The 72,089-nt window shown below is 38.8% G+C and overlaps 3 protein-coding genes across 12 annotated transcripts; all 3 read right to left on the bottom strand.

Moving 5' to 3' along the window:
- Positions 1-11,872: 11,872 nt before the first annotated feature.
- LOC103988639 (uncharacterized) lies at positions 11,873-43,099 on the bottom strand. Of its 9 annotated transcripts, none has more exons than XM_009407230.3 (16): positions 42,888-43,098; positions 42,728-42,809; positions 41,031-41,082; positions 40,436-40,473; positions 40,196-40,307; positions 39,957-40,094; positions 39,005-39,109; positions 32,786-32,869; positions 32,593-32,708; positions 32,291-32,392; positions 32,096-32,209; positions 31,910-31,966; positions 31,612-31,678; positions 31,458-31,511; positions 31,165-31,239; positions 11,873-12,200 (listed from the first exon to the last, which is right to left on the bottom strand). In XM_009407230.3, exons 4-16 carry the CDS (start codon positions 40,456-40,458, stop codon positions 12,108-12,110), a joined length of 1,140 nt encoding a protein of 379 aa, XP_009405505.2. In that variant the 5' UTR covers positions 40,459-40,473; positions 41,031-41,082; positions 42,728-42,809; positions 42,888-43,098; the 3' UTR covers positions 11,873-12,107. The 9 variants fall into 9 exon arrangements, with proteins under 9 accessions (XP_009405505.2, XP_018682427.2, XP_065013068.1 ...); XM_018826882.2 differs by having other exon boundaries at positions 40,436-40,483; positions 40,999-41,082; positions 42,888-43,097; XM_065156996.1 differs by having other exon boundaries at positions 40,436-40,483; positions 42,888-43,097.
- Positions 15,369-16,919, bottom strand: LOC135641559 (uncharacterized). Its single transcript, XM_065156998.1, has 3 exons — positions 16,277-16,919; positions 16,080-16,198; positions 15,369-15,992 (listed from the first exon to the last, which is right to left on the bottom strand). Exons 1-3 carry the CDS (start codon positions 16,917-16,919, stop codon positions 15,576-15,578), a joined length of 1,179 nt encoding a protein of 392 aa, XP_065013070.1. The 3' UTR covers positions 15,369-15,575.
- Positions 43,100-44,024: 925 nt separating the features above from the next.
- Positions 44,025-53,737, bottom strand: LOC103988638 (uncharacterized). 2 transcript variants are annotated; one of them, XM_018826977.2, is made up of 6 exons: positions 53,163-53,737; positions 52,570-52,753; positions 52,345-52,425; positions 45,245-45,352; positions 44,904-45,173; positions 44,025-44,400 (listed from the first exon to the last, which is right to left on the bottom strand). In XM_018826977.2, exons 1-6 carry the CDS (start codon positions 53,639-53,641, stop codon positions 44,305-44,307), a joined length of 1,218 nt encoding a protein of 405 aa, XP_018682522.1. In that variant the 5' UTR covers positions 53,642-53,737; the 3' UTR covers positions 44,025-44,304. The 2 variants fall into 2 exon arrangements, with proteins under 2 accessions (XP_018682522.1, XP_065009527.1); XM_065153455.1 differs by having other exon boundaries at positions 44,911-45,173.
- Between the last annotated feature and the right edge of the window lie 18,352 nt (positions 53,738-72,089).

Below are 72,089 nucleotides of genomic sequence, written 5' to 3'. Positions count from 1 at the left end.
TTTTTCAGTGATTTTTAGAGCTCAAAATTGTTGTAAAGGCCAAACGTTCTCCTTCCTCTTTTCTTCCAAGTTCTGAGTTGTAAAGAGAGGAGAGAAATTTCTATAAGGGTTGTCTCCTAAGCCCGTCAAAAGGAGTGAAGCTGTAAAGGTGTGGTTGGCCTTCGCCTATTGAAGGAAGGCCTCTAGTTGACATCGGTGACCTCGTCGGTGGAGGAAGCCAAAAGTGGAGTAGGTCAAGATTGACCGAAACACTCTAAATCTCGATTTGTATTTACTTTGAGCATTTTATCTTTACTGCAAACCTCCTTAATAGCTTAGTTCCCTCTGCGCTTTTAACGAACGAGTTTCTAAGTTCAGAGCTTTCCGAATCTACGTTTAGACGTAAATCGACTTTTTCGTACGATCATCATATTTCAGTTTACGTTTACGTTTAGACTTCAATCATAACTGCAAACTGCCTTCTGTGCATTTATAAAACATATCTCAAAGTTCAGTATCTTCAGAATCGGCATTTAGACGTAAACTGGTTTTATCGTACGAACGTCGCTTTTCAGTTTGCGCTTGCATTCTGATTTCCATCATAAACTGCAAACTACCTTCATAGATCTACTTTAACGTCATCTCGCTTAATCTTAAGTTAAAGTAATCTTAGAATCGGCTTTTACATCGAAATCGTTTTTATCGAACGAACGCAACTTTTGGTTTTAATCGTCGAAAGATTTCTGCTGCACTAATTCACCCCCCCCCCCCCCCCCCCCCCTCTTAGTGCTCTTGATCCTAACAATTGGTATCAGAGCCCGGTTTTTCTCATTTCGGATTTACACCCGAGAGAAATGGCTCTTCATGGATTTCAAGAGGGCTTTTCGATTTTTCGTCCACCGTTGTTTAACGGATTGGACTACACTTATTGGAAAACTCGAATGAGAGTTTTCTTGATTTCTTTGAATTTGGATTTATGGAATATCGTTGAAAACGGCTTTCATCTTCACTCTAAACCGATAAACGAATGGTCGGATTTAGAGAAGAAGCATTTTTCTTTAAACGCAAAGGCTATGAATGCCTTATTTTGCGCTTTGGACAAAAATGAGTTCAATCGGGTTTCTTTGTGCGAAACGGCTTTCAATATTTGGAGCACTCTTGAAATCACGCACGAGGGAACTAGTAGAGTCAAAGACTCGAAAGTTAATATTTTACTGCATGATTTCGAGTTTTTTCAAATGAAGCCAAGCGAAACCATTGGTGACATGTACACCCGTTTTACGGATGTCGTCAATGGTTTAAGAGCTCTTGGCAAATGTTTTTCGAATTCTGAACTTGTGAACAAGATTTTGCATTCTCTTTCTAAGAAGTGGGATTCAAAAGTAACGGCTTTACAAGAAACAAAAGATTTAAATATTTTTCCACTTGAAGAACTAATTGGTTCATTGATCACATATGAAATGACGTGCAATGCACGTGAAGAACTTGAGAACCACTTTCCAAAGAACAGGAAGGATTTGGGACATAGAACATTTAAAGACCACTCGAGCATAAGCTCAAGTGATGGTGAACTTAAACTACAAATGAAACAAAAATTAAAAAGTAAAAAGAACGGAACTACTTGCTTTGAACGCAAGAAGAAGAACAAAAATTGGGATGAATCGAGCTCCTCCGAAGACGAGGAGAAAATCAACAAAGGCGAGGTGGCAAACTACGCCTTTACGCCTTTCGACGCTGAGGTAATCAAAATGCCTTTAATTTACTTTGAAATTACATAATGCTTTTCATAATGCATTTTTCTTTTTTATTTAATTTTCTTGAAAATTGCATGTTTAATAATTTTATAATGAAAATACAAAAAATTAGGAATCATGCTTATCATTCTAGTAATTTTGAAAATAATCATGAAAATTGCATGTTTATGATAAACAAAATGATTTTGATTAAAAATACCTTATGAAATCATGCTATATGTGGTTGAGAAGTAATAATGTGTATCATGTTGATTTCCATTGTTATTTCTCGATTTTGAGTATATAAAATCATGTTTAATTTGAAGTTATGATTAATGAGTATATTTTTTGAAATTATGATGATTCTTGATATTTATGGATTATCGATTTTAATGATAATAACAGTGGCTTTAAAAAAATTGATGCATGAAAAGGCATGCTAACATGAAATCGATCACTTAAAATGAAACACTTAAAAAGGGAGAAAATATATTATCAATGAAATCATGAATCTATTTATGTTATAAATTTTGTGAGCCATAAAAATGATTTTGATGATTTAAATTTGAAATGAGTTTTATCAAAATCATGATCTTGATTTATCAAATTGAATGAATTGAAAATGAATGATGATTTTTCTTTTGAATGATTGTGACTTGTATTCCTTGTATTCATGATATGATTTTTATGCAATTCTTTGTATTCATGAAATATTTATCTCATCACCCAATTATTTCTTTTCAATATTCCTCAAGTGATGATATGAATGCATGAGATATTCATGAATTTATTTTGATGTATGCAAATGAGAAGTTTCGATCATGCATGGTAGGATGCAATGTGACAAATTAATACCATGATGATTTGAAATATTTATGATTTGGAATCATGCATATAATAATGAGTTTATATGTTTTGAAAATGTGCATGTTTTAATTTGAAAATATAATGATACACAAATGAGATTGATACTAACCTTTGTCATGATTTAAAAATTGATGTAAAGGGATTTTCCCTTCTTTTTGACAATGACAAAAGGGGAGATAGCTAGCTTGCACAATTCAAGAAGAAAGCAAAAATTGCACTTCTCAAAAGAGAGGAAATTACTATCTTGAACATCACCAAGAAGTGCTATCTTGCAAATCTCAAGACACACAAATGCAATCATGCAAAATTTGTAATTTTGCACATCATTAAAATTTATGATGCTTTGGTGATTATGCATGTTCTAAAATGTTATAAAATTCACTAGCTTGCATGATGTAGAACTTAGCTATATTGAACATCACCAAGGAATGCTATCTTGCCTATCTCAAGAAGCAAAAAGTTAACTTGCACATCTAGCAAAACTTATATTTCAAGAAGCAAGAGTTGCTTTCTTGAACATCTCAAAATTGCTAGCTTGCGGGCCTTAAAATGTAGAAATTTTTTGCTAGCTTGTATATGGTAAACTTGCTATCATACTACCATGATGATGAGCATGCCTTATCTTCATGATTATATTTGAAAAACTATGGCAAAAATATGTCCGAATGATTAAACGTGTTAAAATTATTTTTCGGACTTTTTTGATTGAATGATCAAATCACTTGATTGCCATAATGATTTTACACAATTACTTGCCATGATTACATGTTGGAAACTATATGCTTAAATACAAAAATTTCCATGATAATAAGCATGTTTTACCTTCATGATTGTAATTGAATATCTCTAGTAAAACCCTGTCCGAATGTATGAAAGTGTCAAATTTCATTTTCAGTTTTTCTTGATCCTAACAATTGGATTCTCTTGATACATTATCCTCTTCCGAACTTAACAAGCATATGTCATATCAAGTTTAATTCACATCATTGATTTTTGACATATGGAATCATCAATTGCACTTATCATGTGAAAAATATTTTTCGAGAAACATATTTGATGATTCCCTCTTATAAAAGGAAGATATTTTTACATACAAGGATTTGACTCACTTACATATCTTAATCCTTGCAAAAATGAAGTGTGCTTTAATATCTTATCGATTTGAACTTCACATATGGCTTTCCTCCTTCATGTAAAAAGATAACAAATAAAAAGGAAGAAGCAATAAAAGCTATCTCCATGTCATGTTTTCCTCGAGATGTTTGCATAATTGGTATCCTATCACTCACTGTTGGAAAATGACATGAACCAACTTATGGCATCGCACTTATATTTAAAATTTGCTTATATCGTTCTCCTTGTTGTTGATGACAAAGGGGGAGAAATATATAAATTGATACTATGAGTGCCATATTTGAAGAATATGAATAGATGTTATGAATGCCATATTACGATGAGATATCAAAAGCAGAATTCATATGAACAGGTGCTATGAATGTCATATCATGTTAAGATATCAAGAACTTGAATCGTAATTTTACATGTTGATATCTTACCATTTGATGATAGCAAACTTGCATGATGATAACAATAGATATTATGTTTTTCATGCAATGAGTTAAACTTATATCACAAACACTTGATTGTGGTACTTCTCCTTTTTGTTGATGACAAAGGGGGAGAAGTATGTTGATGACATGACATGTTGCTTGGATTTTTGAATCCAAGAGTTTCTATCAATATGACATATTGATAGGGGGAGTTTGTTTAAACTCTGGGAGTTAAGGTTAACTCCGATTATGATGACATGTTGCTTAGATTTTTGAATCTAAGAGTTTCTATCAATATGGCATATTGATAGGGGGAGTTTGTTTAAACTTCGGGAGTTAAGGTTAACTCCGTTATCAGGTGGTTGTCATCATCAAAAAGGGGGAGATTGTTGAATCTCGTATTTTGATGATGAAACCACTTGATATATGTTTATGATTTAATCTACGTTTTGAGGAACGCAGGATACTTCGATCAGGATGAGACAATTAGAGCAGGAAAATCATGTTGTGCTGGAGGAACATATCAGAAGATTGGACGTCGGTCCGGTGGATCGGTCGACGTATCGACAGAAGGCTTCGAGCTGTGGATTCGGACATCGGGCCAAGGAGAGCGGATATTGCGCCAAGGACATCGGAGTTGCGGAGACAACTGGCCGATTGGGCAATAGGCTGCAAGAGAGGACGATGCGCCGAAGAATCGGACGAAGCGTCGAGAGACCAATGACATGCCAGACAACGTGATTAATGCTTAGGATTAATTGTCTCGATCGAAGTTTTTGTTTTACATGTGCAGGATTAACTACGATGAAAGTAAGACATGTAGCTGGAGTTGCGCAGGAGTCAAAACTATGATCACGTTGGGAGTTCGAGAGTTCGACAGAAGTTCGGACGGTCGTCGGAGGTTTTGCGGGAACAAATCCGAGAAGTCCAGAAGCTTGCCAAAGAAGCTCATCGGAACTCGCCAAGATCAAATAGTGAAGTCTAGGAGCTTGCCGGGAGTCCGCAGAATGGTTTCCAAGAGTTTATCGGAAGACCGCCGGAAGTTCACCGGAAGCTCGCCGGAAGAAGTCTTGACTTGCGGACTTTGTAATAGCTTAAGAAATGTCTTTAAATTCATAGTTAGCACGTTAACTAGGGTTAGGATTAGGTGTTAATCTTATAACCCGGTTAGGGGCCAATTGGGCCCGAATTCGGATTGGTTTGGGCCAAGTTTGGAGCCCAACCAATGATCTGAAATAGTGCTAAGAGGTGCAACCGCCCAGGCTAGGAGGTAGCACCGCCTGGGCTAAGTCTACCAGCGAGGCTGGGCGGTGCAACCGCCCCAGCCAGGAGGTGGCACCGCCTGGGCTCAGTCTCCAAGCGAGACTGGGCGGTGCAACCTCTCCTGACAGGAGGTGGCACCGCCTGAGCTCAGTCTTCGAGCTCTGCCAGGCGGTGCAACCGCTCCAGTCAGGAGGTGCAACCGCCTGAGCTCAGTCTTCGAGCTCTGGCAGAGAGGTGCAACCGCCCCTGACAGAGGTGGCACCGCCCAGAGGCTCAGTCTTCGAGCTCTGCCAAGCGGTGCAACCACCCTAGTCAGGAGGTGCAATTGCCTGATCCCGGAATTCCGGGAATTGACAGTTTTGAGCTCCAAATTTGAACTGGGTTGGGGCCTATAAATACCCCACCCATTCAGCACTGAGAGAGCAAGAACTTACCCGAAATCTTGATATTTTTCAGTGATTTTTAGAGCTCAAAATTGTTGTAAAGGCCAAAAGTTCTCCTTCTTCTTTTCTTCCAAGTTCTGAGTTGTAAAGAGAGAAGAGAAATTTCTGTAAGGGTTGTCTCCTAAGCCCGTCAAAAGAAGTGAAACTGTAAAAGGGTGGTTGGCCTTCGCCTATTGAAGGAAGGCCTCTAGTTGACGTCGGTGACCTCGTCGGTGGAGGAAGCCAAAAGTGGAGTAGGTCAAGATTGACCGAACCACTCTAAATCTTGGTTTGCATTTACTTTGAGCATTTTATCTTTACTGCAAACCTTCTTAATAGCTTACTGCCCTCTGCGCTTTTAACGAACGAGTTTCTAAGTTCAGAGCTTTCCGAATCTGCGTTTAGACGTAAATCGGCTTTTTTGTACGATCATCATATTTCAGTTTACGTTTATGTTTAGACTTCAATCATAACTGCAAACTGCCTTCTACGCATTTATAAAACATATCTCAAAGTTCAGTATCTTCAGAATCGGCATTTAGACATAAACTGGTTTTATCGTACGAACGTCGCTTTTCAGTTTGTGCTTGCATTCTGATTTCCATCATAAACTGCAAACTGCCTTCATAGATCTACTTTAACGTCATCTCGCTTAATCTTAAGTTAAAGTAATCTTAGAATCGGCTTTTACATCGAAATCATTTTTATCGAACGAACGCAGCTTTCGGTTTTACATCGAAATCGTTTTTATCGAACGAAAGATTTCTACTGCACTAATTCCCCCCCCCCCCCTCTTAGTGCTCTTGATCCTAACATGGATGTCTCAGACCTAGTACAACCGATCATCGGGAGTGGCAATCAATTTTACAAGGGCAATTGAGTGTCGATAGAAGATCATCCACTCTCGGTGTCATGAGAGGAATATCCTATGTGTTCTTGCTTAGACAAATCCCTGGCTAGGGTCATTTGGATTAAGAGAAAAAGAGTTCTCCGGGAGAATCCGATTAAAGCAAGACTCGAGTAGAAACCATATGGGTCTGACAGCACCATGACCGATATACAGTCTCTGGGATATTAGATGGATGAGGGACTATATATACATGGTAACTGAGGACAGACAGGTCCAATGGATTGGATTCTCCTGTATTGTCTGGGGACTACGGCATAGTGGCCTAGTACGTCCGTAATCAATGAGTCGAGTGAATTATTATGGAGATAATAATTCACTGAGCTAAAAGGAGTTCTGATAGGTATGACTCATGGCTAGCTCGATATTGGGCCTAGAGAGTCACACACATATAGTAGGCGTTGCGATAAGTAAAGGTTCGGATATGAGATATCCGCCGGAAACTCTATCTTATTGGATATCCAATAAGCCCCTAAATTATTGGATCCCATGGACGAGATCCAATAAAAGCCCATGAGAGATTATTTGGTAGAGATCCACTAATATAAGAGGCTTAGGTAGTTGGATGAATATCCAATACCCAACAGGGGAGGATCCATTAGGGTTAAGATTGATAGGGGACCTCTATAAATAGGAGAGATTTAGTGGTTCATATGCTAGAGCCTTTACTTGCCTCTCCTATTCTCCTCCCCCTCTCCACCTCAAAGCAGGCCTGAAGTTTTGAGGAGCGTTATTACAGCCCTATTGTGTGGATCACTGCTAGAGAGGAGGGCGCTTAACCTCCTTCACCCTCTCCTAGAGATATGCAAGGATTCAGGGATATACGATCTTCCTAAGTTACACAATTTATCTTATACGCAGTTTTAAGTTTTACGGATTTTTATGCACCAATCTTCGCACGATGACAAACATCTCTTTGGGAATAGAAGATTTTGTTTTATGTTCTTCCACTATCAAGATATTATCTTTTGCTCCTAGCTCTTATTTGGAGATATATCTACAAAAAGAGAGGTTTGTTTTGGCTACCTATTTAACTTTTGTCCTTTAATTTACCTTTCTTTCCTTTTAGCTTTAAATCATTTATGGTTCCTTTACAAATCCAAACTAATTTATGATGATTATATTTCTTAAGAGAGCATATGTGGGTAAAATAATCAAACTTTCCACAAAAGTTATATTTAACTTTAAGAGAAATATATAGTAGGGGTACTTTTACAAATTTAGTTAGCTTTTGATATGTGCTATTACTTATGACACCAATATCTTCCTTTCTAAATACACAATATCTTCTTTTCTAAATACACAATCATATCAAGTGACTTATTTTTTATTTTAATTTTTTTAAATATTTATCATAGTAATATGTTCTTATTTTTAATGAAATCATTACATTATTACTATCAATAGTGTTAGGATCAATACGGCACTAAAAGGGAGGGGTGAATTAGTGCTTACGTAAAATTATATTGATTTAGAAATTTTCGTTTGATAAAATCGTTTCAACAAAGCCCATATCGAAAAGTAATGAAAATAATGACTTAGAGTAAATGTAAAGTTAAATGGGCAGCTAAGTAATGAAAGTAAGCAGTAAGGAAAGAACACACCGGATTTATAGTAGTCTGGTCATTGTGACCTACGTCCACTTATGATTCCTCCTCAGTCAAGGTCACTAGCGTCCACTAATGGTCTTCCTTCAATAGGCAAAGACCAACCACCTTCTTACAAACTTTTTTCCTTTTCGTGGGTTTAGGAGATAACTCTTACAAGCCTCACACCTCTCCTTGAATAATTACAAAGCTAAATAAAGATGAGGAGGACACTTAGCACTTTTACAACACTTTTACATCCTAACACTTCAAGATTTTTTCACACTTTATTCCTCTTTTGTGCAGGAAAGAGTGGGATATTTATATGCCCCAATGGCTTCAGAATTAGAGCCAAAAAGTATCTTATCCCTGATTTTCGGGGTATTGATGGTACCATCGCTATTATTGGGCGGTACTACTACCTGACACTCAGACACTAGGTGGTACTACCGCCCAGTCTAGTGATACTACCGCCTGACAGAGTCTCCAAGATTGGGCTCTGACGGTACCATAGCTTGATAGGGCGGTATGACCATGTGACAACATTAATTATCGACGGTACCATCATCCAGTCTGGCCGGGACCACCACCTAGACCACTTAGGTGGCTGAGCCTCAAGCAATTCCATCGCTAATTCCGACGATGCCACCGCTTGATGTGGCTTTAGGTCACTGAATGGGCCAAACAATATGCCCAATTCAGTCCTAATTTGGGCCTAGTTGGCCTCTAACTGTGTTAGTAGGATTTTTCCCAAACCTAACTCAATCTAAGTTGCTAACTACAATAATTAAGACATTAACTACGCAATCTTTGTTCGGTATGTCAATTATTCTTTCGAATAAATCTCAACGAACTTCCAGTGAACTCTTGACAAGCTCCTAATGAATTCTTGGCGAACTCATGACGAACTCTCAGCGAACTCCTGACGAACTCTTGGCGAGCTCCTGATGAACTCTCATCGAGCTTCTAATAAACTCTCGGCAAGCTCCCAACGAATTCTTGGCGAACTCCCGATAAACTCTCAGCGAGCTCCCGATAAACTCTTCGCGAGCTTCCGGTGAACTCTTGGCAAGCTCTCGATGAATTCTTAGTAAACTCCCAATGAACTCTCAGCGAGCTCCCAATGAACTCTTGGCGAGCTTCCGATAAACTCTCGGTGAGCTTCCGACACATCATCCAAATCTTCGACATATCATCCGATCTTTGACTCTAGTCCAACATCTGCTTCATGCCTTATTCATTATCATAGTTAATCCTGCAACACTTATCTCAATATATGAATTAGATTAATAATTTATCAATTGATTTCATCATCAAAATTTGAGATTCAAAAATCCCCCCCTTTTTTTATGACAACCAATTGATGACGGAGTTAACCTTTAACTCCCCCTATCTATATACCATATTGAGATAAGGCAAACTTGAATTCATAAGGAATCACAACCTTTGAATTTAAGTTAAACGTTTTCGATCATAGTGCAATATATCATATCAAAATTTCATATGTTGTGTATCATTTCTAGTTTCAAATTATCAAAATGTAACATGCACAATTTCAAAACATTACATTTTATCCTCACTTCATGCATGATACCAAAAATAAATCAACATCACTTTGGGCATAACATACATGATACTAAAGCATTCATGAAATGAAAATTAACATCACTTTAGGCATAACATGTATAATGCTAAGACATTAAAATTTTAAGTATTTATCACTTCATGCATTTCATGATACAAAACATTATATTGTTTCTCCCCCTTTGTAATCGACATAAAGGAGAATCATTCAACAATGCAAGTATTTTAAACTATTTAAGAAAGTTTTATACCAATTTATCCAAGTTAGCAAAAATAAGAAATTAAGCAAAAACTTTACATGATAAGTACTTTTGTTTTTGAAATGGCAAAATAGCATTTTTTGCTTTAGATGTGCAAGAACTTTTTTTTTGTTCTTCTTGTGCAAGTTTCTTTCTTCCTTTATCATAAAAATAAGAATAAGAGTAAGGGAGAAATTCATTCTCCATAAAAAGTCAAGAACCAAATTCATGAAAAGATTTGAACCAAATCAAATCCATAATAAATGAGTTTCATTAAATCAAGCTTCTTTTATTGTAAAGAGAAAGGATTCATCATAAAGGATCAAGTTGTCCATATTAAAAAATCAAATCTCTATTCTTGCAAATAGGAGAAAGAATGATTCGTAAGAAATTATCATCACGCAAAAGATTATTACATAAGAAATGATCATCGCATACAAAAAGTCCATGAATAAAAATTCTTCTTTCGTGAGTAGAGCGAGGAAGAATTCATGGGAAGGATCCAAAATCTATGAATAAAACTTCAAGAAGGTGATAGTAAACGATCTCGATAAAAAGAAAACTCAATTTCTAAAAGTCGAGAAATCCAAAACAAATATATAAAGGAATTCATGCATTCGAAGATTTAGCATGCCTAATTCTCTTCTAATAAAATTAAATTATTCCTCATTCAATGGTTTTGTAAAAATATCTGCTAATCGATACTTTGTATCAATAAATTCTAAAGATATGTCATCATTATTAATATGATCTCTAATAAAATGATGCCTAATGTCAATATATTTAGTTCTATAGTATTGAATGAGATTCTTGGTTAAACATATTGCACTAATGTTATCACATTCTATAGAAATATTTTTTAAATAATTTCATAATCTTCTAAAGTATTTTTCATCCATATAACTTGTGCACAACATGCGCTTGCTACTATATATTTAGCTTCGATTACAAATAATAAAACTGAGTTTTGTTTCTTGGAAGATTAAGAGACAAGTGCATGATCTAAAAATTGACATTTTTTATGTACTTTTTTTTATCTATTTGACAACTAGCAAAATCAACATCAGCATAAACAAGTAAAAAGGTTTTAGATTTTGGATACCATAGTCCTAGATTATGAGTTCATAAGTTCCTTTTAGATATCTAAAAATCCTTTTAACAGCTTTTAGGTGAGATTGCTTAGGATTAGATTGAAATCTAACGCATAGTCCAACACTAAATATGATATCGGGTCTAGTTGTTGTGAGGTATAATAAACTACCTATCATACCCCAGGTCTTTTGATCAAAACATTCTTGCCCATATCTAATTTTGTAGAAGTGCTCATGTATTAATAGTAACACTATTCATATTAAATTATTTTAATAAATTTAAAGCATACTTAGTTTGATCAATAAAAATTTTATCACTTAGTTGTTTAATTTACAAACCTAAGAAAAAAATTAATTCGCCTAGAAGCTAGCTTATTCCTCCTGTGCATGGGTATCATACAAACACAAGTTACTAATTGATGTAAGGGTCATTTTACTGCCAAAGCACTTGTGGTACTACTTGTTTTTCAGACAAGAAGATCAAAGGCCTTTGAATGTGACATTAAGGGGCTTTCAAGTAGGGGATCTCAGAATGCGGGGTCCGATGAAGGTTAACGAAGCTTACACGGACATTAGGTTGTCCCCACTTTCCAGCCCTCCTGAACACCGGAAACAACCCCAAAACATGCCCAAGAAACCAGAGGGAGCAGATTCGGTAAAACCAGTCTATCATAGGCATAACGTTGACTGTCACCACTGTTAAATAAATTTGGGATTCTCAGTACGATAGTATCAACAATATAGAAACATAAAATTTTCATTGCAGGTGCAGACTTGAAGGTCGGGACAACTCATCGGAAGCATCAACCTATGGCACGCATTCTGGCAAGTCACGAGTAAAATGGTGGGGAATGAGAGTGAGAAAACAGAAGTTGCACTCCAGGGTCTACCCTCTCGTGGTTCCATCGATGTGTGCTCTGTCAGCTTGTGCAAGGCGAGCTTGAAACTGCGACCACTCGAGCATGCACCTCTCTCTTACCTGCTTACACAAAGAGGTATCAACTTTCTGATGTTATAAACAATTCATCACCGACGGAGAAGTGAGTACAAAATGATATCATGTGGATTAAAACAAAAACGAAATTGTTCCAGTGACTCTGATGCTACAGTATCATCCCTGCATTGTGTCTCATTTGCCATTTATACTAACTCGTGTCAAATGTTTCTGCACTAAGACAGGCTATGCGTCATCATGGATTGATTCGATTGCTCATACTTGTATATGAGCAATCTTGATTGCTTGCTGAGATAAAATTCATAATTACCCATTTGAGATCTAAAAGCCAGAAACTTAAGCTCTTATTGTTAAAAATGCACATGACGAAAGATGACGAATGTGATAGAAGCATACAGAATAATATACTTATTTAAATGAGTCAAAGGCAGCCAACAGTGATGGTGTATCTGGCAATGTGAATAGCTTGTGATGGCCCTGAAGCTTACGATATGAACTCTTGTCAAAGATCATATGTTGCTTTTGTCGAAAAATCACAAGTGAGGAGAACAAAATAAGATGGTTTCGATAAAAACAGTGCTTTGGGTAGAATAAAATTAGCATTGATATTCACTAACATTAAATTCACATGCTAGGTCAGAGTTAAAGAATAAAGAATGATGTGTAGTTATAAGCACAGCAACAAGCTCTCAATGTGAATCCTAGGATGAACCACTTGGTAAAGAACTAACAATAGAAGAGATTCCATGCTGCTGTTGAAAAATTGTAAATGACAAAATGAGAAACGGTTTTGTGCGAGCAAATTTGCTGCTGTTATTTCACCAAACATGGTTGACTAAATGGGGTTAATATAAGGTACAACTTCAACACTCCATGGAAGACTGACTGAAATTCTAATTCCCTTTGTATCGAGAGCCTTCTTTCTGCATTTGGAGAAAGCCAGAGAGAAAAGAGAGAAACAGAGAGTTCAGAGTGAAGAGATAGGAACTACAGAGAGATTTAACATCGATAAATTTATTTCTTTGATGCCTTAGCTTGCAAAACCTTTATATATTTTGTTTCCCTTCACTCTGCTGTTTCTCAATGACATGAGATTTAACAAGACCATATAACTCTCCAAATATGATTCTAAATTATAAAACAAATATAACCTAATGCATGAATTATATTCTCAATCTGGTACCAACACCAGTCAGCGATGGACCAGTATAGGCTGGTTTATCAACAATCGCTATGGGTCGATATCGAATTGATACCCCTGAACTAGGGAGAAACAACGAAAGAGGGAAGAGGCACATGAGGCGAAGTGTACCAGAGGAGAAGGTGAAGACAACCTGAGGCAAGATAGCGGCACACCAAAAGAGGAGGTTGTGGTTGTGGGAACATCGGAGGAGAAGAGAAACAATGGATGACGGGCAGTTCCGTGATGTTGAGTGTTAATAACTACTGTTAACAGTGTTGCTAGCTGTCAATATCTGTTGGCAGAAGAGGAGACCCCATGTTTAATGAAATTAAAAAGGTATAAAAAAGACTTGTTACTAGTACCAAGTAGTAGGATTACCACCCAATACAACTCCACACGTGATATGCTTGGTATTTAATCAAACGACACAAAATTGCCTGGACCAATAAATACCAGTTGGTACCAATCCATGCGAAATACATTTTAGCCCATGACCTAATCTATACCAGTGTTTCAAATACCGATCAAACTGGCATGTACCAAATGGTATTTGCCAGTCTGACCAGTATTCGACATGCGAACTAGCCCTTATTGGCAGATCCGATTTAGATCAAGCTTTATCACCCAGTTTTTGAGTTTGTTATCTTGCAAAACACCACTGCTAGAACCTCTCTTCTTGTTTGAGGAAAGACTAGTAACACATGCAGCCTTTTCAGTTAGCCACTCCATCTCCTGGTACAAAACAACAATATTAAATGATGAACTTTCTTTTGTAAGTTCTATGATGTAAGTTGCTTTCCATTAATCCTCTACTTGGTGGCTGGTTCCGAATGGTTTGCCTCAGGATATTATGATTGCTAAATACTTTTAGCTTGTTTCAACTACATTCGTGGTAGATCGAAGTGTTCTCTCTCTAAGTTTCTAGATTAAGAAGCTCTGGCAACTGTTCCCTCATGCAACCCTTTCTTGGAAGCACCGCTTCTTACTCCGACTGAATCACTTGATCCCCCGCCTCCCCCTCCCTATTCTGAACAGGGTCATGCACAAAAGAGCATCTCCCTCCCTCCAAGGGGAGGGCAAGGATTCACAATACAACAAAATGCTCAAGCCGTGCTGACCTCCTGGGCAAGTCTCTTCAAAAAAGCCATTGGAGTAGGAGAGTGGTAGCTAAACCTGAACATGGAGGATAAGCTTCACTAAATCCAGAGAAGAATGGGTCTCAAGGTTGAGCTAGACTCGAAGGGCGTCGCCTTTGCTTATAAAGATTAACAAACGAGCCTCTATGACAAGTTTCTTGGTAAGATCCAACCTCTGGAGTTCCTAAAGACCTTTCTCCCTAAACTTTAGGGCCTACCGATGGGTTGCCAAGTGGTGGACCTTGCCAAAGGTTTATTTTGTTTTCGGTTCCACTCAGTAGAGGAGACGTCTCGTGTCCTAGTAGGTGGCCCATAGTTTGTTAAGGGACAACCACTAACATTGATTCCTTGGAGGCCAAATTTCCAACCTCTCGTGAAGAGGATTGATACGATCCCTACCTGGTTGTAGTTATCGGGCCTTCCCCTAGAGCTAATGTGCCCTAATTTCCCACCCGGATAGCATTCTAGATAGGAAAATGCCTAAAAATTAATCAAGTTATCCTCTCTAGATCAACGGGCAAGCTTGCCCGGATATGTGTCTTGGATTTAACCCTACCAGTCCCCCAAGGGATCTGGATACAAGTGGGGAACACTTAGTTTTTTCAGTCAATAACATTTGAGAAACTCCCTATGGTTTGTTTCAAATGTGACAAAGTAGACCACCGAACATCTTCTTGTGAGAACACTCCCCAATCTTCTACCCAACAAGAGTCCCAAGAAACATCTAAGGTTTGCCCTTAACCTTCGAAGGCAGACGATGACCTCTTATATGGCTCGTGGATTCGGGTCCAATCAGTGATTTAAAAAGCGCTAGGCGCCAAGGTCCAAAAACGCCCGAGGCGCTAGGCGCTCGCCCAGGCGCTCGCCCGAGCGAAGCGAGGCGCAAAAATATAAAAATATATAATATAATTAATAAATATAATTATTTAAAATTTTAAATAAAAATATGCTATTAAATTAAGAAAATCTAAGATACAAAATCACAATGTCACATTAACAAAAAGTTTCAAAATTCAAAACATTAACATTTTACATCAAAGTCATTCATCATAATCAATATTATCGTCATTTTCACACAAATCATCTTTCATTGAATTCGTCTTCTTCCTCTTGTTCTTCGATTCCTTCCTCTTCATCAAGATATGTTTCATTCTCTATGTCTTCAACAATAGCAGGAGCCGAGCTTGATGCTTTTGCACTCATTTTTCTCTTTGACATCTGTCTTGTATATGTTTGTAATTCTCCAGCACCTGAAGCTCTTGCCACATCTCCCCACGTCAATCTATCATCTTCAAATACAAGCTCGTCTTCAGCATCTTGCAAGTTAGCACCAATTTCTCCTACTAACCACTCATTTGAATCATCAATATCTTGCAATGAGATTGAATCAAATCTATTTTTCAAATCATGACGAGTCTTCAAAGCTTGATTATACTTTATGTAAACAAGATCGTGCAATCGTTGATGTTCTAACCGATTTCTTCTCTTCGAGTGAATCTGTCATGTCATATAATTTAAAAATATATTAATACATATATCTAAATAAATAAATTAATTAAAATAAAAATATTTAGTAATACTTACATGCTCAAAGACACTCCAGTTTCGCTCACAACCCGAAGCACTACATGTCAAACTAAGTACTTTGACAGCAAATTTCTGTAAGTTCGGGGTGGAATTTCCAAATAGACTCCACCATTCAGCTGCAAAATTTATGTTATTATTAGCAATAACATAGTAACATAATATATATGAAATTAATTATATCAAATTATTAATACCTGGAGAGGTAGTTGTCCTGGATCGAACGGCAATTGGAATTCCAAAAAGACCTTCAGCATTTTTATATAAAGATAATTCATGAATAATCTTATCTTGAACCTCAATGCTGGGAACTAATCTTGCAACACACTGATATAACCCACCCAAAACTTCTGCATCAAATCCAACAGATTTAATCTTATAAAAGAATTCAGGGTTCAAATAATATCCTGCTGCATGTAAGGGACGATGAAGTTGACAATTCCATCTTTCGTCAATGATTGTAAAAATTTTCTCATATTTTTCTTCATTTTCATTAAAAGATCTTTTAATCGTCTCCTTTGCTCTATCCATAGCCTCATAAATATATCCCATTGCAGGCTTATTTTCATTATCCACCAATCGAAGGACTCGAACAAGAGGGCCCATTACCTTTAATATATAAACTACATGATTCCAAAAGGATGGCATTAAGATGATATCAGCAGCCCTCTTGCCTTTTGCTTCTTTTGCCCATTTACTTGTCACCCATTTCTCAGAGGTAAACATATTTCTCAGAGTATGTTTTTGACGATGCACGCTCTGTAATGTCAAGAATGAAGTAGCAAATCGGGTAACACCATGTCTCACTAATTCTTTATTCCCTGTAAATTCTCCCATCATATTCAAAGCCCCAATGTGATTATAAAGAAATCCAACAACAAAAATTGCCCTTTCTAAGGTTTTCTTGATTTCTAAGATCTTTCCAATATCTTCCAACATTAAATCAATACAATGTGCTGCACATGGAGACCAATACAAGTGTTGTCTTTTTTATTCAAGCAATTTACCTAAGACAAAGGATAACAAAAATGATAAGACATAAGAGTTTAACACACTTAATTGAAGATAAAATAATTAACAAAATCAAAAGATGAATATTACCAGCTAAAACATAGTTGCTTCCATTGTCGGTTATGATTTGAACGATATTTTGTTCTCCAATTTCTTCCACGAAGTTGTCAAGTAAATCATATATCTTGTCTCCAGATTTTACAAAAGATGAAGCATCTATTGACTTCACAAACATAGTCCCTAAAGAACAATTAACCATAAAATTAATTATACTCCTGCGCCTCCTGTCAGTCCAAATATCTGACATAATAGAGCAACCATGTGTTGCCCATGATTCTTTATGACATTTTAGTAAGTCATTTGTATAATTCAACTCTTTTTGCAGCAATGGAACTCGCATCTCATAATAACTTGGAGGTTTTAATCCTGCACCATATTTTCCAATAGCTTCAATCATATCCTTAAAACTGTCTAAACGAGTTGTACTAAGGGGAAGACCAGCCTGATAGAAGAAGCGAGCAATGTGCTGAATTGTTCTTCCTCTTATTTCTTTATCACAAGCATCACTTATATTTGTTTGTCTCAATTTTGAACCTCCTGCTTGCCCTTGTTGTTTCTGGGATCCTTGAAGCATATATAGATCCATCGGTCATTTTCTACCTTTTTTAGTACTCATAACTTCTTTTCCCTTTTTGTCGTATACTCTTTTTTCACTTGGGTTAATACTCGTAGAATAATCTTCTTCTTCATCTCTGATATGTTCAACATTGTCTTCTGGTAAATTCCCATAAGATTCATTCTTTTGTGTCTTCTTTTCATTCATATAATTCAGCAACTCTTCTTTTACCTCAGGTGGACATTTTTTGCAAGCTGCTGCATTCTTGAAATTTCCTACTAGATGTTGTTTTGCACGAAAAATACCACCTCTGGTAGTCTTATCGCAGAATATACAAGTCACTGCATTAGGATCTTTCGGATCCTTCAAATAATTATACTTCCACGCAGGATCTTTTTTTGATACCATTGGAGACTCTATTGAGTTGCTTTCTGCACTTGCCATTTATGTTGAAACCTAACAATAATTTCAAATAAATAAAAATTAATAACATTAAAATCAAAATAATATATTATTAATCTATTAACAGAAAATTAATCATTTTAAAATTCAAATAAACTTAATATTAAGAGTATACTGAGCCTGATGAAGAAAGGAGGAAGCAGCGGCGAGCGGCAGCAGCGGCGAGCGGCGGCAGCAGCGGCGGCAACAGCAGCGGCGAGCGGCGGCAGCGGCAGCAGCAACAGCAGCGGCGAGCGGCGGCAACAGCAGCGGCGAGCGACAGCAGCAGCAGCAGCGGCGAGCGGCGGCAGCGGCAGCGGGAAAGGGAAAGGGAGAGGAAGGCGTGAGCAGCGGGAGGCCTCGAGGGAGGCGCGAGCAGCGGGAAGGCTCGCGGGAGGGCTCACAGGAGGCGAGAGGGCTCGCGGGAGGCGCGAGCAGCGGAAGGGCTCGTAGGAGGCGTGAGCAGCGAGAGGGCTCGCGGGAGGCGCGAGCAGCGGGAAGGCTCGCGGGAGGCGCGAGCAGCGACACCGGCGAGCAGCGGCAGCGGGAGCAGCGGCAGCGAGCGACGAGATCGCGATCGGGATCGGGATCGGGATCGAGAGCGGCAGCGGTAGCAGGTTAGTGTTGGGTTAGGGTTAGGGTTAGGGTTGGGGTTATATCGGTTTAGTTGGTTCGATTGAACCAACTAATAACCGAACCAGGACCGAACCAGACCTAAAATTCTGGTTCGGTCGCCTTGGTTTACACAGGCGCTCGCCCGAAGCGCCCAGCGCCTGGGCTCGGGCGAGCGCCCAGGCGGCGCCTGTTTGAAGCGCGCCGCCTGGGACATTAGCGAGGCGCTCGGGCCTCGCCTCGCCTCGCCCGAGCGCCTAGGCGAGCGCCCGAGCGCCTTTTGCAATCACTGGGTCCAATGGCACTCGAAGGTGAAATCAATCAGGTCAGGTTAGGTTGCCCATAATGAGAAAATGGGGTCGATTTCTGGTGTGGGTCATGTCGAGTCTGGAGTGAACACCAAGCTTTTGGTGGAGGTTTAACTGGGCACTAGTTGCCCTGGGAAGGTTCCACCCCGAACCTAGGAAATGAGCCTAACTCAGGCACCCACTAGAAATGAGGTCTCTGACCTAAAACAAGGGCCAAAAAGTCATACTCTTGCTCAAGGATTGAAATATCATACCGTATCGGAGTTTCGACAATCATTCGATACGATACGGTACTGTATACCGAGCGGTATACCATTTGATATATATATATATATATATATATATATATATATATATATATATATATATTCGACGATGTCGCTCCTCTCTCTTCTCCCTAGGCGAGGCGACGTCGCCTATATATATATAAAAGTAAAAAAAAAACCTTATATATATATATATATATATATTTATTTATATATGAATATTTATCTATAAATATATATTTATATATAAAAGATTTTTATATATATAATATATTTTTATAAAAGGCGACGTTGCGTCGCCTTAGCGACATCCCCCGCGTGAGAGAAGAGAAATGCAACTTCGCCTTTCATTATATATATATATATATATATATATATATATATACACTGCCCGGTAACGGGAGGTCCATGTACCGGTCTGCTGATGGACCGGTACATACCGCCTGTACCAAGCGATATTATTCGAAATTGAAGACCTTACTCTTGTTGCATCCTTGGATCATACGCTTGTGGTCTCTGTTGTTACATCAGTTATGTCGATAGTCCCTAGGCAAGTCAAATGGCAGGGATCCATTGATATTGATTGACAGGTCGCTCTGCCCAAAGGAGTGCAGGCCTTGGAGGCAAAATGCAATAGAGGACAACAAGGAGGCTTGGTGGGTTCCAAGACAAGGGTCACTTTTCCCGAGGAAGGGGACCATGTGGCCCCTCAGCAGGATCCTTACATGTGCCAAAGGTGCTTTCCCTTTCTCTAGGGTAAGGGGCAGAGATAGAGATGACAATGGATACGGGGATGTCCTCTGAAAGGATCGAGGGGCTTGAGGAAGATGATGGCGAGAGTACCCCTCGACCTTTCATCTTTGAGACTGCCAAGCAAATGGAGTTCGAAGATGAAGCAGCAAAACAACCAGAGAAAGAGAAACCACTGTCTTATGATGGGCTAGTTGAGATAGCAGCAAAGGCCTTCTAGGATGTGGCAGCGATGGAAAACCCAGATCAAGAATGTTTCCTTGTTGAAAAAGCAGAGACAGAGTGGTCCAGAAGTCCAGAACCAATGGCTTAAAGCATTCTAAAACCAGGAGAACAACACAACAGGGAAGTCTCCAATAATTCTTGAACAATCTCCGGCATATAAATAAAAAGAAAAGATGTGATAAGAGAGTCAGGTCGATTGAGGCCTCGGGAGAGGGGAGAATGGCTAACTGATTACATTCTCGATAATGAATTATATCTCATGGAATTGTAGGGCCTAAGGAAAAGGAGCAGCAGAGAACATCTATTCTCTCTGCTTAGGAAATTAAAGCCTTATATTTTGATGCTGCTAGAGACCCATCTTCAGGGGGCCGGATGCAAGAGGCTGAAAAGGAAGCTCGGTAGAAGCTAGGAGGGTGATTATTGCGAGGCTAAAGATCGGTCAGGTGGAATATTTATGGTTTGGTATACCCTGGTTCATCACACTATGGTAATATGTGGAACCCCTCAATTAATCACTTTTGTTGTTAAAGGTAAAGGAATGCCCCACTGGATCCTCTCTTCTATTTATGCAAGCAATTTTCGGGTATTCATAATGAATTATGGTCTAAACTTTCAACAATCATTTTACATGGTATTCCCTCTATGGTTTGTGGGGATTTTAACATCATTAGTGACCCTGAAGACAAAATTGGTGGTTGGTCTTTTGTGTTGAATAAATTTGTGGTGGTTTTTCGTGATATCATTTCCAAATCAGAATTGTTGGATCTCGGTTATAAGGGTCCCCGTTTCACTTGGAGTAACAATCAAAAGGAGGGGGTGAATCTTGACCCTTTAAGGTTAGTGGCAACCTTAATAGGGTGGGGCTTGCATTGAATAGATGGAATCGCATTAGGGGGTAGCCTGAACAAAGCCTTAGAGGAAACCAATGAAACCATTTTCTATCTAGAGCTCAAAGAGAGTGATGGACTCCTCTCGGAGGATGAGGCAATCACCCTGCAGCGTAGCTACAACAAGTTGGAAGCCTTGAACAGACAAAACCATCTTTACTAGTGGAACAAGGCCAAGACTACTTGGATTACAAGGGGGGGATAAAAACACTAGCTTCTTTCATAGGATTGTGAATAACAGAAAACGGAAAAACCAATATACACTCTATTACAGATACTGAGGGCCAACATATTACAAACCAAAAAGACATAGTTGAATGCTTTGTCCGATGATATAATAACTTGTGGAATGGGATTAAGAATAGGAGAGAGGAGGACTAGATCCTTTTCCCCCAGCCTAGTAAGCTTACCCTTCAGGAAGGGAATTGTCTGACTACCTTGAAAGAAATTTACACTGCCATTCAGCAAATGGGAAAAGGTAAAAGCCCTAGACCCGATGGGTTTAGTGTTGAGTTCTTTTTAGCCTTTTGGGATAAAATCAAACACTCTATCCTTGGGCTTTCTTGAACTTTCAAGAGAAGGGTGAAATCCCTACTACTTGAGACAGAACTCATTTGATTTTTATCCTCAAAAAAGTTAATAGTGACAGTTGAGTATAGACCCATAACTTTGTGTAATGTGATATACAAGATTCTTTTGAAAATTTTGGCCAATAGGATCAAACCCCTTCTTGATACACTGGTTGACTAGACTCAATCGACTTTTATTCTGGGAAGGAACATACATGATAATATTCTTATCACTAATGAACTAGCCCACAGCTTCTCGAGGTCCCACAGTCATGTTCCCCGTGCCCTTCTCAAGCTTGATATTTCCAAAGCATATGATAGGGTCAACTGGAATGCTATTTCTATGAGCATGCAATTCCCTAGTGCCTTTGTGAAGTAGGTGATGGCTTGTGTTTGCTCCCTAGTCTTTTTTTGCCTGATCAATGGTGTCGAATCTAGATGGTTTCAGTGTAGTCAAAAGCATTAGGCACCACAGTCCCAGACTGCCCAAGAAGCTAGGCACTCACTCGAGCGAAACGAGACACTCACAAATATTATAATTTAAAAATTATATATCATGATTAATAAAAATAAACTAAAACAAAAATAACACGTCAAACTTTTATTCATTTAAAATACCAAACTACATTGTCTATATTCAATAACAAAATGAGAAAATAAAACAAAATTAATATCAAAGAGCATTAAAATCCAATTCATCATCTAAAGCTGCAACAACAATCCAAAACACCAAAAAGTAGCACTAATAACTCGAGCAATAGCATTTATAATTGACATTTTACTAATGATTCACTACAACAAGCAGCAGCTGCTGTTCACTACAGCAGGCATCTACTATACTCATAAACATAAACAAACAACAAAGACTAACAGCAAAGCAAGCAGCTATTTTAAGTTTAAATTGACAAACAACAATGTGTTAGAATATGTGGTCCTATTTAATTAAGTAAGAATATTATAGATCTGATTGGATTCTGATTATAATTATTAGCCAATAGAAAGAAAACTCACTTATGGTAAGATTCCTTTAGAGATGACCTTGATGGAAGGGACTTACCTAATTACTTATCCTAAATCCTCTACTATCGCTTATAAATAGACAGGACCTCCTAGAGACTACATACGATACGAGATCTATTCTCAATCTCCCTTAATTTTTATTTCATCACTTATAGTGGTCCTATGAAAGATAGGAAGAAACGAGGAGAGTCTAGCTCATCCTACAGATCTATATTGTTGTTTCCTGTTGATTGGATTACAAAGCATGTTCTCGAATCAGATAAAGTTTTTCTGAATGGCATCAAAAGGCATGCAATCCTCATCTTGATCTGTTGTTATTTGATTTAAATTCTTTACATCAAAATTTTTCACATAGTAGTAGCATGATTACAATTGTTATGCTTATAATTGGTATTAGAGCCTACTGTTTTGAAATCAAATACCTTAGATCTTTAAAGTATATCAGATATGTTTTGTATTTAGGTCTGTTTATTAGCATCATTCGCTTACAAAAAGGCGTTATTCGATTTTAGTTGTACGATGCTTGAACGATTCGTCTACATTATCGATATACTTTTTTTTCGTTTGTCTTGTCGCCTATTTACGGGTGATAAAAGGTTCCTTGCCTTACGTAGGTAGAGCCGGGGATGGCAAGCTACTCATGTTTGATTGACGGGTTGCCATCAATAGCTTGTTGTCGATGATAGCACTACTGAGCGCGGCGGCCCTCTATTGGTCACCGACCATAGACTGAATGGGTGGTTACTACAGTCAGCGATTGTTGTGTGTAGCAACCCCGACAACGGAAGTGCTGCGACGGTGCCGCTACGTGTGGCAATTGCCACCATGGGCAACAATTACTTTGGGTAGCATCATTGCTGCACAGCAAATGCACCGCAGGGAAAGGCAAAAGCTAGGACGACATTTGTTGGCCACGACCAGCATCGACAACAAAGCTAGAGGCCGTGATTTGCAGCGGCTATGCAACAGCCATAGGGGTCACTGGTCAGGTGCGAACACCGATGCTACTGATGTAGGTTATCCAACACCTGTGTAGCAGTCGAATGCTACACGACAACGGTGGACAATAGTCTTGCGAAGAGATGTCGCTATAAGGAAGTGCGACCAATAAGGACTCACGTGACGGTGATAGTTGCATGCATGGGGATGGAATGCGGAGAGGGATCGGTTATGAACAGCGGTTGGTGAGCGACGACTATGTTGCGTCGTCGAATAACGTTGGTCATCGGTAAAGAGCGATTGATCGCAGTAGGTGTCCAGGCCAATGGCATGTAGGTGGAGGCAGGATTTTTCACCTATTAAAATACTATTTTTCCCTTCTAAAAATAATTTATTCTAATTGGTATCCCCTTTGACAGTTCTACCCTTCAAAAATGAGATATTTTTAATATATGCCCTAACAGAATTATAGTTTTGCCCTTCGAAAGTCAAATATTTTTTACTTATGTTCTCAATTATGAAATTGACCAATTTAACCTATTTTAATCAAATTTTGATTGAAACCCAATTTTTTATCAATATGTTTCTAAATTGAATTTTTGACTATACACAATTTTGGCATGTTTAATTGGGTTGGTTATTAGGCCTAATCTAGGCAACCCAATTTTTGGCTCAATTTGAGGATGCCCAATTAAATAAGATTGATTGGCCCATTTATATCATTTATAATATATATATATATATATAATAGATTTCTTTTATATTTTTCTCATATAACACATTTGTAAAATTTTGCTTCTGATAATTAAATTTTAATTATTGTTCTTAGATATTTATATAATTATTCGCATACATATGTTTAAAATTATAAAATAATATTTATTTTTCACATAAAGGCATGATTTATAATTGTAATCATCATATGAGTTTTTCTTTATATTGATTAATGTTGAATAATTATTATAATTATTATAATATTATTTATGAATTATTTCTGCATAAATTGGATTAAAAAATATTTGATGAATATTATTTGTAATTTATATCCTTAAATTTTATCTAACTAATACTTGTCAAAGCGACCTAGGATGGTAAACTTAAGGGATATAAATTATAATAAATATTTGGTTATTTATAAGATATTTTAAATTATATTTTATATTATTGTATTAGTCTTGTAACCGTTAAAGTGGCCTAGACCAATAACTTATAAAATTACATTAAAGAATTAATCCTAAATAAAGAAAATAATATTTATAATAATACACATAATTAGGAGGTTTAGATAATCTCAAAGGAGAAATTACTTCGAATAATTATGTGATGGGGTAGGATAATATTATTTTAGATATCCTTGTAGTTTAGGATTATATACCCAAAGGTAACAACACTATTCGATAAAGATGGTTTTAGTCCTCCATCAATAATTTTGATAAAATACTAGATATGTCAATATTTCACCCAAAGATGAAATATAAATGATATTAACAGTTCATCATATTTTAAAAACTCAAAGCATTAATATTAATTTATATATTACAGTGGTACTTTCTTCTATACATTTTCATGCTTCTAGTATTCTTGTACTCTTTGGTTCAAATTATTCATAATGGTTAAAGCATGTGCAGTCAGTGATTTAAAAAGCGCTAAGCGCCAAGGTCCAAAAACGCCCGAGGCGCTAGGCGCTCGCCCGAGCGAAGCGAGGCGCTAAAATATAAAAATATATAATATAATTAATAAATATAATTATTTAAAATTTTAAATAAAATATATGCTATTAAATTAAGAAAATCTAAGATACAAAATCACAACGTCACATTAACAAAAAGTTTCAAAATTCAAAACAATAAAATTTTACATCAAAGTCATTCATCATAATCAATATTATCGTCATTTTCACACAAATCATTTTCATTGAATTCGTCTTCTTCTTCTTGTCCTTCGATTCCTTCCTCTTTATCAAGATATGTTTCATTCTCTATGTCTTCAATAATAGCAGGAGCCGAGCTTGATGCTTTTGCACTCATTTTTCTCTTTGACATCTGTCTTGTATATGTTTGTAATTCTCCAGCACCTGAAGCTCTTGCCACATCTCCCCATGTCAATCTATCATCTTCAAATACAAGCTCGTCTTCAGCATTTTACAAGTTAGCACCCATTTCTCCTACTAACCACTCATTTGAATCATTAATATCTTGCAATGAGATTGAATCAAATCTATTTTTCAAATCATGACGAGTCTTCAAAGCTTGATTATACTTTATGTAAATAAGATCGTGCAATCGTTGATGTTCTAACCGATTTCTTCTCTTCGAGTGAATCTGTCATATCATATGATTTAAAAATATATTAATACATATATCTAAATAAATAAATTAATTAAAACAAAAATATTTAGTAATACTTACATGCTCAAAGACACTCCAGTTTTGCTCACAACCCGAAGCACTACATGTCAAACTAAGTACTTTGATAGCAAATTTCTGTAAGTTCGAGGTGGAATTTCCAAATAGACTCCACCATTCAGCTGCAAAATTTATGTTATTATTAGCAATAACATAGTAACATAATATATATAAAATTAATTATATCAAATTATTAATACTTGGAGAGGTAGTTGTCCTGGATCGAACGGCAATTGGAATTCCAAAAAGATCTTCAGCATTTTTATATAAAGATAATTCATGAATAATCTTATCTTGAACCTCAAGGCTGGGAACTAATCTTGCAACGCACTGATATAACCCACCCAAAACTTCTGCATCAAATCCAACAGATTTAATCTTATAAAAGAATTCAGGGTTCAAATAATATCCTGCTACATGTAAGGGACGATGAAGTTGACAATTCCATCTTTCGTCAATGATTGTAAAAATTTTCTCATATTTTTCTTCATTTTCATTAAAAGATCTTTTAATCGTCTCCTTTGCTCTATCCATAGCCTCATAAATATATCCCATTGCAGGCTTATTTTCATTATCCACCAACCGAAGGACTCGAACAAGAGGGCCCATTACCTTTAATATATAAACTACATGATTCCAAAAGGATGGCATTAAGATGATATCAGCAGCCCTCTTGCCTTTTACTTCTTTTGCCCATTTGCTTGTCACCCATTTCTCAGAAGTAAACATATTTCTCAGAGTATGTTTTTGACGATGCACGCTCTGTAATGTCAAGAATGAAGTAGCAAATCGGGTAACACCGTGTCTCACTAATTCTTTATTCCCTGTAAATTCTCTTATCATATTCAAAGCCCCAATGTGATTATAAAGAAATCCAACAACAAAAATTGCCCTTTCTAAGGTTTTCTTGATTTCTAAGATCTTTCCAATATCCTCCAACATTAAATCAATACAATGTGCTGCACATGGAGTTCAATACAAGTGTTGTCTTTTTTATTCAAGCAATTTACCTGAGACAAAGGATAACAAAAATGATAAGACTTAAGATTTTAACACACTTAATTGAAGATAAAATAATTAACAAAATCAAAAGATGAATATTACCAGCTAAAACATAGTTGCTTCCATTGTCGGTTATGATTTGAATGATATTTTGTTCTCCAATTTCTTCCAAGAAGTTGTCAAGTAAATCATATATCTTGTCTCCAGATTTTACAAAAGATGAAGCATCTATTGACTTCACAAACATATTCTCTAAAGAACAATTAACCATAAAATTAATTATACTCCTGCGCCTCCTGTCAGTCCAAACATCTGACATAATAGAGCAACCATGTGTTGCCCATGATTCTTTATGACCCTTTAGTAAGTCATTTGTATAATTCAACTCTTTTTGTAGCAATGGAACTCGCATCTCATAATAACTTGGAGGTTTTAATCCTGCACCATATCTTCCAATAGCTTCAATCATATCCTTAAAACTGTATAAACGAGTTGTACTAAGGGAAAGACCAGCCTGATAGAAGAAGCGAGCAATGTGCTGAATTGTTCTTCCTCTTATTTCTTTATCACAAGAATCACTTATATTTGTTTGTCTAAATTTTGAGCCTCCTGCTTGCCCTTGTTGTTTCTGGGATCCTTGAAGCATATATAGATCCATCGGTCCTTTTTTACCTTTCTTAGTACTCATAACTTCTTTTCCCTTTTTGTCGTATACTTTTTTTTCACTTGGGTTAATACTCATAGAATAATCTTCTTCTTCATCCCTGAGATGTTCAACATTATCTTCTGGTAAATTCTCGTAAGATTCATTCTTTTGTATCTTCTTTTCATTCATATAACTCAACAACTCTTCTTTTACCTCAGGTGGACATTTTTTGCAAGCTGCTGCATTCTTGAAATTTCCTACTAGATGTTGTTTTGTACGAAAAATACCACCTCTAGTAGTCTTATCGCAGAATATGCAAGTCACTGCATTATGATCTTTCGGATCCTTCAAATAATTATACTTCCATGCAGGATCTTTTTTTGATACCATTGGAGACTCTATTGAGTTGTTCTCTACACTTGCCATTTATGTTGAAACCTAGCAATAATTTCAAATAAATAAAAATTAATAAAATTAAAATCAAAATAATATATTATTAATCTATTAATGAAAATTAATCATTTCAAATTTCAAATAAACTTAATATTAAGATTTAAGAGTATACTGAGCCTGACGGAGAAAGGAAGCAGCGGCGGCAGCGGCGAGCGGCGGGGGGAAAGGGAAAGGGAGCGGGAGGCGCGAGCAGCGGGAGGGCTCGCGGGAGGCGCGAGCAGCGGGAGGGCTCGCGGGAGTCCTCAGCTCGCGAGCAGAGGGAAGGCTCGCGGGAGTCGTGAGCAGAGGGAAGGCTCGCGGGAGGCGCGAGCAACGGGAGGGCTCGCGGGAGGCGCGAGCAGTTGGGAGGGATCGCGGGAGGCGCGAGTAGTGGGAGTCGCGAGCAGAGGGAAGGCTCGCGGGAGGGCTCGCGACTGGGCTCGTGGGAGGCGCGAGCAGCTGGAGGGCTCGCGGGAGGCGCGAGCAGCAGGAGGCGCGAGCAGTGGGAGGCGCGAGCAGCGACAGTGACAAGCAGCGGCAGCGGGAGCAGGAGCGACGAGCAGCGAGATCGGGAGCGGCAGCGGCGGCGGGTTAGGGTTGGGTAAGGGTTATATCGGTTTAGTTGGTTCAATCTCGATTGAACTAACTAATAACCGAACCAGACCTAAAATCCTGGTTCGGTCACTTGGTTTACCCAGGCGCTCGCCCGAAGCGCCCAGCGCCTGGGCTCGGGCGAGCGCCCAGGCGGCGCCTGTTTGAAGCGCGCCGCCTGGGACATTAGCGAGGCGCTCGGGCCTCGCCTCGCCTCGCCCGAGCGCCTCTTTCAATCACTGTGTGCAGTTCACACTAGGTGTATTAAATCTTGACCTAGTACTGCTTGTTGAAAGGCCTGCAGACTGATTGATGAAAGCATTATGAAATAAATTAATAAAATGAATGTGTAGGAAAGATCTAATAGGCTCAGTCTGATGCTTATAGGAATGACAATTGCAAATAATATTAAGACTTTATTACCACCTGCAATTAGCACAGAGGAATATTTAAGGGCTATTGAAGATAGATTTAAATCCGTTTATAAGTCATTGGCTGGCACATTAATGAAAGAATTGACCATGGCTCAATACGATGATACTCAAGGGATTCAGAATCATATCCTCAATATGGCTGACAAGGTTACGAAACTTGAAGCATTAGGCATAAATGTGGATGTATCTTTCCTCAAGTAGTTCATTCTTAATTTTATTCCTCCTTAGTTTAGCCCATTCAAGATTCACTATAGTACAAATCAAGGATTGAAACATCGTACCACACCGAAGTTTCGAGATTTGCTCGATACGGTGATATTATATACCGAGTGGTATATTTCAGTATATCGCTCGGTATATATATATAAAGTAAAAAAAAAAAAATTTCGACGACGTCGCCTCTCTTCTCCCCACGCGAGGCAACATCGCCTCTCTTCTCCCCAAACGGAGCGACGTCGTAGAAAAATGAGGCACCTCTCTCTCTCTCTCTCTATATATATATATATATATATAAGTAAAAAAAAAATACCGCCCGGCACAGACGGTATTATTCGAAATTGAAGACCTTGGTACAAATAATGAAAAATGAGACTTGAATAAGCTAATGTATGTATGTTCAGGAAGAATTAAGGTTAAGGCAGAAAAAATCTCATAATGTTTTAACTACTACTTAAGAAGTTGATAACAAGAAAAAAAAGTTGAAGCATCATCAACCAAATAAATTTGTCAGGTTTAAAAAAACTAAGTAGACTAATGAAAATAAAGCCTTCACAGTAAAGTAGTTCCTTTGTGGTAAGAAAGGACAAATGAAAAAAAACTGTATTAAACGCAAGGCTAAGTTTGAAAAGAAAGACAAACTTGACCTTTGTATATTTTGAATCAAACATTAAAAATGTTCCTTCTAATACTTTTTGGATTAATTATAGTACTTCAACTCATATTAGCAATAATATATAAAGATTTTTTACAACCCGAAAACCAAAAGAACATGAAAGATTTATCATTATAGGGAACCATCTCAAAGAGAAAGTGATAACAGTGGAAACTTATTGGCTAGCCTAGAGATAGGTCATCATTTGATGGATCTTAAGACACATACCTTATTTCTTCTATTTCTAAAAATTTAGTTTCTCTATCTAGAATTGATGAGTTAGGATATTATCTTTTTTTATGATGATAAACTCAGCATTTATATAATTCAATAAAGGTTGATTTTTAAATTATATTTAATAATTTATACATAATTAATTTAAATCCTAAGTTTGCAATGATATTGGTGCCCTTGCAATCAATTGTTAGATTGAAATATAGTTTTAATGATAAGAAATCTTCTATATTGTGACAAACATTTGAGGCATATCTCGAAGGAAAGAATTAAAAGATTAATGAATGATAATATTTTGGAAGATTTAAACTTCATTAATTTTAATATTTGTATAGATTGCATTAAAAGAAAGTAAACTAAACACATAAAGGAAAATATCACAAAATATAAAGAATGGTGAATTTATTTTGAAACATATCCATAAAGTATCCCCGAGTGTCCTTGAAGCATCTATTTTTTTTTTATAATTTTTCAAACACATGTTATTTTAAGGAAGAATATGACACATCCAAGAGGTGTCCTAGAATTATTGCATCTGACATGTATCCAATATGAATAGGAGTAATTTAAAATGACCGTGTAATCTAGGAACTTGTTATAGATAAATTTTGTTATTACATTAGAAATATGGTCCTTCAATTTACAAAAATGGGTGAAACTTGGTGTTCAGTGTAACCATCATTATTTTAGTATACCCCAGTTTGTCTATGGCATTCAAGGTCAAAAGCTAGATACCTGTATTGCATATTATTAGTATTTCCCTCAGCTGCCTCTCATTTCACTAAAAAGCATAACTATTTAAGGTAAAAGGTACAGAAATACAAACCTGGTCACCAATAGAAGGAATAACTCGATTGACAATCCATTGTGCATCAACTACACCAATCTTTTCATGAGCAGGCTGCATGGAAAACACACACACACATAAAAAAGAAAAGAACCAGCATGATGAGATCAGCAACAGAAAAATTGTGAAACTCTTAAAATAGAATATAAATCGCTCTTCCAATCAGTAATCATCATAGTTCGGTTAGATGGCATTTACAATTAGTAAATTGACTGGACACACAAATTTCTTGGATAAGCACCAGTTGTCAAAAGACTCAAAACTTAACTGACCTCAACACATCTTCCAAATGCAAAGTCCAGTCCCCATCCATGGACCAAATCATTCTAAGACAACAGAATACTCTTTTTGTTCATGATGAATACAGAAGTGACAAAAATAATAAATATTTACATAAATGAAGGTTCAGAAAATATATTTAGTTACCTGAATCATATGCCAAACACAACGCCATGCATTCCTTGAAAAGACAGGAGCTTCGATTTCCACAAAGCTAAGAGAACATCAATGTCATGGATAAAGCAAGTCAGTATCCTTCCAGTTTTTCTTTTTCTATTTCTCAGGAGTACAATGAATAGTAAACACTCCAAGTGACGAAAGATCTTACACTCAATAGGCACCTCAGTAACAAAAAACTGCATGCATGCATAATCAAAGCACAAAAAGGAATCATACAAATAGTTGATAAGTGATTAAACATCAGATAATGGGATAGAAACCATACGCAGCACATGGTGGCAAATGTGGGTCAGTACACCAACCAGGTTTCTCTACCGTTTCTCTGAGAAAATGAGAGAATCATTAATATAAGCAGAAACTTCACTTGTATGAAAGGTGCATATATACTTACAACAGAAAGAAATGTAGAAAATTATATTAAAAAAAATTATACTGATCATCACAATCATACTTGTGAACTTCACTGTCACCTCTCCTTTTAGTCATCTCCCATGTCAATCCTTTATTAGGATCTACACCTGGTTGTGAAATCTCCAAGCCATATTTTTTCACTAAGTGCAGATATCTGACGTAAGAAAATTAGAGTAAGCAGCCACGTAAGTGATCTGTCAGATAAATTAGCATTTAAGAGGGAAAAAAATTCTACTTCTCTGCATCAAAATGTTCAACTCCAATATCATCATCCCAGATAAATATGTAATCATAAGCTGCTACAACATCTGGATGCAGAAAACGTTTTGCATACCACCTGATGATTATGAGAAATGAATGCCATTATTGAAATCATAACATGACATCAATTAAATTAGTAACAAGATAAGTAATAGGAATGAATATTAGAGGACGTCATGAATTCCTTTGGAAGAATTGGCAGGTAACAAGAATGCAAGATCATGCCACAGAAGAAACTTTTGATACTTTGTTAAAAGAACCTCCAATTATTCTAACCATTTTGTTTGCTTCCTTATGCTGACATGAATCGCACGCTTGGACCACTCTAGTTCTTCCCATTCACTAGCCCGACCATCATAATGGAAGAGCAAGATGGTGAAATCTTCAGAAAACTGTAAGAATATTATGATATAAAACACCAAACGGGAAAAAAATTGCATGTCTAAGAGGGGTACCACATTAAACCAACCTTTTTAACTGCCATGTCAACATTTTTCCGTTGCTCAAATCCAACTGTAAATGTCACAAGATATTTTGGCCGTGTTGTTAAATCCTACCAGCATATACAAAAAGAAATAAGTTCAGTAAACAAGTAATTTGAAAATTAAAATGCAGAGAAACAGAAAATAGTCGACAGCTATGGTGTTTAAAAGGTACTAAACCTGTGAGATACAATTGTTTTATTGCTATTTTTATTCAGTTCTTCATGCTATGATGATCTCAGATCTAGGAGTGCAAACTTTAGATATCTGAAGTTTCTATTAAGTTTCACATAAAGGACATAAGAACAATGCATAACAGCCACAAGGCATGCCCAGTGATGATAGTTTCATGGAGCCATGATTTTGGTTTAATTCAACTCTTGTTTAGGTTAGTTCTAGTCTTAGTTTAGCCAAATATAGATCAAGCTAAAGTAACTTGATCAATGGTCTTTTCTAGTTTTGCTAAGATTTTAGCTCATATTTGTTTCTTTTCTAATTTAAAGAGACCAGCAAATATCTCTATTATAGTTAGTTTCAGAATATAAAATTTTGAAGATCAATTCAACTTCCTCTTTTCACTATTAGTATCTTTTTCTTTTATATTTAAATTGGTTACGGAAATATCTTGATTTATTCTATTTAAAGCATTGGAGATTAAAGAAATTCAAAACAGTAAAATCCGAGTGAGGAAGAAAATAACCAATTTCAGTGAAGTGACACTCAAATTACTGTTACTGTTTATCTCATCAGCGAATGAACTTAAACTGCTATAGTGAAATGAACAATACTCAAATAGGTCTGTATTTGATTTATTTGTTTCTTTGTTTATTTGATGTAAGCAGTTCTTATTATTAACATAGAGTTAACTAAAGAAGATATATGCCTACTGTGGCTCATCTCATGTGGGGATCAACTGCACTATGAAACACTTATCACAACCTTACTAGATTGTTAACCACATCTTTTGCCAATGGCAGATCAAACTAAGCTTTGGATCCCTAATTCTTTGAAAGGTGGGGTTGTCATCCAAGGTATACAATTTCGAATGATATCGTCCAGTACATGTGGTACGTATCGGTCCGACAGTAAATCGGTATGCGGACTGCTCGCTACCGAGCGGTATTTTTTTATTTATAAATTATATATATATATATATATATAAAGCAACGTCGCCCCTCCTCGGGAGAAGAGAGGCGACGTCGCACATTTTTTTAAAAAAAATTATATATATATATATATACATAGAGAGAGAGAGGCGACGTCGCCTTGCGTGCGGGAGAAGGGAGGCACTGTCGCTTTAGCAACGTCGTTGAAATTTTTTTTTTACTTTATATATATATATATATGTATATATACATATATATATGTATATATACATATATATATGTATATATATGTATATATACATATATATACATATATATATACATATATACATATATATATACCGAACTGTATACCACTCAGTATACAGTACTGTATCATACCGAAAGAAGGTCGAAACTCCGGTACAATACGATATTTCAATCCTTGTTGTCATCTAGCATCAAATTAGTGTTAGAACAAAAATATTCTTCTAGTTGTAAATCAAAGACAGTGGTAGATGTTTGTTTCAAAAATGAACATCAACTCACATGGCAAAGTTGACCCAATCTGATCCTTTTTTCTAACATTACCGTGCCTAAAAACTGGATGACCTTGGTGTGTCTGAGCTGATTGCCCTTCCTTGTCTTGCCTCTTTGAGAGTAGAATTTTCACGAGACAAATGATTCTATAACTATTATTTTTTTTTTAGAAAATAGACATTAATCATATCATTCAAAGGAATTATTGTAGTAAACAACTATTATGTATGTATATAGAAAACTCAATATACTTATAGCTTAAATGATACTAATGGATGCTATTGTAGCCTCATTACTTCTCTAATTACCAAGTCTCTAAAGTTTTACTAAGAAAAAAAAAACTTTATTTGAAGAAAGCACCCATAAAATTTGAGATTAATTGTGTATTTTATGATATCCCCATTCTCCATAATAACACTCTTAAGAGCTACTCTCTTTCTTCTCCTTGCCTTGATATTATTTGTTCTCCATCTTTCATAATGGTAGATTTCAGGCATTACAAAACAGTAGCAGACTGCATATCTCGTGCTTGCAGCTAAGAACAGATATAATAAAAGAACCTCCATTTTGATTTTCCTCTTCTCTTCCCTACTCCTTCCACACATTCCCTTTCTTTTTCTTGTTTTGAGGCTAGTTATCAAATTGGCTAGAATTAGCCAAATTAAACCAACTCCAGTCTGGTTCTAGCTGTTTTTGACAAATTTCTGGCAATTGAAGCAAACTCAGATTTGTATTGGCCTTGGTTGATATAGATGCAGTTTGGGCATATCCCTTAAGAATTGACCGTATTGCAAACTATGACGATATTGTTAAGACTGTGTTTGATAGCTCTGGACAATCTAATATATATATTTAGCAATCAGTTTAAGAGGCACATTTCTTCAATTTTGTTGTCTCCAAAATCAATCATTCCATGAAGTGCTAGAAACTAACTCATCTAGGTTCGGGGCTGATGCAGAAGCATATCAACCTGAATGAGGTGTCATGGACTGAACCAGAAGAAGACTGCAGGTGTGGAGCTGAAGTGTTGAGGAGGAACTCCTGAAGTACCTACCCAAGAAGACTGATATCGGATTTCTCGACATGGTCCATCTGACACCTAAGTGAGTGCGAGTTCCAAAGTTGGAGTGGTCAGAGAGACCCTCTAATCTCCTGCGGTTAGAGCGATTGCCGATATGGAGAATCCGGTGCAACGACTGCTGACACGATCAATCTGGCTAAATTGACCAATGATGTGGCTGATCTGGTATCATGACTACTAACCTGGTCGATCTGGCACAAAGGCCACAGGCATGGCCGATTTCTGGTGTGGCCAATCTAGCATAACGAATTTTGTCGTTTTGGGTTACACTGCATTCACATTGGTGTCCATGTGTGGGTAAAAGTATGATTTTGCCTTTATCAATATATATCTCTCAATCCTATTCATTATTAGAAAGATTAACAACATAATTAAAATCAATTAGAGTATATGAACATGATCAAAACGATTGATCAATCCAGATTGGTGGGACTCGGATTAACTGAGAAAATAATTTTAAAAATGTATATAATACATAAAATCACAAAAATTTGCAAATTTAGAATAATTTTGGGAAAAAAAATAATATCATATTCTAGAAGATTATTTAATCTCCAGAATATATCTATCTATGAGAAAACACAAATTATAAGAGATCCAAAATCATCTTTATAACAAATTTAGTACTAACCATATCATACAAAAATATTGTATATATGTCATGGAAAATCTTACAATGTATCCACATGCAACTTAAAGACACCAATGAACCTGCCTGAGTTGTAATACCTTCTAATAAGCATGAAGTTTAAGTGTTAGATGAGACAAAATAAATTTGTTAAAAAATATAATACGTTTTTGCAAAGGTATCAGCTAGGATAGTTGGTAAAGACCTTGAAAGTTTAGCACGGAGTCCTAGGCTTTGATTCCCACCTTCACCTCTTACCCTATGCAAAAATAAATAAATAAATTTGTTAAAAAAATCTCGTGGATTTTTGGGATTGATATAATACTATAACATCTACTTCCTCAGTGGTGGCATCTCTATTTCCTTCTTCTTTTCCTCTCTCAATATAGTTTTCTCTCTGTGGTGGCAAATGTTAAATGTAGTGGTTGCAATGAATACCATATGTGATAGAAGTATCATCTTTCCATTTTTCACGATCATAATTATAGTTTTCTTTTGCATCGTTCCATTGTTTTTGGCTTCCCCTTTCTTTTCCTACCCTTCTCTTCTTTTTCTTCTTATGTGTTTGTCAAATCAGTAAAAATTGACAAAATTGTCCAACCCTAATTGAAATGAATTGATTCTAGCTTATTTCAATTAATTTTGACTATAATGCCAAAAAATCAACCAAAATCAAAATCAGATCCTAGATAATAAGATACAGATTGGCAGAATCATATTGGAACTAAATGCTGCCACAAATTAAGTTCCTATTTTAGTTGGTCCATAGGTATGTCCCTGTTCATTGTACCTAAAATCTTAGAGATGAAAAATCAAAATTTATCCTTTGGTATAGTGAAGTGAACTAGTGATTTAAAAAGCGCTAGGCGCCAAAAGATGCTAAGGTCCAAAAACGCTTGAGGCGCTAGGTGCTCGCCCGAGCGAAGCGAGGTGCTAAAATTTAAAAATATATAATATAATTAATAAATATAATTATTTAAAATTTTAAATAAAAATATGCTATTAAATTAAGAAAATCTAAGATACAAAATCACAATGTCACATTAACAAAAAGTTTCAAATAAATAAAAATTAACAATATTAAAATTAAAATAATATATTAGTAATCTATTAGCAGTATTGAAAATTAATCATTTCAAATAAACTTAATAATATTAACAGTATACAGTATACGTATACTATTAAAAAGAAGTGTAAAGGGGTGCTGAGCCTGCTAACTAAGAAAAGAGGAAGCGGCAGCGGCGAGCGGCGATAGTGGCAGCGGCGAGCGGTGACAACGGCGAGTAGCGAGAGCGGGAGCGGGAGCGGGAGCGACGAGCGGCGACAGCGGCTGCGTTTGCGAGCAGCGACAGCGGCGAGCAACGGCAGCGGGAGCAGAAGCAGGAGCGGGAGCAGGAGCAGCGAGCAGCGGGAGGCGCGAGCGACGACAGCGGCGGCGTTTGCGAGCAGCGACAGTGGCGAGCAACGAGCGGCGAGCAGCGGGATCAGGATCGGGATCGAGATCGGCAGCGGCGAGGGTTAGGGTTCGGTTGTCACTTATATCAGTTTTAGTTGGTTCGATTGAACCAACTAACCATCATAGACCGAACCAGACCTAAAATCCTGGTCCGGTCGCCTTGGTTAACCCGGGCGCTCACCCGAAGCGCCCAGCGCCTGGGCTCGGGCGAGCGCCCAGGCAATGCCTATTTGAAGCACGCCGCCTGGGAGATTAGCGAGGCGCTCGGGCGAGGCGAGGCGAGCGCCCGAGCGCCTTTTAAAATCGCTGAAGTGAACAATAATTGGTATAGTGAAGTGAATGGTAACTCAATAAGAGCCGTAAGATTTTTTTTTTTTTTTGTATATGATGTGAACAATCATTAAAAACTGATGTATAAATAAACCTGATTTTCTCCTTTTAGAAGACAATAATGTATAAAAAATTTAATAGTAAAAATTGATATTTTTTCGGCCAGTTTGTTATGTAATATTTTTCGTTTTACCTCTAATTGTATTTTCGTCCTGCTTCTCTTCAATTCCTTCACACCATGGTCCTCTCTATACAATTATTTTTCATCCTTTTATCAAACAATTTGTTGGATATAACTGTTAAAGATGATGAATGCTGAAAGTACAAAATATCCTTTGATATGGATCTAAGAAGGAAAAGAAGATTCTTCTCTATGGATATAGAAAAAAGAAGGTACTTATGCATGGATCCAAGCTCTTTATTCGGATTAATTTAAGCAACAAAAGGAGTGAAGAGAATTAATCACTGGGAGAAAAAGAGAACAAACAGAAATGAAGAATTAAGGAAAGACGATATTTCATATATGTTTTTATAACACAAAAAAGAAGGAAAACACTGCCCATATCTATATTACTTCTAATCAACCACTGCCCCGATAGTCTAAGAATTTGGCATATGTTGGAAAATTTCAATGAATAAACTAGAATTGGTTTTTATAGGCATCTGATTCAACTTTTTCTGGGCAGCAGCCAATGAAACCCCAATAAGGAAGACTCCATTGGTCATCTATTTGAAACTGTTAAAATGAATTGCTAACTACAAAGTATCCACTTCAGCACAAAAAGGAAGACTCCATTAGAATATCACTACAGTTAAGAAAGAATCATCATGTATCTAATTATACATTAGGATAAAACATTGTAAAATGTTTTAAAGAACTCAAAGAACACTTTTATAGACTACAAAACACACATTAAATCCTATAGCAAAAAGCAGATGGGTGCTATCAGGCAAAATGTACCACTAAATCACATAAATTGTGTGTTGCCTGGACATTATATTCTAATGGTTTCATTAAATTCACATGTAGGCAGCCAGTCCTTACACAAGTAATTAAGAAGTCAAAATAACTTCAGATTAACAAACCTCCTCAGGATTGCCCCACAACCTGTGCAGATAAAAGTCCGTCTCAGCCACAACAATGCCAGGTGGTAAGAACTCTGCACCATGAGGGTTTGATTCCACATATATCTGAAAAAAAATAACATGAAACAAGTTTAAAAAAAAGCATTTCGAATGAACTTTCGGCAAGAATTATTGTCAATAGGGTAACAAAAATTTAAAGATTACTTTTATTGTATCCAGTAACTCTGCAGTGTGTGTCAGGGTCGAGCTTAGCCAAAAGATATGACAACCAACTTAAAAAGTAAGCCTTCTTTTCTAATGATTAATATGTGCAATGGATAGAGTTCAATCAATGGCAAAACATAATTATATGTGGAACCCAAAAGTAGATGATGAGAAAGGGACTGAGCCATTGAGTCAGTTCCAAGAATCTGTTAGAAAAATACCAGTTAAGTGCTGGAACATGCCAGTTGTGATAGCACAACATCAGCATAGTCTATGCTTGCCATGACAACACATGCTGATGGTATTTCAGCCAGTGGTTTAAATAGGCACCTAGGCGCTCGGGTGAGCCAAGGCAAGGCCTGAGTGCCTCGAAGCTTGACCAGGCAGCGCCTATTTAAAATAACAATTCTCGGCTAAAAAGAAAAAAGAAGACCAAACAAGTTGAGCAGCATAAAGAAAGGTGAATCATAGGCTTCATATGCCAGGCTACATGAAAAACATAAGTGAAAAGATAAAATGTTCTCTTGAATGTCCTTATAATGAATCAAAATATTTCAAATATTAACTAATGAAAAAAAAAAATTGAACAAGATTTGAATTGACAAGATAAGTTTTCTATCTTGAAAAGCAAAAATAGACATAGATTTCACAAGCAATGTCCAAAAACAGACATTAGGATAGAAGTCAGAACGTAATTGCTTTAGTGGAAAGTCACATTAAGTCATTTAAAATGATAAAGGCTACGTACCTTCAAAGGATCACCTGATCGATGTTTCTCAGTAGATGACTTTCTAGTCATATGAGGATTAATAATTGTATCATACGATCTTGTATCCCCAGTGAAGTCCATTTCAACTGTAGATGAAAAACTGGGGACGAGGCTAAGCTGTTAATTCAAAAATTATTAATGTTCATGTTAGAAACATGCATATACACATATATGTAACTAAATAAGTGAAAACAGCACAATATCTAAGAGAAACAGACCCTGATGCTAGAAAAATTTGGAAATGAACAACCAACAAAGAATCCAAAGATGACTCCCAGGATAGTAGTTACAGTTAGCCTGATTCCTTCACTTGACTTTTGCATTGATCCACTAAACAATAAAATCAGAAAGTTCTCATGATAAGACTTAGTGGATTGAAAAGGGAAAGAAACACAGAAGTGTAACTTAGCAGCCAAAAATCTAACATTGTGGATGATAACAGTAAGGAAGAAACGAACCTGCGATAGTTGTTTCCCATCATGCTGCTGCTACTTAACTGACACAAACTATTGTAATGATTTAGCCAATCAGAAATAGAAATTAAAATTAAAATTTCTGAAGAACATTATACATACATATATATATATATATATATATATATATGTGTGTGTGTGTGTGTGTGTGTGTATATGTGTGTATATATGTATATATGTGTGTGTATATATATATATATATATATATATATATATATATATGTGTGTGTGTATATATATATATGTGTGTGTATATATATATATGTGTGTGTATATATATATATGTGTGTATATATATATATGTGTGTATATATATATATGTGTATATATATATACATATGTATATGTATATATATATATACATATGTAGACATATATATATGTATGTATACATACATATATATATGTATACATATGTATATATATATACATACATGTATATATAAATACATATATATATATATATATACATATATATATGTATGTATGTATGTATATATATATGTATGTATGTATGTATATATATATGTATGTATGTATATATGTACCTGCTCAAAACAGAAGAAATAAGAAAAACAACCTCTGTAGACCAATAAATTCCTTGATTCAGTGGACTATCATAACCTAATAAGCTGCACCATCAGGATATTGGCATGAGACAGATGCAACAGTAAGAGATTTCATGCAGTGATTTCAGGATAATTTGCAGTTATGCAAACATGCAATAGGCCAATATTAAAGGGATGAATATGTAAAACAGTATAACCTTCAACATAGCATGAAAATACTAAAACTCTGTGTTTTGTGGTGTCAGACCTACTATATACCTGTTAAATGTATGTGAATTTGGAATTTCAGGGAACTATGCAATGCTGGCTCGAAGAAATAGACAAACAAAATATAACATCTAACAGATTCAGTATTCGACACTTGAGAAAATCATCCTCAGGTTGCCTAAAAAATCACCCTCAAGTTTTCTCAGGAGAAGCAAGGACAAGGGATGACTTTCAAACAAGTTGTAGCAATGACAAAGATTATAAGTTTCTATGGGAGCATTAAGAGGATGGTACCCTATATACACTTAGAGTTAAACCATTAAAGTGGCTGTCAACAAGTTCATAGATTATTTAAATTGGGTAAACCAATCATTCGAGTGGAAAGAAATGTTTAAAGGACAAAAGGTTGTCAAGTCCTAATTACAGAACACCCAATCATAAAGCCCGACATTAGGCTAGTCAAGACTACACTAAAATATGCATGCAACAGTTAAAGATTTTCATTAGTTTGTTATGAAGCAAAGTGCGTATAATTTGATACCTTTTGCTAATTGACATCTCCAAATATTACTTCCAACCATGATTTACAATACCATATCATACCACTCGGTATAGGTGGTATGTACCGATCCGATAGAGGACTAGTATGGGTGGTACATTAGTACACCTTAGTGTACCATGTGTCAGTACGTTCAGTACAACTCGGTACAGCTTGATATGTACCGTACCAACAACTGATCAGCACACCGGTACAGTACGGTATTCAAAACCTTGCTTCCAACACAAATTAACCAAACAATAAACAATTATAGAATATATTTCTCTAGATAATATCCATAGGCTACACATTTCAGATGTTGTATCCTCAGAGTATACAGAGGATACTTATTTGTTCATAACATAACCAGTTAACAATATCACCTCAAAGACATCACATCTGTTTCGTTCTCTCAGTTACTTGAGTTTCAGGATCCAATCATGAAAGACATTTTCGATGGTCAAAATTTCAAGGTCTGAAAGATAACCACCCAATTCAATAATGATCCAGATAGGTTCCAGCCCAAGAGTTCAATCGAATGATACACATTTGGCATCCGACAGAAATATATCTTAATTTTTTGAACCTAAAAATTGAATTCTCCGATACTACCATTTAATAAAATCCACAAGCTCGTAAAGTTGTAATGTAACCATACATGATTCACGAGGAATCTAGCAAGTAATGTCATACAATAAGCAAATGCAACTAGAAAAAGACGAAGATTACGACTTCTACGAATGATTTTATGCTCCCACACAAGCAAGTAAACTAGACACTAACATAAATAAAAAGAACTAATTTTATCAAATCATATAACAAAGACCAAAAAGAAAATTTTGACAGTTCGACCACAAGTAAATGTCGAACCAAAATCCTACGGCCATCAAACATGGATAACCATGAAGGCAACAAATTTCATCAAATAAAGAAATAAAATCAAAAGAAGGAAGAAGAAGTTACGAAGTTCATCCAATAATTGATGAAGACAACATGGGACCAGGAATCGCGCGAATCCTCTCGCTGAAAGAACGAGAACTGCCGGCTGCGAAATGGAGGAAGCATGGAAGTCGCAGAAGAAACGAAATGCCGCAAACCAGAGTTGAAGGATCCTCCATCCTACCAACATATGTCGAAGATTTGAGGATGATGACTGGTAGACGGCGAGCAGCAATTCAGCGCGTTGAGTGTCTTTCTTCGCTTTCCTCTGTGCGTCTTTTTGATGTTGATCCTCTTCAAGCGGCACGGATGCAATTATCCGTGCAATTCGCCCTTTGAGCCCTCCATCTCTCCCGTCATCACATCTCAACGCGCCACTGATTAACGAGCACCACCGCTCGCTGACGAATCAACGACGTGGTAGTGGCAGACCAATAATGCATTAATGGATGGACAGGATGCGAGGATTGAAGTGATGGAGGGCTGAGATGGGGAGTTGGGTTTGAAGAACGGGACATATGAAATCTTTTTTTTTTTTTTGTCCATTCAAATCATAAAGTGTAGTTATAGATGGGGATGGACAGGAATTAACCATTCGATCGAATCGAGAAACAGGAATTTCGATCGATTTGATTCACTAATTTTATTATTTGAAATTTAAGAACACTCGAACTCTTATTTTTTATCAAAGATATTTGACTTTGTCATAAGAATAAAGGAAAGAAAAATACTATTATATTCGTTATCAAGCTCTTAACATGGTTTGTACGGATCATATCAATTTCTTTCTTTATAGTATATAATTTATTCATATATTTTATATTTTTAACAAAATACATATATTTTTATTTAAATAATAATAATAAACTAATCTTCGTTTGAGCCACTCTAATTAGATGGCATGTGACTCTTCCGCGTATTCCCCTAGGAATTAACTAATTTGCATTGAGTCCTTTCTTCGAAAAACCAGCAAAAACTGATGTCAGGCATGGTAAGACCACTCTTTTGAGATAAAAATATAATTTCTTTGCATATAATAACACCTAAAAGACTTTTATTTACACAGAAAAGTGAAAGGAATAACCAATTTCAAAGTATAACATCAACCATGGAAAGGAATATAATCATATAAGAACATTATGGTTCGGGATTGTTTATCTCAAATATAAACCCCAACATATATAGCACAGAAAATTCATATATTTCTTCAGACAAAACAGGAACATCACCTTCGTATTTGGGGGCAGCCTCAATTTCACTAGGTGTCAAATCAACAAGGCCACCTTTTTACCAACATCAAATAATCTGAATGTGCAATATCTTGAAAACCGACTCCACTGACCATTGAAATATGTAACCAAAAACCGAGTTAGAGTTACAGTACAACAAATTTGACCAAAGGCTACTAGAGACCACACAGTGCAATATACATGATTTGTAAGAGTATTATAATGTACAAGTTCTCTCTTCTGCTTTTACCATAACAAGGACTAAAGAATTAAGACAAACCGATGATCAGGAACAAACCAAGTGCTGCTACCTGTGATACACAAAAATGGTTGTCACAAAAGGGGTAATACTAAAAAGAGCTTTCCGGGAGATCAAGAAGAGTGATTGTAGCTTAAAAAATTGTCCCATATCAGTTTCACTGCATCCTGAACCATCATCGAGAGAGAGCTAGTCTCCATGCTCTCCTCCTGCAAAGACAATCTGAATGTCACACAATGTAGGTCAAAATCACTGTGCACCTAACCTACAAGGAACTAAAATTTTGAGGACGAAATGTCTTGTAATACTTAATCATCACTCTAACTCATGGTGGTAAGAGAAGCGGTTTCCTACAGTTAATTGACATGGATTGCAAAATCAGTTTCCTAGTCCATAAAATTAATCAGCTAAAACATTCATGCGATGGAACCAATTGATGTTGCCAGCTATGAAAAATTAAGTGTTGTATTCTAATAAGTGGGTCATTACAAAAATGCTGCTCTTGTAAGGATTAAAAAGAACTGACAAATGAGACTGGAAAGAGGCATGGGAAATAAGCACCACCACTTATCTAGGTATGAAGAAAGAGGCATTATTTTGAACTATTAAAACAAAAATAACAAAACTGCCTATCAATAATTATAGAAATTTAGAAAATTGCAACAAAAGAAGGATATTTTATATCTAACAGTCAAAAGGATTAGGAACAAACTATCAACTGTTCAGATATCCCAGTCAGCTTCAGTGAAACTTCATTGGAAACTTCCCCAACTGATGTCCTGTGATCAAATCGATCAGCAAATCTGAACTTAAGCCTTATATTCTGACTTCTAAAAACTTTGTGTTTGGTGTGCCAAACTCCAACAATGTTGAATTTTTCATCAATAGCTTCCTTCCCAAGAGGCCATCTCAAGCCTCCTTTCACATCTTGGTCTATAACCGCATCAGATATTAGCCTGTTTATGCCTTTTTTTTCTTCATCCTGAAACAACACATTTTATCGTATCAGTAAAAGCAAATGTCAATTGACTGTAACTGAAAATTGAAACTTACATTTAGAGTTTTCAAGATCCTTTTAGTGTACAGCATAAGTCTCACATCGAGATCCTTAGGAAGGCATGATATATCTACCACGAGGTGCCTCAATTGGTTTAGCTCAATCTAAAAATTTGTAAAGCAGAACTGTTAGTTTTAATGATGACATTTAATTCTTTAATCTTCATATAAAAAAAATAAAAGTCCAATGGATGAGGTTCCAACAATCTGGCATATAGGTCAATGTATATAGCCGTATCACTACATGCAAAATGACTATGTTCACTATTCAAATCTTATACTCAAGGCTTCCACCAAAAAATGACGAGGGCATAGATTTCATGTCCATATTATTAATGTAAATATTCAAGAAAACAACAAACATTGTCGATTAAACAGTGTCCAAATGCGCAATGACAACATGTCGGAAGGAAATATACACTCATTTCAGCTCTGGAACCTGAACATGATTAACATCCTAGACTGACCTGGTAATAGGGATTAAAAGTAGGGTCTGTTATTATCATCCCTCAAAAAATTTCAATGGGAACTAGATCCTCTCAGAGGAGACATCACCCAAGGGACTTGAGGGGAAACATTCCAATCCTTACATCCCTGAATAGACTTGGTTGGAATGACCATAACAAGAGGTCTTGAAAGTCCTTCTGCCTATTCAGTCGATCAAACAATGGTACTAAAATAAAAGTTCTTGACAGTCCTTTAATCTCAATCATTTCTTAAAATCTCAAGTTCAATGAAGAAAGATCCACAAAAAGCCTTTAATTAAAAGCCTTTGAATTGCTACTGGAATGCAATTTAGTTAAGAAGATTGACTTGACCAGAAACTAAGCTGAAGTCCAACCATCTTAGGTGTTCCTTACCCTCCACTCTGCAGCCTCTTTCCCTAGTAAACCTATTAAAGAGGATTGAAAGCATATTCCATTGACTTATCAATGGAAGCTCATAATACAATAACAAATATGGTACAGTCACAGCATAACATATGAATGATAAGAATTAGATTCTTATATTTACCCTAGAATTGACAGAGAAGAAAAAAGGACCTGTAGATGAAATCAAATACGGAAGAAATGGGTTTTCAGTTTGAAGGAATGAAATAATTGTTGAATTTCGGATTTTGATGATAAAACCAATTGATAAAGTTATAATATAATGTGCGTTTAAGTGACACATGACTAGCTTCAATCAGAGAAAGACAAATCGATTAAAGCAGTGGAATCAGAGGTTGGGCCGGAGTGAATATGTCAAAAGATTGGACGTCGGGCCGAAGGATCGGTCGACATGCCAGCAAAAGGTCTTCGTGCCATGAGTTCGGGTATCAGACCGAAGGATCGGACATTGCGTCAAAGAGATCGGATGTTGTGGAAGGTGAACAAGCCGATTTGGCAATACGTCGAAGGGGAGGACGATGCGCCGAAGGATCGAACGAAGCACCGGAGAAACCAATGACATGCCGGACAACAAAGGATCCATGCTTTGTAATAATTTGTCTAGATCGAAGTAGTTTAAAGGCTAATTGAGTTGGTTTCGGGTGTAACCATGCCAACTCAATTAGGGGCTAACTAGGCTTGAGTTAAGGTTGTTTTGGGCCAAGTGGAAGGCCCATTCAGTGACCCTTAGCTGGCCCATACGGTGGCACCGCCAGGGTTGGCGGTGGCACCGTTTGAGGCTCGGCCTCCCAGGATGTTTGGGCGGTGGTACCGCCCAGTGTAAGCACCGCCCGTAACTTACAAATCTTTTTCTTCTGATCCTGTAGTTGATCATACAATTCTAAATTCCTTATTGATAGGTCAATTCTTCTAAGATCAGTATTTGTTGGAGGATCTGTATTAGTAATAAGGTCGGTCTATACGAGTGGAGTTCGCCGGTGTATTTGTTCCTTAAAGCAAGAGTGTCAGTCTGGCAGGCGGTGGTACCGCCACCACCACCAGTACCCGGAAAACCCGGGATGAGACCGTTTTGACTCCAAATTTGAATCCATTTGGGGCTTATAAATACCACAATCTTTCCTCCTTAACATAGCAAGAAAAAGAGAACAAAAACTTGGGGTTTAGAGTGTGAAAACTCTGTGAGAAAGTTGAGTCCCTCCTCCTTGAGCTTAGAGGTTGTTCTAAGGGAGGTGTGTGAGGGATACCTTATAAAAGAGGAGTGTAAAGGTTCTCTCCTGAGCCTGTAAAAAGGAGAAAGAGTTGTATGAGTAGTTGATCTTCGCCCATTGGAAAGAAGATCGGTGGTGAAAGTCGATGGCCTCGAGTGAAGAAGAATCAGGAGTGGACGTAGGTCACAACGACCGAACAACTATAAATCTAATTTGTATTTACCTTTTGCTATTCATTTACATTGCAAACTGATTTCTTACTCTCACTACGCTTTCGTACGTTTTTAAGTTAAACATCTTTCCGACACGATTTCACCGAACGAAGTTTTCAAATCTACGTGATTTTACAAAAGCACTACTACATGATTTTACGAAAGCACTAATCTACGTGATCCTAAAGTAACGACAATACAAGAAGCAAAGGACCTAAATAACTTTCCGCTTGAAGAACTTATCGGGTCTTTGATGACCTATTAAATGACATGTATAGTACATGATGAACTTGAGAACAACCTTCCAAAGAATAGGAAGGACATGACACTTAGAACCAAAGAAGGCCACTTGGGTGAAAACTCAAGTGACGATAATGATGATGATGACTTGGCACTTCTTATAAGAAAGTTTAAAGAATTCTTAAAAAGGAACAAAACAAAACAAGACACTAAGAACAAAAGTGAACTTAAAAAGGACCAAATAATTTGCTATGAATGCAAGAAGCCGGGACACTTCAAAAATGAATATCCCCAAATGAAGAAGAAGCTACCAAAGAAAAAAAAGCGCTCAAAGAAACTTGGGACGACTCATGTGCAACCGAAGACGAGGAGCCTACCAACAAAGAAGAAGTTGCAAATTACGCATTAATGGCATTTGGCAACGAAGTATGTAACTCAAACGAATCTTCTTTATCTTACGATAAATTATTCAATGTCTTTAATGATTTGTTTGATGATTTTAAATTAGTTAGTAAAAAGTATAAATTGTTAAAAAAAAAAGCATGCTTCTCTTATTAGTGAATTTGATAAATTAAAAAATGAGCATGATGATAATATGTTAGCTCCTTGCACTAAGTGTAAAGAGATAGATTCACTTAAGAAAGAAAATGTTTTACTAAAATAAATATTAAAAATTTTTAAAATATGTAATAAATCTCTAAACATGATCATTGCTAATAAGGATCATGTTCATAGAAAGGAATGAATTGGCTTTGTGAGTAACGCTCAACAAAAGCCAACTATCTTTGTTAAAAGATCTACATTACATGTCTCACCTAGAGATAAATGTAATTTTTATGAAAAATGTGGACATTATGCCTATAGATATTCTTTTAAAAAATATAGTCCACACATATTAGTTTGGGTTCCTAAAGGAACCTTAAATAACTCAACGACAATAGTTAAAATAGGTAGATCTATTAATGAGGGACCCAAAGTCAAATGGGTACCTATAGCAAACCCACATTTCTTGTAGAAATATCTACAATCGAAAGCTAGGAGCAAAAAAATAACTTGATGATGGATGCTCAAGGCATATGACTAGAGATCCAACACACTTCACAAAGCTCACTAGCCGAAACAAAATGATTTTGATTGAATATGCTTTATGTTTAATGAAATCAAGCTTAATGAGTTTATATTTTGAAATTATGCATGATGATTTTTGTGATTTATAACTTATTGATCTTGATGATTTTTTGTGATGATTTTCTATTTTTTTATTTTAATCAATGATGCATGGATTTGGCATAGAAAACAAGGGCATACTTGTATAAAATCAATCACTTAAATTGAAATAAAAAAAATAATGCATTATTCTTGAAAATGTCTCTATCCCTAAAAGTTTATCGAATCTTTCAAAAAGAGATTAATAAATCTATTTATGTTATTTTTTATGAATCTATGAAAGTGATTTTGATAATTTGATTATTTAAATTTAAATGAGTGTTATCCAAATCTCTCATTTGATATTTGAGATTTTTTTATCAAGATCTCTTATTTGATCTCCTATGTTTCTTTACTAAAGAGAAGTTCTATCTATATTATGATCTTAAATTCTCGAAATTATAACTAGAGATTTTTTTTAAATCATGATCTTGATAATTTGAGATTTCTTATGAATAAATCGAGTTATTTTATTATTTGTTCTCCTATGATTATTTTTGCATTTTACAAAAAATGAGTTTTATCCAAATCATGATCTTGATTCCTTGATAACTATAACTTAAGATTTTTATGAATCAAGATTGTTTACTATGATTCTTCTTTTCGCTAATTGATTTATCCAAATGAATCATAATTTTTTCTCTTGATTTTTCAATATTTGATTCACAAGTTGAAAGTTGTCTTATTACTCTCTTGTATTCATGAAATGTATATCTCATCGCCAAATTAATTTTTCTTGTTATCCTTTATGTGATGATTTAAAAATTAATGTAAAGGGAAATGAATTGCACCATTGTATTATTCCCCTCCTTTTAACAATGACAAAGGGGGAGAAAGAATTACTAGCTTAAAAAAAGCAAACCTTGCTAGCTTGCTCATCTTAAAAGAGAAACAAAGATTGCTAGTTTGCACATTACAAAAGGAAAAAAAATTGCTAGGTTACAATCTCAAGCAAAAGTACTATCTTGCCCATATAAAGAAGCAAAACTTGCAAACTTACACATTGCAAAAGAAAACAAGAATTGCTAGCTTACACACTTCAACAAGAAGCAAAGAATTGCTAGCTTGCACATCATAAAAGAGAAGCAAGAATTGCTAGTTTGCACATCATAAAAGAGAAGCAAGAATTGCTAGTTTGCACATCTAAAAAGAGAAGCAAGAATTGTCAGCTTGCACATCTCAAGATAAGCAAAATTGCTAAACTTGCACATCTCTAAAACTTGTTAATTTGTTGTCTTACATTCTTTTTCAAAAACTTGCTAGTTACATTTTTTTTCTTTTTGTTGATGACAAAGGGAGAGAAGTTATGATGATTTTATGATGCATACAATACTCATGATTTTATAATACATGCAATGATGTGAAAGTCAATGGTTATCATTTTCTGAAATGATATCTTATTACAATATGGCATATTGATAGGGAGAGTTTAGTTTAAAACTCCGTCATCAATTGGTTGTCACCATCAAAAAGGGGGAGATTGTTAAATCTCAGATTTTGATGATGAAATCAATTGATAAAGTTATGATCTAATGTACGTTTAAGTGACGTAGGACTAGCTTCAATCAAGGAAAGACAAATCGATTAAAGCAGTGGAATCAGAGGTTGGGCAGGAGTGAACATTTTAGAAGATTGAACGTCGGGCCAAAGGATCAGTTGACGTGCCAACAAAAGATCTTCGTGCCATGTGTTCGGGCATCGGGCCGAAGGATCAGACATTACGCCAAGGAGATCGGATGTTGCGAAAGGTCAACATGTCGATTGGACAATACACCAAAGGGGAGGACGATGCACCGAAGGATCGGACGAAGCGCCGGATAAACCAATGACATATCAGACAACAAAGGATCAATGCTTTGTAATAATTTGTCTAAATTGAAGTAATTTAAAGGACTAATTGAGTTGGTTTCGGGTGTAACCATGCCACTTAATTAGGGGCCAACTGAGCCTGAGTTGGGGTTGTATTGGGCCAAGTGGAAGACTCATTCAATGACCCTTAGCTGGCTCAAGCAGTGGCACCGCCTGAGGCTCGGCCTCCCAGGCTGTTTGGGCGATGGTACCGCCAGAACCCAGTCTCCGAGGCCCTGTCAGGTAGTGGTACCGCCTAGTGTCAGACTGACATGCGATGGTACCGTCAGTTGTCAATCTGGCAAATGGTGGTACCGTCCAATACTGGTGATGGTATCGCCAGTACCCCGAAAACCCGGGATAAGACCATTTTGGTTCCAAATTTGAATCCATTTGGGGCCTATAAATATCTCAATCTTTCCTGCTTGACATAGCAAGAAAAAGAGAACGAAAACTTGGGGTTTAGAGTGTGAAAACTCTGTGAGAAAGTTGAGTCTCTCCTCCTTGAGCTTAGAGGTTGTTCTAAGGAACGCGTGTGAGGGATATCTTGTAAAAGAGGGGTGTAAAGGTTCTCTCTTGAGCCTGTCAAAAGGAGAGAGTTATAAGGGTAGTTGATCTTCGCTCATTGGAAAAAAGATTGGTAGTTAAAACCGATGGCCTCGAGTGAAGAGGAATTGAGAGTGGACGTAGGTCACGACGACCGAACCACTATAAATCTGGTTTATATTTACTTTATGCTTTTCATTTTCATTGCAAACTGATTTCTTACTCTCACTACGCTTTCGTACGTTTTTAAGTTAAATATCTTTCTAATACGATTTTATCGAACAAATTTTTCAAATCTACGTGATTTTTAGTGCCGATTTCGATCCTAACAACAATAAACTTGGTTCCAAATCAGGATCACCTAGAATAAATAAAACATTGGCGCAAATAGTTATAAGCACCCATTAATCTTCTTTTGTTTCCAACTGTTCATCCTTTAACTTTTGGAAAAGGTTATAAGAATAAGCCCCACTAGAAGATATTCAAGGCTTCAAATTACACAATTTATATAAAAAAGATAGTCAAGAGAAATAGATAATAGGATAGCAATTCACTATAAAACATAGTAATCCATCATATATTACTAGATTAGCTTCGTGTACAGTGAATATGGATATTCTTCTGATGTGATACGAGTTGTCAAATTTAAAGATTCAAAAGTAACGAACAATGTCTTCAAAATGATGCAAGGTCCATGTTCCTTTAAATACTAACAAACTCAACATAATGCTTGACACTTTGTAACAACTAATGAAATTATCAATTAGTATGAAGGAAATATTCCAATATGAAACTTCTGTATATAAATATATATGCGGGAAAACTAACAAAGATTGCCATGACATAATATTAATCACCTAGTGCAAATGGTTGAAGAAGCATGACTAAAAAATGGGGAGCACAAGTGCTGGATGATTCTGTAAGTCCACAATAATAAGAATCTTTACCTTACGAATCTCAAGGCCTCCACCTTCGACAACTGTACACTTGCATGAAATAGTAGAGCCAGGCCGACTCTTGTCAATCACCTAAAGTAGAGAAAAAAAATGTTAATATTTTAGGATAAAAAGGACACAAATTCTTAAACATTGAGTGGAAAAAAAATATCATGGCAGACTTCCCTTTCAACTATCAACAAATATGGTGCAGCAACTTGTATGCCACATCTATACCTTCACATGGTAATGCTCTTTCTCAGAATCAAAATCAAATCCAAGCTTCAGTAAATCTCGTCGCTGCAGTTCTTCAACATGCTCATTAGGTAGATTTGTGTAAAATGATTTATGCACTTGACCTCTAATATCTGCTTCAGCAATTGCAGCTTTCTTCAGGGAGTCGAGGCAACTTGAAGATTCCCTGTGTTAAAAAAGGAAGGATGAACTTTGGCTGCTACACATAATTGATTGTTATAATAACTTAGAAAAGCACATGATGGATAATATAATTTGTTTAAAAAGCAAAATAATGCAGAAAATACATTATCTGAAAGAAAAGGATGTGAATTCTTCGACGGGAAATCAAACTTGTATCAGCAGGGCGATATATGTCAGTACTAGAAAACAGGGGGCAAAAAAAGAAAGTACTGCTATACTGTTGGCAAGTTCCAATCAGATTGAAATATAGTTGACTAGTTCCAACCAGATTGAAATGATCAGAAACACACACTTCTGAAAGGTGCACGATCGAAGGAAAATTAACCAAAAAAAAAAAGATTGCATGTACTCAAACATGTCGCTTCTGGACCTGCCAAGAAGAGAGAGAGTACCCATGGAAAAAAACTTGGCCAACCCTCGCCACGAATGACAGCTTAATCTCCTCATTCTCCGAAGCCAAGTCGCCCCTCGCACTGGTGGCGGTAACCAACAGATCGGGCTCGATCCTCTCGGCGATCTCCACCCACGGCGGTGGATCCTCCCCGGAGGGCACGGGCAGAGGATCCCCGCCGACAGCGAGCACCAAAGGCTTCGAGCCAGTCTTCCGCTCCACTATTTCGCAGGGGAAGGGCTCCAGGCGGAGGCCGGCGTGGTTGAGGCGGCCGCCGATGGTCCACCAGCGGGAGATGGATCGTGAGGCATAGACGATCTGGCCGCGGCCATGGTTGGAGTCGGTCCTCCCGGTCCGGCGGTGGGAGGAGGAGCCGCTCAGTGTCAGGGACTGGTCGAAGTGGCGGGAGAGAGAAGGAGGCAGCGGGGTGGGCTTGTTGGCGGTGCCGGAGTGGCGCTTATGGGGAGGTACGTACGCCATATCTCACAAACCTATCGAACGAGAGCCGGAATGAGAGCGTGGAATCGACGCGGCTCTCCTTGTACGGGAAAAAGGCGTGCGTGGAAGACGAGCCATCTGCGCGCAGAAGGCAATACAATTGTTATTGATATATTAGTTTAATTATTTTTAAAGTATAATTTTAAAAAAAAAAACCCTGTTTTTATATTTTTATTTTTTCCGGTAGAACGTCACAACATTAGTTTGAGCAATTTATATAAAAGAAATTATTAATGGACTTTTATCAGATGAGGCTCAATATTTGATTTTATCAGGAGTATTCTTTTTTCAAAATTTCATCAAATCATTTCTAATAAAATTATAAAAATATAAGGATTTTCTTCTGATTAAACTTGATTTAGGTTTTTTATAGTTTAATTGATTTTTTCAAGATGAATCTTATTTAAGTGATTCAATTAAAATTCAATTAAACTCTGGCTCTCAAATTCGGCTCAATTGAGCCCAAGATTAACCTTTCCAAATCACCCTCCACCTTCACTCCACCCACTTTACCTTTTATTCCTCCACCTCTTTCCCTCTGTCTCCTCTCAATCCACCTCTACAATATTCTCATGCTTCTACTTCATTGTCTGTCTTCCCTTTTCCTTTGATCTCCTCCTCGTCTACCTCGGTCTCTCACTCTCTCTGTCTCATCTCTTTCCTCTTTTTCTCTTCTCCTCTATCTCATAGTTTACCTAGAAATTTCATTACACTTGATTTATACTCATTCACAAAATATTCTCAAAAATATATTAATTTTTATAAAAAAATCCTAGATTTATCATAAAACTAGAAAACTTGAGTAATCTTAAAAAATATATTAATTTTTATATAAAAATTATCTTAAATTCAACATATAATTTTAAAAACACAAGTAATCCTTTAAAATATATTAAATTCTATATAAAATTATCCTAAGTTACTTAGAAAAGTTATTACACTCGACAAACTGAATGTTTTCTATTTCCTTATGATCTAGTTATATTCGAAATTGAATTAAGTTATACTCAATCATCTAACCTATTTTAAAATTAATATTTTTTTATTTCTAGATGATTTGAGGATATTATCAAAACTTTGATAATTCTAATAAAATTATACTATTTTTATTTTTATAATAAATTTAAATAAAATTTTATATATTCTATAAATAAGTATAACTCGAGTGTTACTCAATTATAATTTGAGTGTAACCTAAGTATAATAGAAATTTACTAGGTAAATTATGATGAGGAGATAAAAGAAGAGGACAGGAGGGAAATAATAACGGAGGAGAAAAGAGAGGGAGGAGGAAGAAGGGTAAGAGGCGATGAAGGATGTGGTGGAGGATGAGAAAGTCAAAGGAGAGGTAGAGTCCCCATAGTGGGAGGCGGAGGCAGAGTAAGAGATAGAATGGGAAAAGGAAACCAAGGATGAGAGGAAGGAGGCAGTAAAGTGAGAGGAGTAGGATGAGGAGGCAAAGGTAGAGCGAGAGACGAAGATAAAAGTGACAAACAGAGTGCGAGGAGAAAGCTAAGGGGGAGAGGGAGAAAAAAAAAACTAATGACGGGAGAAAGGAGGCTACGGAGTGGGAGAAAGAGGATGCAGTGGAGGTAGTTGTGAAGTGGGAGGAGGAGGTAGAATGAGAGACAGAGTGGGAGGGGAAGGAATCTAAAGAAGAGATGAAGGAGGCGGTGGAGGTGAAATGGGACGAGGAGGCGGTGACTAAGGTACAGTGGGAAGAGAAGGTTAGGGAGGAGGGTTGATCGGAATTGATTTATTAGTTTAAACTAGTTTATTGTCCTAAATCGATTTTAAAATAAGGGTAAAATTAGTATTTATGAAAAAAAAAAGGGTGTCATTTGATAAAAAATAGTGAGCGCATGGTGCTATTTGATAAATTGCCCTATTAGCTTTTGCATCATAGATTACAATTTACAATCCATTATTGTTATTTACAATCTAACTTTGAATATTTCTAAATTATCTTTTTATAAATAGATTTATAAATAGACATCGTCAATTAGGGTCTCCTGTAGAAAAGCATTATTAACATTGAGTTGATGTGAATGCCAACCTTTTGAGATGGCCAAATTCAGAATAAGTCGGATTGTTGTGGGTTTAACAATAGGGTTGAATGTCTCTGTAAAGTCAACACCAGGTCGTTGATGAAACCCTTTGGCCACTTGATGCGCTTTATATCTAGCTACGGACCCATCTGGGTTCCGCTTAATTCAAAAGACCCACTTACACCCGATGATGCTTTGTGTGAGATGAGAGGGTACAAGGGTCCATATAGAATTATGGAGTGCATCGTATTCTTCACACATGGCTTTATGCCAATATAGAGATTTTTGGGCTTGAATAATTGTGGTAGGTTCAGTGGTCTCTGACGATGATGTTGTCATGGTATGTAGGTCAAGGATTTGTCATGGTTTAAAGACACCACTTTTGGAGCGTGTTGTCATTGGATGACCAGGGGCTATAGAGGGTGTTGTAGGTATGGGCGAGGGGCACAGATTAGGATAAGCTGAGAGACTTTAGTGTCATTGGTCCCAAAAGAGGATAAAGGTAGTGAATGTGATTCCAGGGAATACCTTCAGTCATAGGGGAACCTTGTGAAGAAGGAAGAGGCACAATAGAGGGGGTGAGGAGTTGTTGCACCAGGAGAACGAGAGAGTGTGGATCCTGAGGAGAAGGACTGGATGATATTATGGGAGACTTGGTTGACAAGATTGATGGCGTACTCCAGTGATGTATATGTGAAGGAGTAAGTCACATAGCAGGAGACTCAGAGTTGTGAAACGGAAAGGTGGTCTCTATAAAAATAACATGACGGGACTTAAAGACTTTTCGAGATTGGGCTTCACAGAAAAGCATTATGGTCAAGGGAGTATCCAATGAAAACGCAAGGTTTAGATTTTGATGTTAACTTATGTGAGGCATAGGGACGGAGCCATGGATAATATAAACTTCCGAACACTTTGAGTTTTTGAAGGTTTAGGGATTTGTGATATAATTTTTCAAATGGTGACTCGTACTCAAGGACAAGAGTGAGCATACGATTAATGAGGTAGACGACAGCTTCAAATGCTGTAGTCAAAAAAGTTGGTGGCATAGAGGCTTGGTGTAGGAGTGTGAGACCAGTTTCAACTATATGTCAATGTTTGCGTTCAGCAAAGCCGACGAGTTAAGAAGTGTGTGAAGGTGACTTGAAGTGTTGTATACCACAAGCATATAGGCAGGATGTGAGGGCTTGATATTCACCGCCACCATCAGAGTAAACAGTTTTAATTTTAGATCGAAATAAGTTCTCGACCAATCTTCGAAAGTTGGTAAAGACTGTTGAAACTTCAGATTTATGGTGAAGAGGGTATAACCATGTGTAATTGGTGAAATAGTCTACTAAAATAACATAAAATCTGAATGTGTCAAAGGAAGTGATTGGAGCGGGGCCCCAAACATCAGTGTATATAACCTCAAGGGGTTTAGAGCAAGATATGAAGGATTTTCCAAAGGGAAGTCTATGACTTTTATTACTTAAACAAGCATCACAATGAGTTATGATGTTATTGGTTGTAAGCGTAGGAAGAGAATAACGGGAAAGCAATTTTTGCTGAATAAAAGTCGAGAGATGACTAATACAACGATGCCACACATCAGTTGGAGCTGCGACCGAAGAGTAGGCAGTGGGTTGGGTGATTTGTGGAACGGAAGACCACTCGTAAATGTTGTTTTTACTCTGTCCTCGGACCAAGGGTGCCCCCGTGCTCAAATCCTTGACAAGAAAGGAGTTAGGAAAGAATTCAATTGAGGTATGATTCTGTTTGCAGAATTGAGAAATAGAAATGAGGTTTTGTTTGATGTAGGGTGCACACAAAACATCATCTAGCGTAAACGAAGTGCTATATGAATTTAAGCATCGTGGAACCAGTATGAGTAATGGGGAATCCGTTACTGTCACCGATGATGATGTCTTCGTTTCCACCATAGTCATTGTGGATGGACAAGTTTTGTAAATCAGAGGTGATGTGATGAGATGCGCCAGAGTCCACAATCCAATTTTGATGACCAGTAGTCGGAGTAGTTGTAAGATTTGCGCAAGGCCAATACGACGGAGGAGGAAGTATGGGTCGAGTTCTACAGACTTTTGCAGAGTGGCCAACTTTGTCACATAGTTGACAGACAACTCTTTGTTAATTTGTATGATCAGGACGCCAGGGTTGAGGATAATTGAAGTAGCCGCCTTGATGATTGTAATTGAAATGTTGAGGAGGGGAGGTTTGTTTGGAGCCCACAAGTGCAGGCATGCTGGCCAAACCTTTGTTGATAGATTTGTTATACTGGTTGCTCTTCTTCTTAAATTATTGACTGACTTGAGCTGTGATGGATGGTCCTGACAACTTGTCCTCACGCTTGAGATATATCTCATAATCAGTCAACTTGTCATAGAGTTCTTCAAATGACATTGGTGAATCATGTGCACGTATTACTGCTACCAATTCCTTGTACTCGTCTCCTAGGCAATTGAGGATATGGACAGTAACTTTTTCATCACTGAGGGAATGACCTATCAAGGCTAAGTTATCAATGATAATCCTTATGTTATGTAGATAATCAGTAACAGTACTTCTCTCTTGTTTTATCGTCATGAGACTGGACAGGAGACTAAGCATGTGAGTGCGGGAACGATTGGCTAGGGTGGTTTGCAACTTGCACCAAGCTTCGGCAGTAGTGTCACGTGAAGAAATGAGTGGGGTGAGAGATCCAGCTACCGAGGCTTGAATAGCTTGAAGGATGAGACGATCCTAGCATAACCATAATTTGTGGTCTAGATTTGGTACTGGACTGGGTGCGCCTGGGATGTTGAGCATCGCTGGTGGACAACGAAGAGAGCCATCGACATAGCCTAGAAGATCATAGCCAAATAGTAGATTAGAGAATTGAGCACGCCAGGATGTGTAGTTGCCACCATTAGATAATTTGAAGGGGATGAGGATTGTTGTATTTATGGAGATAAGGCCTGTATGTGGGAAAGTACTATGGTTCCCTGCAGGAACAGTAATGGGAGCATCGGAGATAGATGATGAGGACATATGGAGGACATGTACCAATATGTGGGAGCAACTAGAAGTCTGCAGCGAGACAATGATCTGGGAGGAAGAGATGTTGGTGGCAAATGGGTTGTGGTGGAAAATGGTGGCAAATGGGTTATGGGTTGTTGATCAATATTGACAATGATCAATATTATGTAAAGCTGCAGATCTCTGTGTAGTAGTGTTGCAATCTTTGTGCAGCAGTTCTATAGTTGGGAACTTGGAAATGGTTTCGGATGCTACTTGTCGAGGCGAAGAAGTAGAGGACAACAGCTTGGGAGAAGAGCAAATCACTGCTACTGCAGTTGCTGCGGCAGAGAGGGCTGTTGCAGTTGCAAGGGCTGCTGCTACCTCTCCTCCTCGTTCCCGTATCTCGCTCGAGCGAGAAGTGCCGCTGCCGCCGTCCTTGCCGCAGCAGCCCTTGCAACCGCAACAGCCCTCTCTGCCACAGCAACTGCAACAGCAGTGATCTGCTCTTCTCCCAAGCTACTGTCCTCTACTTCTTCGCCTCGACAAGCAACATCCGAAACCATTTCCAAGTTCCCAACTATAGAACTGTTGCACAAAGATTGCAGCACTACTGCATAGAGATCTGCAGCTTTACACAATATTGATCATTGTCAATATTGATCAACAACCCACAACCCATTTGCCACCATTTGCCACCACAACCCATTTGCCACCAACACCTCTTCCTCCCGGATCATTGTCTCACTGCAGACTTCTAGTTGCTCCCACATATTGGTACATGTCCTCCATATGTCCTCATCATCTATCTCTAATGCTCCCATTATTGTTCCTGCAGGGAACCATAGTACTTTCCCACATACAAGCCTTATCTCCATAAATACAACAATCCTCATCCCCTTCAAATTATCTAAAGGTGGCAACTACGCATCCTGGCGTGCTCAATTCTCTAATCTACTATTTGGCTATGATCTTCTAGGCTATGTCGATGGCTCTCTTCGTTGTCCACCGGCGATGCTCAACATCCCAGGTGCACCCAGTCCAGTACCAAATCCAGACCACAAATTATGGTTACGCCAGGATCGTCTCATCCTTCAAGCTATTCAAGCCTCGATCGCTGGATCTCTCGCCCTACTCATTTCTTCATGTGACACTACTACCGAAGCTTGGTGCAAGTTGCAAACCACCCTAGCCAATTGTTCCTGCACTCGCATGCTTAGTCTCCTGTCCAGTCTCATGACGATAAAACAAGAGGGAAGTACTATTACTGATTATCTACATAACATAAGGATTATCATCGATAACTTGGCCTTGATAGGTCATTCCCTCAGTGATGAAGAAGTTACTGTCCATATCCTCAACGGCCTAAGAGACGAGTACAAGGAATTGGCAGCAGCAATACGCACACGTGATTCACTAATGTCATTTGAAGAACTCTATGACAAGTTGACTGACTATGAAATATATCTCAAGCGTGAGGACAAGTTGCCAAGACTATCCATCACAGCTCAAGTTAGTCAAAAATCTAAGAAGAAGAGCAACCGGTATAACAAATCTATCAACAAAGGTTTGGCCAACATACCTGCACTCGTGGGCTCCAAACAAACCTCCCCTCCTCAACATATTTCAATTACAACCATCAAGGCGGCTACTTCAATTATCCTCAACCCTAGCGTCCTGATCACACAAACAAAGAGTTGTTTGCCAACTATGTAACAAAGTTGGCCACTCTGCAAAAGTCTGTAGAACTCGACCCAGACTTCCTCCTCCGTCGCATTGGCCTCGCGTAAATCTTACAACTGCTCCGACTACTGGTCATCAAAATTGGATTGTGGACTCTGGCGCATCTCATCACATCACCTCTGATTTACAAAACTTGTCCATCCACAACAACTATAGCAGAAACGAAGACATCATCATTGGTGACGGTAACGGACTCCCCATTACTCATACTGGTTCCACAATTCTTAATTCACATAGCACTTCGTTTACGCTATATGATATTGTGTGTGCACCCCACATCAAACGAAACCTCATTTCTGTTTCTCAATTCTACAAACAGAATCATACCTCAATTGAATTCTTTTCTAACTCCTTTCCTATTAAGGATTTGAGCACGGGGGCACCCTTGGTCCAAGGCCAGAGTAAAGACAACATTTACGAGTGGTCGTCCATTCCACAAATCGCCCATGTCTACTCTTCGGTCGCAGCTCCAACTGATGTGTGGCATCGTCGTCTTGGTCATCCCTTAACTTTTATTCAGAAAAAATTACTTTCCCATTATTCTCTTTCTACGCTTACAATCAATAACATCATAACTCATTGTGATGCTTGTTTAAGTAATAAAAATCATAGACTTCCCTTTAAAAAATCCTCCATATCTTGCTCTAAACCCCTTAAGGTTATTTACACTGATGTTTGGGGCCCCACTCCAATCACTTCCTTTGACAAATTTAGATTTTATATTATTTTTGTAGACTATTTCACCAAATACACATAGTTATACCATCTTCACCATAAATCTGAAGTTTAAACAGTCTTTACCAACTTTCGAAGATTGGTCGAGAATTTTTTTCAGTCTAAAATTAAAACTGTTTACTCCGATGGTGGCGATGAATATCAAGCCCTCACATCCTGCTTATCTGCTTGTGGTATATAACACCTCAAGTCACCTCCACACACTCCTCAACTCGTCGGCTCTACTGAACGCAAACATTGACATATAGTTAAAACTGGTCTCACACTCCTACACCAAGTCTCTATGCCACCAACTTTTTGGACTGCAGCATTTCAAGCTGTCGTCTACCTCATTAATCGTATTCTCACTCCTGTCCTTGAGTACGAGTCACCATTTAAAAAATTATTTCACAAATCTACAAACCTTCAAAAACTCAAAGTGTTTGGATGTTTATGTTATCCATGGCTCTGTCCCTATGCCTCACATAAGCTAACATCAAAAATCTAAACCTTATGTTTTTATTGGATACTCCCTTGACCATAATGCTTTTCGATGCTTATTGCCAGTCGTACGGAATCCAATTGAAGTTTAGCTTGGTCGCACACCCCCAAACCAATGGCTAGACCGAAGTGATGAATCAAGCAATTCTTGAAGGCCTCAAGAGGAGAATCTTGGGCGTGCATGGGGCCTGGGTGGACGAGCTCCCTAGCGTCCTATGGGCAATGCAAACAACTCCCAAAACCACTCCGAGGGAGTCTCCGTTCAGCTTGGCATTCGGGACCAAGGCGGTCCTTCCGCCCGAGATGGTATTCCCTATCTTACGCACCTCCAACTATGAGCGAGGGCACTCTAAGGAGGGACTGCATGCTAACCTGGATCTCCTTGAGGAGAGAAGAGCCAGGGCACACTTGCGCGCCCTAGCATACAAGAAGGCGACTGCTCGGATATACAACCGAAGGGTCCGTCCGCGACCGATCCAAGTCAGAGACCTCGTCCTCCGAAGAGCAGAAGTAAGCAACCCGACCCGAGCAAGGGGAAAACTTGCACCCAACTGGGAAGGCCCCTATCGAGTCTACGGCATGGTATGAGAAGGAACCTACCGACTCGAAACTATGGAGGGAAATCCCCTGCCGAGAACATGGAATGCCACGAGCCTAAAGAAATTCTACCCTTAAGGGGGGGCTGGTCGAGGCGCAGGAAAGATGTGGGAGCCCGCACATCCACAGTCAGGGAGAAGAGCAAGCCAGAATTCTAAAATGAAAGTGCTTCTCGATTATAAAAGAGGTACATATAGCGGTCGGGCGACATGGCCCCAAGCCCGACCAGACAAAGAAAAGGAAGGAAAACAAAACTCAAAAGGTGAGGGGGTGCACCCCCTAGCTCAAGGGAGGAGTCGTCAGCCCGTCATCGAAGGGAACGTTCGCCGGCATGTCGACGTCCTGGTCCGCCGGGTTGTCAATAAACGGGTCTGACTCTAGGCCCAGGTCTGCGTACTTCGCCTGAAAACGAGCACAGGCCACCCAATACCCGTACTCGTACGTGACCCGGCCCGACCTCACCAGGCCACGCTCGAACCTGACGGACACTTTGTACCTGGCGACCGCCTCCTCGACCCTTCTAGGCAATCCCAGCCGCTCCTCCTCGAGTGCCTTCTCGGTAGCCTGGGTCGTCACCTTGGCGACCACAACGTCCTGGGAGAGGGTCAGTAGCTCGTCATCCAACGAACAGATGTGTGATCGGCTTTCTTCTAGCTCAGTCTTCAAACGAACCACCTCCCCCTCCAATGTCATGGCGCGCTCTTCAATCGCGGCAACTGCCTCCGGACCCCCCTTGGCTCGCAGCTCCAAGTTCACCTTCCGGAGGGCGTCGTCGAGCTCCATCTGACGCCCAATCGCCCGCCCAACGTTAAGGACCCGATCGATCAACGCCATTCCATAGTGTAGGCTCTGCATGAGAATCATTGTCAGCATCCACAAGGGAAAGAATCGGCAAGAAGGAGAGGCCATCACTTACCCAGATGAGCGACTTGGCCGCCCACTCTACCAGCACCTCCGAGTCAGAGCAATATAGGTCCTTGGCCAGCGAGGGGTGCAGCGCCCCTCGGACGAACTCTTGGGCAATTTCCCCATCGCCCCAAGGGCAGCTATCGGCCTTCAGAGTCGACCACCGGGCGACGTAGGGGGCTCCCGGCTCCCCGGCCGAAAGATCAGCCATAAGTTGGGCTTGGAACTGCCCACCCTTGGGCTAGGAGAAGATGTGGCACAATTCCCGCACCGACAGGGGGCATGCCAGCCCCCTCTTGGAAGGGTTGCTATCAGACGACCCGGCCAACCCCTTCCCCTTCTTACTCGTCGCGCCCTCCCCTTGGGCAAGGACCCCGGGCGATGCCAGGGAGGCGCTCGAGCGAGTGGCTCGACTTGTTGGCGTCTTTCGAACCGCCGTCTTCATTTTCTTGGGAGGGTGCTCCGATGCCGGCGATGTCGGCGCCCTCTTCGGCGTACCCTTCAGCGGGACAATCCCGCCTCCGGAGCCCTCCCCGTCCCGAGACGGGGCCTTGACGGCCCTGGTGCTGGTCGTCTTCTTCATTGATCGTAGGTACCACTATATTTGCAAGAATAGATAGCGGTCAGACGACATGGGATGAACGAATGAGCCATTATATACGAATGGCCATACCCCCGGTGGCGAGGCTCAGCTCAGCTCCAACCATCCACTCCTCGGTCATCTCTTTTATTACTCGAGAAGAGGACAAGATACCCCTTAGACGATCCACCATCGCTGTGTCGCCAGTAGAGAGCGACGGGAGGGCATTATCGATGGACCGAATAGCCCACCCGATGCAGAAGCCCCACTCTTGATCACAATTGATGAAGAAGAAGCGCCTCTTCCAACCTTTGTTGTTAGAGGGCACACCGCTAATCTTGAAACCGCTGCGGGCGATCAAGTAATATATGCCTGGTCCCCTCCCCAAGCGGAAGCAAGCCTGAAACAAAGACCGAGACGGTACAATCCTAGCCCCCCGACACTCCTAGATGAAAGCCACTAGGTAGCGCCAGGAGTTGGGCGACACCTGGGATGGGGAAATCCCCCAGAAGTGAAGGCAATCCCTAATGACGGGGTGCACTAGAAACCGCAGACCGGCTTCAAGCGCCCCCACAGTCAGCCCGAACCCGTCGGGGAACCGGTCATACGACCACTGCCCCGGACGAGGGGCGTGCAGGTCGTAGCACTCCGGGATGCGGTAGCGATCCCGGAGCACTCTCAACAAGTCCTCGGTCACCACCGAGTCCACATCGTGCCAAGACTTGAGGGCCTCAAGCTCGGCTAAACCCCTCGAGGCCTTGGTAGAGGCGCTACCCGAGGACACGCTCACTACCTCATCCCGGGAGCTTGGAGGAGGAGAGGAGGAAGGCGAGGGAGGAGTGAGAGAAGGGGACGAAAATGAAGACAGACGAAAACAAAGACAAAGACAAAGACGGAGACGGAGACATCCCAACCTCGGAGTTGCAGGAAAGAAGCCCAGTTGTCGGGGCGAGGGATTGAAGCAAAGAAGACGACGGAGTTGCGAGGAGCGAACCGAGGCACAAAACGAAAGGCTGATCGCAAGAGTGATGATAACCGCCCTAGATGGGGATTATAAAATGGGCGCGACCCACAGCGAGGCGACGATTAGGGCTTCCCGAGGAGAGCAACAGTCGCGACATTTAAGACCCGTCACAACCCCTCGGATCCGCCAGACTCGCCCGCCAGAGGCGTCCCATCACCCGAGACCCCCCACTGAGCACCGTTTAAAATAAAGTCTCCCGCCAGGCCCCATGATGCTCCGCTTGGCTCGTCATGTGGCAAGACGGTGTTCAGGTATGGCTCACCACCCCAAGCTCGATCCTTCCTCGAGTCGCTCCAAATCGCTCCTGACTGGCGACCCGTCAACACCCTAAGCTCGATCCTTCCCTGGGTCGCTCCAGATCACTCCCGACTGGCGACCCGTCAGCACCCGTGCTCAATTCCTACCTAGGATGCTCCAAATCACTCCCGACTGACGACCCGTCAGCACCCGTGTTTGATTCCTGCCCGGGACGCTCCAGATCGCTCCCGACTGGCGACCCGTCAACACCCGTGCTCGATTCCTGCCCGAGACGCTCCAGATTGCTCTTGACTGGCGACCTGTCAGCACCCCAAGCTCGATCCTTCTCTGGGTCGCTCCAGATCGCTCCCGATTGGCGACCCATCAGCACCCAAGCTCGATCCTTCCCCGGGTCGCAAGATCGCTCCCGACTAGGGACCCGTCAGCAACCCATGCTCGATTCCTACCCGGGTCGCTCCGGGTCACTCCCGACTGGCGACCCGTTATACTCAATTCGGAGCCGAGCTCACAAACTCGGTCCCTAGACTCAATTCGGAGTCAAGCTCACAAACTCGGTCCCCAGACTCAATTCGAAGCCGAGCTCACAAACTCGATCCCCAGATTCAATTCGGAGCCGAGTTCACAAACTCGGTCCCTAGACTCAATTCGGAGCTGAGCTCACAAACTCGGTCCCTAGACTTAATTCGGAGTCGAGCTCACAAACTCGGTCCATAGACTCAATTCAGAGCCGAGCTCACAAACTTGGTCTCCAGATTCAATTCAAAGTCGAGCTCACAAATTCGATCCCCATACTAGAATCGGAGTCGAACTTATCCGGTCCCTAGGACCAATTCAGAGTCGAATCTACCCACTCGGCCCCCAGATCTGGCTCCCGTCCAAAGCGTGCTAAATCGATCTTGGTTTGTGACCCGCTGGCATCGAAACCCGAGCCCGGACGTAATCGCTCGGCCCACGGGCTCGACTCCAACGACCAAGCCACACCTTGCGGCTAATTTAATGCCCGAGTCGCATCCCGCTATCCAAGTCACCCCGCGACGACCTCGACGCTTCGATTTCACTTCATCAGGCCCCCACGGTTCAATTAGCAGGGTCGGTCCTGCCCGCATCATGGGGTCCTACCCCCCTAATCGCCCCCGACGAGTCAATCCACCTCTCCCAAGGAGACGCCTAGTACAATCACGTCCCTCAGCCCCAAGCATGCCTCCCGGTCCGTTGGGGATCTGTCGGCACGCCCCGATGGGGGGGAGAAGTGATACGGCATATTTTGGCCCTAGATGAATCACCAGTGATAGGACATATTTTGGCCCTAGATGAATCACCAGCAACATCACACACCGTCAGCCACCAACGCAACCCCACACGCCGTCAAAACCACAGGGTGCACGCCACGTCAAGTTCGATACCAATATATTATGCGACTTGACCACCCCGAGAGCTCGGGGCGGTGCCGTCTGCTCTTGGGGCAGCTCCATTTGACGCCACTCAAGAACCCCCAAAGATGCCATCTCGTCAGAGAAGTCGTCCCACCCCCATGAAAGTCAATGGCCATGCTGAACCGAGGCGCAACCAACCCTCGCACACAGGTATAAATACTCCCATCCGATGCCTGACCGAGAGGGGGAAAAATGGAGAAAAAACACAAGAGGGCGAACCGAACTGACTTGCTCGTCGGAGGGGCCAAAGTCGGGAAGCTCCCGACGAAGGCCGTTTTGCAGGGTGGTGGTCACCCCCAAGTAGCGGGCGTCTTCACCCCGAAGTCATCATCTAGTGCGCAGAAGAGGGTGGTCCATCGTTTTGGATCCCAACCAACGCCAGTCTGCGCCTCCCATCCCAAGGGCACGCCCACGTCACGAAGAAAGGTTGCCAACCACCCCGGGGACGAGAGGACACATCCCGTCACAAACGACACTCAAGTTGGCAGGTCTCGGAGCCCCAACCCCCAGCCACTCGCGAGGACTCAGCCGACCCTGTCAGTCCAACCCTCGCCCGAGACGCTCAAGAGGCGCAGCCATCTCATCATCGTACTCATTCCACTAGAAGTTCCCGACGTCGGCCTGTGGACCAAACCGTGCTGACTCACCAGCCATGGTACTTTTATTCACTAACAACACTTTTATATATTCTTGATGGAACTTTGGATTATTTCCGGAGCTATTCTATGTGACACTCTAAAACGTCAATTCCAGTATTTGCATTTGATCCACTTTCGCCCTTTGAAGACTCGGTTATCATAGTAATCTTCCTCGTATAAACATTTGCAACAAGTAAAAAACGTGTCCGATGATTATAAGAGAAGAACATTGAGAAGACAAAATAAAGTGTTTATCAATCCTAGTGAAGTTGTGATTCCAGAAATATCTGTGACAACTCCAAAGTTCAAAGATAGAGATATTGCTTATATTATGGACAAGCATGATGGACAACTTTATCTAAGCTAATTCCATTCAGAAGTAGTAATATGCAATTTGCTTAAACTCATTTTTACCACAAGTGGACCGAGATATGTAATATTTACCAGTCATTTTGAATGGATAATAATATCTGATTTCCTGATTCTGGAAGAAGCTTCGACATTGTTGCAGCATAACAAAATACCATAAAAGAAATGACGCCAAAGAATATAGACAGACCCATCCGAAGCACAAAATTGATCCTGAAATAGTTGGCTGCTACATCGATCTAAAAATTGCTTCTCGAAGTCCTTCAATTGTTTTTATTCGCTAACCTGAAAAAAAAAAAAACCCAAACTTTTTCGAGACTGGTGATGACAACATATAGAAGTCAGATCTAAAAATCTGACATTATACTACAAAACAAGAATCCTCCTCTTTCTCGATTAAAGATGATAAAAACATTATACTACAAACTAATGTATTCAAGAATCTCGCGGCAAAACCTTAGAACACATCCTCAAAAATAGAAGAACAGACGAAAAACCAAAGAAAAAGAACAATTTGAAACCAAAAACATGCGGTGACGAAACCCTACAATCGATCCAAAGCGCAAGAATCCAGAAACCAGAGAGATCAATTGTTAAGAATGGCATGAACAGGCGGAACGGAAAGGGGGAGACGAATACCTGTTTAGCGAGGCCGAAGCACTTGGATCGCTTGCTCTTTCTTTCTTTCAACCTCGAGAACCAGAGTGAGTCGTGTGCGGGGCGAGAGCGGTGCCTTCCTTCTCACATAGCTTGGGGTAGCGTTTCCCCAGCCCGACTGCGGCGTGCTATCTCATTGATCGTCTCGATTAATACAACATGATTGATCGAGACCGTAAAATTATACAGATATCGTATGAGATAAAGAGAAGCATAGTAGACAACCTTGTTTCGAAATCAAGCTTTTCCAACTGGTGATCGTAAACCGAGATAGGTTGAAGAAGCTATTGGCGGCGCTGAAGTGGCGTTTGTGGGGCGGGGGAGATGTGCGCTCCATATCGTGATCGTGATCATAAGCCGCAGTACTTGAAGTGCCGAATCGGGTAAACTTTTGAGGGTAAGAGGGAAAAGAGGGAATGCAGAAGAAAAGGGCATATCTGAGCTGTTACGAGTACGATATCATCCTCGATTCACATAATCATTTTCTCTCACAGCCACGTATTGTGACAAGTTCTAAGCCGACTATACACTAATATAATTATTTATATAAATTTATCAGAGAATACCATTCCATTAGAATAGAATATTGAGGAATTCATTATAGTGGAAATTTGAGGAATTCAACCGTAATAGAATTCACTACTTAGGACAGAATTAAGCAAAAACTGAATAATAATAATAATAATAATAATAATAATAATAATAATAATAATAATAATAATAATAGAATGATATCCATCAAATGCTGCCACCACATGTCTAGTAACCATAAACCACATCACAAGTCATCAAATTCAGGAGGTTTATACAGAAAATGGCATACAATTCAAATCAAAGAAAAATAATCAATTACTATCAAACCACAAATTCAAGTATACAATGACACAACTCCACAACTCCTCAAGAATACTTCCAAAATACTTCCAAAATAGCAATGCTTTAGAATGCACGAGTAGAATTCTAGTTCCTCAGAATTTTAATCTAATCAAAGAAAATTGCAACAACTATTAATCTGTCATCTATATCAATCGTATTTCCGGATTCCTTTTATTGATATCCACAAATTGTTTTGACGGTTTATATATGTTGAATCTCATATTTTGATGATAAAACCAATTGATATGTCTTTATATTTTAATATGCATTTTGAGTGACGCAGGATGCTTCGATCAGGATGAGATAATTAAAGCAGAAAGAATCATGTTGTGCCAGGGGAAAACATGTCAGAAGATTGGACGTCGGGCCGGAGGAATGATTGACGTATCGACAGAAGGCTTCGGGTCGTGGATTCGAGCATTGGGCCAAGAAAAGCGGATATTGCGCCAAGGATATCGAAGTTGCGGAGTCAATTGGCTGATTGGGCAATAGGCCAAAAGAGAGGATGATGCGTCGAAGAATCGGACGAAGTGTCGAGAGACCAATGACATGTCGGACAACTTGATTAATGCTTAGTATTAATTGTTTAGATCGAAGTATGTTTTTACATATACAAGATTAACTACGATAGCAAGGCATGAAACAAAATGAAGTCTTGAAGTTAAGGACGTGATCACATTGGGAGTTCGAGAGTTCATCGAAAGTCCGGATGTTCGCCGGAAGTTCTGACGAAACCAGCCGAGAAGTCGCAAAGCTTGCCAGAGAAGCTTGTCAGAACTCGCCAAGAAGATCGTCGTGAAGTCTAGGAGCTTGTCGGGAGTCCGCCGGAACATTGTCGAGAGATCGTCGAAAGTTCACCGGAAGCTCGCCGGAAGATAGACATAGGGACTTGTTTAGCTTAGTAAATGTCTTAGGATTTCGTAGTTAGCACGTAATTGGGCTTGGATTTGAGCCAACCCAATTAGGGTTCAGCTAGGCCCATGTAAGAACTGTGTTGGGCATAATAAGAAGCCCAAATAGTGCCCCAAGGAGTCTCACCGTCGTGGCACAGACCTCGAGACTGTGTAAGGCGGTGGTATTGCCAATCTGAGCGGTTGTACCGCCCCTGGCAGGGTGCCAAGCGATGGTACCGCCCAGCACTGCCCCCCAGGCAGTGGTGCCACTAGACTTGGGTGGTGGTACCGCCCAGGACAGTATCAGCATCGATTGACACTGGGCGATGGTACCGCCCAACGCAAGTAGTGGTACTACCCGTGCTCAAGGAACCTGAGATGGAAAAATTTTAGGCTCCAAGTTTGAATCAACTTGAAGCCTATAAATACCCCTCTCATCCCTAGTTAAAGCACATAAGCACAAAGAGTTTAAAAAGAAAGAAACACTACTAAAATCTTGTATGATCTTCTCTCCCTCTTCTAAGTGTTAGACTAGTTTGAGAAAGGAGTAAGTGAGTGCTTGTAAGGGTTGTCTTCTAAACCCGTCAAAAGGAGAAAAAGCTGTAAAAGAGTGGTTGGCCTTCGCCTATTAAAGGAAGACCTCTAGTTGACGTCGGTGACCTCGTCGGAGGAGGAAGCCAAAAGTGGATGTAGGTCAAGATTGACTGAACCACTCTAAAACTCTAGTTTGCATTTACTTCCTACCATTTACATACTGCAAACCTCTTTAATAGCTTACTGCCTTCAATACGTTTATGTACGCTTTCAAAGTATTACCTTTACGAAACAGTTTTTCGTCGGAAATAATTTTTATCATATGAAGTTATTTAAACCGATGTTATTTTATCACTGCACTAATTCACCCCTCCCTCTTAGTACCGAATCCTAACAATATCAAAATAAAGCCTAAGCATAATCCAGGCAAATCTGAGCTGTGTTAAGAAATATAACATCGATACTAGTGTCCAAGTTTGAAAAATATCATACTACATGGAAGCGTACAACATATTTCTTCTCATTACAAAAGCAAACCAAGGTGTATATCATTTATTACTAAAGTTTAAACAACACATAAAATAGTCACAGAAGGTCCAGAAAGGACAGAAGAAAAAAAAAACTAGACCTCAGTTCAGCAGCCCTTAGTTATGTCACCATGATCAAACAATTTGATCAGTCACTAAATCTTAAGGATTTAATAGTGAAGCCTTCGGTGCTCCACAACATTAACTAGTAAACAATATAATCTAGTAAATTTTGCATGTAGTACTACCAAATTCATCTTAACTTAAAATGACTAAAGGAAATCAGTATTTTGGATAAAACTATAAGCAATAGAAACGACGAATATCGTGAAAAGTATGCCTTCTAAAACTTACAAAAAGAAAAAACTTCAGGCCTTTATCTTCACAAAATATGATAGCGGAGGCCAAATGTACCTCCTTAAAGCTGTCAAAATTCGAAGGAAATAATTAATTGCTTACCACCTTGCAATTCTAACGGTGTGTTGTGTTGGGACATGAAGGGCAAAAACTCAAATTCTCTTCACCGTGCAAGGACTTTAGTCCGACATTAGCAGTTGAAGGGTTTCTTCCTCCCGTCTTTATTCTCTTCTCCACATTTGCCATGGTGCTAAGCAGGATGATTGGCCTAAACTCATTCACGTGCACTTAATTTGGGTTGGAGAATTTGATCTAATATTTTATTTTCTGTATTTTTATCATATTATAAACTTATCTTTTTATCCTTGCCACAGTAGTTAGCTTTGTGCAGGTACGACCCTTATTTTTATGGCATGGTAGTCGGCTATACAAAGGTACTACTCGCGTGTTGTTCCGTCACTCTATCACGAATAGTCATCGTGCATTTACAATAACTTCGTTCAACGAACCGTTCGTTGCTTTTGTATGCTTGTACATATACATGACAGTCTATTTTACCTTGGTTTTATGTGTTTTTGCTTGTAAAAATACATATTCGAATAGGTTGCAATGCTGTAGTACGACCGCTCACCACGTCGGGCTGAACTACCCCAAAATGACTCCGTTTTCGGGTGCCACAGCAATTTTTCTGCAAGCTGTAGTAACACACTAAAATGCCAACCATCTCAACACCCTGGAATCCCCCGGGTGGTACAAGGCTCGATGGGGCTTCGGTATATTG

This window comes from Musa acuminata, chromosome BXJ3-6, assembly GCF_036884655.1.
Source record: "Musa acuminata AAA Group cultivar baxijiao chromosome BXJ3-6, Cavendish_Baxijiao_AAA, whole genome shotgun sequence".
NCBI classification, from domain to species: Eukaryota; Viridiplantae; Streptophyta; class Magnoliopsida; order Zingiberales; family Musaceae; genus Musa; species Musa acuminata.
This window is presented reverse-complemented; position numbering and strand designations above follow the sequence as displayed.

Coding starts and splice junctions, on each gene's coding strand:
- LOC135641559 (XM_065156998.1), bottom strand. CDS start 16,919: ATGATGGGAGAATTTACAGGGAATAAAGAATTAGTGAGACATGGTGTT. Junction 16,199..16,276: donor CAGGACAACTACCTCTCCAG/GTATTAATAATT, acceptor TAAATTTTGCAG/CTGAATGGTGGAGTCTATTT. Junction 15,993..16,079: donor ACTGGAGTGTCTTTGAGCAT/GTAAGTATTACT, acceptor ATGACATGACAG/ATTCACTCGAAGAGAAGAAA.
- LOC103988639 (XM_009407227.3), bottom strand. CDS start 42,829: ATGCTTCCTCCATTTCGCAGCCGGCAGTTCTCGTTCTTTCAGCGAGAG. Junction 40,474..42,727: donor TCAATTATTGGATGAACTTC/GTAACTTCTTCT, acceptor AGTTTGTGTCAG/TTAAGTAGCAGCAGCATGAT. Junction 12,201..31,164: donor TTCCTTCTATTGGTGACCAG/GTTTGTATTTCT, acceptor TTGTGTAAGCAG/GTAAGAGAGAGGTGCATGCT.
- LOC103988638 (XM_018826977.2), bottom strand. CDS start 53,641: ATGGCGTACGTACCTCCCCATAAGCGCCACTCCGGCACCGCCAACAAG. Junction 45,174..45,244: donor GGATCTTGAAAACTCTAAAT/GTAAGTTTCAAT, acceptor GTGTTGTTTCAG/GATGAAGAAAAAAAAGGCAT. Junction 44,401..44,903: donor GGATATCTGAACAGTTGATA/GTTTGTTCCTAA, acceptor TTGTCTTTGCAG/GAGGAGAGCATGGAGACTAG.